The 72,089-nt window shown below is 42.1% G+C and overlaps 2 protein-coding genes across 5 annotated transcripts; both read right to left on the reverse strand.

Annotated features, from left to right (window-relative positions):
• Nucleotides 1-6,500: 6,500 nt before the first annotated feature.
• On the reverse strand, nt 6,501-58,545 carry IGSF5 (immunoglobulin superfamily member 5). 4 transcript variants are annotated; one of them, XM_063126612.1, is made up of 9 exons: nt 58,340-58,545; nt 53,556-53,635; nt 47,531-47,851; nt 39,301-39,609; nt 31,336-31,464; nt 29,847-29,871; nt 22,842-22,954; nt 17,340-17,416; nt 6,501-6,772 (listed from the first exon to the last, which is right to left on the reverse strand). In XM_063126612.1, the coding sequence occupies exons 2-9, from the start codon at nt 53,611-53,613 to the stop codon at nt 6,677-6,679; spliced, it is 1,128 nt and encodes a 375-aa protein (XP_062982682.1). In that variant the 5' UTR covers nt 53,614-53,635; nt 58,340-58,545; the 3' UTR covers nt 6,501-6,676. The 4 variants fall into 4 exon arrangements, with proteins under 4 accessions (XP_062982682.1, XP_062982680.1, XP_062982679.1 ...); XM_063126610.1 differs by lacking the exon at nt 6,501-6,772 and adding an exon at nt 12,516-13,019 and having other exon boundaries at nt 31,336-31,461; XM_063126609.1 differs by lacking the exon at nt 6,501-6,772 and adding an exon at nt 12,516-13,019.
• Nucleotides 58,546-67,589: 9,044 nt separating this feature from the next.
• On the reverse strand, nt 67,590-68,435 carry LOC134399612 (beta-1,3-galactosyltransferase 5-like). Its single transcript, XM_063127697.1, has one exon. It carries the CDS (start codon nt 68,433-68,435, stop codon nt 67,590-67,592), a length of 846 nt encoding a protein of 281 aa, XP_062983767.1.
• Between the last annotated feature and the right edge of the window lie 3,654 nt (nt 68,436-72,089).

Raw genomic sequence — 72,089 nt, forward strand, 5'->3', positions numbered from 1 at the left:
AGCCAATGAGGGGTCAGTTGTTCTCCGCATGTTATGCAGTGGCAAATCCAGATATATACCTCTGTGTGTACAAGAAACAAAGAGCCACACTCAATCCCACATTTCCCTGGAGTGTATAACTATATTATACATGTGGTAAAGACATAGATAGTTGTCACATGCATGTGTAACACTTTTAGGTTAAAAATTACTTTCAGTTAAATTACTTAATTGAGGTGATGATTATTAATAGATGGAAGCACAAACACCTCTGCCACCAACAGTACACTTGATTTGTTGCAATGCTTACTACAACTAGGAAGTTATTTGTCTTCTTCTGTTTGCAACTTGAAGAGGAGAAGCAACTTAGCTCTCTGAGAAGCCATTGAGCAGCATTGACTAACTGCCATTGTTCTGTTTGAATTGCAGCTTCTGCTCCTCCCCCCTCCTTTTCAGGTACTTCAGGCCTCCAGTTTGCTGCAGTTTGCAGTTTGCAACTTGAAGAGGAGAAGCAACTTAGCTCTCTGAGAAGCCATTGAGCAACATTGACTAACTGCCATTGTTCTGTTTGAATTGCAGCTTCTGCTCCTCCCCCCCTCCTTTTCAGGTACTTCAAGCCTCCAGTTTGCTGGAGGCGCGAGCCGAAGGGCGAGAGCACAAGGGCTCTCGGCCTGTGGCTCTCAGCCGTGGGGCGAAGCCGGTCAAGCGGATCTTCTACTCTGGAGGAAAAACCCCAGCCACGGTCCGGTCGCTGCCTCTTTCTGATTCAGGTCACGATCTTCTCATTGTCTCCTCTCAGTTCTTTTCTCCTCATATCTGTTCCTTATGGCTCGTTCCAATCTCGTCTCTCCTAACTTAGTTCCTATTCGGTGTCTCCCCTCTTCTCAGCTGCCTTTTTCGTGTTCCTTATGGAACTGTCGCTCTCTTGCTTCTAAGGCCCCTGTCATCCAGGACTTGTTTATCTCTAGGTCTCTCCACCTCCTTGCTCTTACTGAAACCTGGCTTCCTGCCCATGATACTGCCATCTCTGCTGCCCTCTCTCTTGGAGGACTCTCTTTCTCTCACACTAGTCACCCAGAGGGTCGGGGTGGTGGTGTGGGTCTTTTATTATCTAGTTTGTGCCAGTTCCAGCCTCTTTCCATTCCACCTTCACATTGCTTCTCCTCTTTTGAGGTACATGTGGTGAGGCTCTTCGCTCCACTGCGACTGCGGGTTGCAGTTCTGTACCGCCCCCCAGGCTCGTCCTCAAAATTTATCTCTGATTTTGATTCGTGGCTGTCCTTTTTCCTCTCTGACAACTGTCCTACTCTTATCCTGGGTGATTTCAACATTCATGTGGATGACCCTCAAGATGCTGCAGCCCTACGATTTCGCTCATTATCTTCCTCTTATGATCTTAAGCTTTGGTCTGATGCACCCACACATTCCCTTGGACACTGTCTGGATCTTGTTCTCACTCGGAATTGCTCTGTGTTGGACTTTTCTACTGCTCACTTTCCGCTGTCAGATCATCACCTAGTTTCTTTCAATATTACTCATAATCCTCCTCCTTCACGTCCCGCTTCTCGCTCTTGTCGTGACTTGCAATCTATCAATTACGAGGCTTTTTCCCAGTCCCTAGCCTCCTCCCTTCCTTCTGTCTGTTCGGCTGTCTCCTTGGACTCAGCTGTCTCCTTCTTTAATTCCTCCTTATCTTCAACTCTTGATAATCTTGCTCCATCTACAACTCGGATAGTTCGCCCTTCTCAACCCCAACCGTGGCTCACCTCTTCCCTCCGCTACCTTCGCTCTTGTTCCCGGGCAGCTGAACGCCTTTGGCGTAAGACCAGGGACCGGGCAGACTTTGTCCATTACAAATTTGTACTTTCCTCTTTCTCTTCTGCCATCTCACTGGCCAAACAGCAGTACTACTCAACGCTGATCCAGTCAAATGCTAGGCATCCTCAGCGGCTCTTTGCGTCCTTCAATTCTCTTCTGAAGCCTAATCCGCCATCTCTCCCCGCCTCTCTGTCTGCTAATAACTTTGCCTCTTTTTTCAATGCTAAAATCCAAACTATCCGCTCTGATCTGGCCAGCTCTGCTCCTCTTCCAGTTCCTGTTCCTCATCTGTCAGCTCCTCCTGCAAATTTCTCTGCGTTTCCTTCGGTCTCTGCGGATGAACTGTCTACAATACTGCGCTCTTCGAAGCCTTCCACTTGTTCTCGTGATCCGATTCCTTCTCGCGTCTTTATTAATCTTATTCCTGCTATCCTCCCTTCCTTGCTACATATTATTAATCTTTCTCTGTCCTCTGGTTCATTTCCTTCTGCTTTTAAACATGCTACAGTCTCTCCCATTCTCAAGAAACCTACTCTTGATAGGCTATCTCTGTCTAACTACCGACCTGTCTCTTTGTTGCCGTTTGTTTCAAAGATCCTGGAGCGTGCGGTCTACTCTCGCTGTCTTGACTTTCTTTCTAGTAACTCTGCTTTGGATCCATTTCAATCTGGATTCCGTCCTCTGCATTCCACCGAAACAGCCCTTACTAAGATCACCAATGATCTCCTTACTGCCAAGTCTAAAGGCCATTATTCCGTTCTTATTCTCCTTGATCTAACTGCAGCCTTTGACACGGTTGATCATGATCTTCTCTTAGATTCCCTTCATGACCTTGGATTTTGTGGCTCTGTCTACAACTGGTTTGCCTCCTATCTAGCGGGTCGCTCTTTCAGCGTGTTGACTAATGGCAGCTCGTCTTCCTCCTTTCCCCTTTCAGTAGGGGTTCCGCAAGGCTCGGTGCTTGGCCCGTTGTTGTTTTCCTTATACATGTTGCCCTTGGGCAAGCTTATTCAATCTCATGGTCTCCAATATCATCTGTACGCCGATGATACACAACTATATCTGTCATCTCCGGAACTTTCTCCTGATGTTCACGATCGTATCTCGGCATGTCTTTCAGATATCTCAGCTTGGCTGCTTCATCGTCGCTTGAAGCTTAACATGGCAAAGACTGAATTGCTTGTTTTTCCTCCTAAACCTTCTCCTCATCTCTCATTCTCTCTTACTGTCAATGATGTTACGCTTACTCCGGTCAAGGAAGCTCGTAGCCTTGGCTTTATCTTCGACTCCTCGCTCTCCTTTATTCCTCATATTGAGGCAGTAGCTAAATCTTGTCGATTTTTCCTGTATAATATTGCCAGGATTCGATCATTTTTGTCTGTCTCTTCTGCCAAGACGCTTGTTCATGCACTGGTTATTTCACGGTTGGACTACTGCAACCTTCTTCTCTCTGGCCTTCCTTCTTCTCACATCAGCCCGCTGGTTTCTGTTCACCACTCTGCCGCAAAGATCATCTTCTTAGCACGCCGCTCCGACCATGTTACTCCGCTTCTGAAATCTCTTCATTGGCTTCCAATTCACTTCAGAATCCAATATAAACTTCTCCTGTTAACCTTCAAAGCTTTTCACGGTCTAGCTCCTTCCTATCTCTCCTCTCTCATCTCACACTATTGCCCCGCTCGTGCTCTTCGCTCCTCTGATGCCATGTTTCTCGCCTGCCCAAGGGCCTCTACTTCCCTTGCTCGGCTTCGTCCATTTTCGTCTGCTGCCCCTTACGCCTGGAACGCTCTTCCAGAACATTTGAGAACTACAAGTTCAACCACAGCTTTTAAAGCTCAACTAAAAACTTTTCTTTTTCCTAAAGCTTTTAAAACTTGATGTTGTGCAGACTTCTACTGTTACTTTCTACTGTTAGTTTTTCCCTACCCTGTGCCTGCTTACCCTTCCCTGTACCTGTTGGCATTCTCTTCCCCTCCTTATTGTTTTACTATGATTTTATTAGATTGTAAGCCTATGCGGCAGAGTCTTGCTATTTACTGTTTTACTCTGTACAGCACCATGTACATTGATGGTGCTATATAAATAAATAATAATAATAATAATAATAATAATAATAATAATAATAATAATTCTGCACATCTCAGGCATTGCTAGAGAATAATGTTCTGCCACCTTTTTTGTGTTTTCCCCTCACCTTGGCTCAAAAGGTTACATTTTGTCTAGCAAGGTGAGGTAGTAAGGATCTAGAAAATTAGGACAAAGTGCACTTGAAAGCTTCTTGCCAAAAGTCTCTATTGAATGGACAAGGGATTATCCAAAGTAGAATGAGGCTTCTTGAAGTCATTAATGCTCATCCTCCCTCCAGTTTCTAATCTCATCAGGGTAACACTGTATCACCTGTCAATTGGCTATGAAGAGCCCTGAGATTCTGAGTGTCCTTTAGGAGAAATACTTCAAAAGTCATGGAAAGCCTAAACTGGGGCCGCAGCTAGACCTAAGGTTTATCCTGGGATCATCCAGGGTTCACCCCTGCCTGAGCACTGGATCCCCTGTGTGTCACCTAGATGAACAGGTCTGACCCCTGGACGATCCAGGGATAAACCTTAGGTCTAGCTATGGCCTCTCTCTCTCTCTCTCTCTCTCTCTCTCTCTCTCTCTCTCTCATTAAGCATGTGGAAATATCTCCCCTGAATCCTCCACAAGTGTCTTGAGTCTTCCCATAGTCCTTCAAGTGTAACCTTTATTAATTGTGCTGACAGACACTCTTGTCTATGTCTCTGGAGCTCCTGGCTAGCTGCTCATTCTTGCACTGTTGAATCCCTAAATCCATGGGATCTCAGAAAAGCCTCCAATGGAGACATCTTTCTTTTTTTACGTCCTGCATAGGTGGAGGCTCAGGAAGTAAATAGGTATGGGGAAGGTTTAATTTTCTCCTCCCAGAGTATACTGGTCCTGATCTGAATTGGGGCTGCATCTACTTATTCTGAAGTAAAGAAAAAGATAAAGCTCAGCTACATGTTACACAAGTAACATAATGTGTGATTTGACCTATAGTAGTAACAAAATCCTGTGTGGAAAACAATAGATGCAGGCAGGTGGGGGAGGAAAGAAAGACAGGGAGGACTTATCCTTGTGAAATTATCCAAAAGAATGCAAGCAAAGGATTGTACACAAGTTCAACGGGGACTTCTAAAGAAATGTACATTTTTTGAAAACAAAAACTTGAAACCTGATTCTATTCTGAATTAGGCATATGATTTTAATGAGTTGGCCATGTTCCAGGGAATAATGTTCATCAACACAAGGGCAGTTTACTAAATATAAAGTAGCAATTTAAACTAGACCCTTTTCCAGAAATATAGCCATGCTCGTCTATCGCAGCAAAAACAACAGAGAATCTTGTAGCACCTTAGAAGACTAATGCATCTATTATGACCTAAGCTTTCTTGGACTCAAGTCCACTTCATCTAATGCATCTGGTGAAGTAGATTCTAATCCACAAAAGTTTATGTCACAATACATTTGTTAGTGTTTTAAGGTGCCACAAGACTTACTTAGACTGTTTTCCACTCTCTTGCAAATATGTAGAAAGACACACAAATTCAGGCAGAGAAATTTGTTTTACCTGGGTCGTATGAAGAGATCGTAGAGTCCATTGTGTGATGGACAATCATTATTATTTTATGCAAAGACTTCAGCAGTCACTGTACAACAGAAACAAGTGGTTGTCGGAATCCACTTTTATGCATCATAAATTCAGTTGTTTTGAAGTAAGACCACTGATTCCCATTAGAGTTACTTGAAACTGTTTTTAATGAACAATTGAACAAGAGGGAGACAGTGAGCATACACCAAGTAAATAATAAAAATGGAATCATATAGACATTATCCCTCAGAGCTGTGGTTTATGGTAGCTTGTGATAGCTGTGCTGCTGGCACATTATCATTTAGATCTGCATTATTAACAGCAAGCATTTTAATTGACAAGTATCTATATAACTCAGATCTATATACAACACAGATTCTGTTCCAGAATAATGCTTGATTGCATAACCCTTTTACCTGTCCACCACTCCAATTTTTTTTTCTTTCGTGTATCTCACTGAAAGTGCCAGCTTTGATCTTGTTGCCATATTCGAACACTCTATGCAAACCAGAAATAAATTATTGCATGCTGAAATAACAAATATTATTCCCCCTGTGTCGCAAATGCTTATATTTTAAAAATAAAATTAGTCTGATGTTCCAGTGTAAGTGTTTCAAGACTGATCTTTGGAAATATATTTTCTATGAAAAGAAATCTTCAATTGGACAGACCATGGGTTGGATAGAGAATCTGCCTTCCATTGATGGAAGAGCTCTGCTCATGGAAGGCGCCTCTACCCGATTTTAAGGGGGGGCCCTCCACACCACACCACAGTTCACCTCATTCAACAAGGGCCCCCTGAATGGCCTTGTCATCAGCTGGAGGGGCTACCATATGGAAGAAAGGGCAGGGAGGTCTGATTCTGCCAGCCCAGTTGCAAGCACCTCAGTCTGAATCCAACCCAAATAATGTAATGATACACAAGGTTTAATATGTCATAAAATTCTTCCTCATACAAAATGAATATTAAAAGGGGGGAAAGTCCACTCTGTTGTTATTGTCAGTAGCATTTTTTCTGAGGGAATAGACAGCTAAATTCTTAGCTAAATCTTGGCTTCTTAGCTAAATTACACCAGGTGTGGTACTTGCTGGTTCTCAGATTAAAAAATGGGAAAAAATGGCATGAGGAGTGCTGGATCATTGGGTTGATGAACCCAAATAGCAAAGAATGACAAGGAACAGTGCTTTGGAAGATGTGGCACTCAAAACACAAAGGCCATAGAGAGACCTTTCCTATACATGTGTCACATTTCTGATTTTTCTTGGATTGACTGGATAGGCAGGAGTTCTTGAGGCATGTACCCCATCATGATGACCATGATAAGCGACCTATAAATGATATAGATAAGACTATTTTAGTAAACATGTTCACATTAGATGTGTCATAAGTAGGACTGTTTACAAAAATCCAAAGGCTTGACCCTGCCGAAGTTAGTAACAACTCATGCCGCCATCTTAAACACTCTTACTTACTAGATCAGGGTACTACAGTTCCCATAATCCCACAATGGGAACTGTAGTCCAACACAGTTGGAAGTCACCAGGTTAGCGAAGGCTGAACTAGACAAGAAAGTCTCATTGACGTCAAAGGGACTTACTTCCAAGTAAACATTCTTAGGATTGTGCTGTAAGTCCCATTGGAACCAAAAGAAAAAATCCTTTGCATGTCCTCTGTTTATTCAGAAGTCAGTCCCACTGAGTTTAATGCTAAGTGGGCATAACATTAGACAACCACTGCAATTAATGCTAAGTGCTCATTTTACATATACAATAACTGAAAGTGCTGACAGTTTCGTCATTCTTTAATTGATTTATTTGCCATATGAGATGACTGCTATATATTCAAAAAGAGACATTTTATATGGGAATAAACTGTTATCTCATGCCAAATTGTTCAAAAAGTAGGTGTCCCAAGATTAAATAATAAGGTCCTCAAATCAGTGAGGGGTGAATCATATACAGTAACCTAGGCCTCATTCTCACTTTATTGCTGCAGGAAAAAAAATCACTGAATAAAACATTTTTGTTCCAATGGAAATTAAATTCAGTACTTGGAAAATGACCAAAGCCCACAGTGGGAAATTTAGCAAGAACAGGATTTTTTGCTCTTCCCGAACTGAGACTATTTCTCAGCATTGTATTTCCTTTGTATAAATTGTATTCTGGAGAACATTGTATTTGGGAGACTGGAGCAGGCAGGGACCATCAGAGCCTGCTTCAGTTGGAACCCCCCCCCCCCTCCACAGGGCTAACTGCCATCTTCACCCTGTGGGGAAGAAGATGTGAGGGAGACTGGAGCAGGCAGGGACCATCGGAGCCTGCTTCAGTTGGACCCCCCTCCCCACAGGGCTAACTGCCATCTTCACCCTGTGGGGAAGAAGATGTGAGGGAGACTGGAGCAGGCAGGGACCATCAGAGCCTGCTTCAGTTGGAACCCCCCCCCCCCCCACAGGGCTAACTGCCATCTTCACCCTGTGGGGAAGAAGATGCGAGGGAGACTGGAGCAGGCAGGGACCATCGGAGCCTGCTTCAGTTGGACACCCCCCCACCCCGCAGGGCTAACGTCTTCACCTTGTGGGGAAGAAGGAGCTGTTGGTTTGCCCCTCCATTGGGAGATGAGAGGACAGAGCAGGGCCTTCCCACCAGCCTAAACAGTCTCCTTAATTTCTTTTTTTATTTTCTCCCTCTTCCCTCCCCATCCACTTTTCCTTGTGTGTCATGTCTTTTTTTTTTTAGAATGTAAGCCTGAGGGTAGGGACTGTCTTCTTTACTGATACATTGTAAGTCGCTCTGAGAGCCTTTTGGCTTAGGTGCGGGATAAAAATACTCTAAATAAATAAATAGTCAGCAACTTATAAGGGCTTTGACCCATTGGATCATGGTGCGACATATTTTATTTATTTAATATATTTATACCTCCTATGATGAAGATTTCTATATGTTTTTAAACATAAGAATAGCTCGGTCTTATCTATTTTGTATGTTACTGGTCTCTGAAGAGTCCATGCAGCAAATCTGTAGATTCTTGGTAATTCACATTTATTCAATATCTTAATAATATTATACAGTATAATATATACTCTATCAAATTTACAAGCCATAAATGAAGGTGTTAGAAAACAAATGTGCCCAATATTGTTCTATCTGGACACAGATAGCCTAGTTACAGTTATCCATGCTCTGATAACCTCTCGTTTGGATTACTGCAATGCGTTAATACATGGGGCTGCTTTTGAAAACGGTCCAGAAACTTCAGCTGGTACAAAACAGGGCAGCCCGTTTACTAACAGGGACTGGCCAGCAAGACCACATCACGCCAGTCCAGGTCCGGGCCCGATTCAAAGTGCTGGTACTAACATTCAAAGACCTAAACAGTTTGGGACCAGGTTATTTGAAGGAACGCCTTCTCCCATATGTGCCTGCCTGGACCTTAAGGTCATCCACAGGGGTCCTTCTCTGTGAGCCCCTGCCAAAGGAAGTGAGGCAGGTGGCTACTAGGAGGAGGGCTTTCTCCGCTGTGGCACCCCAGTTGTAGAATGAGCTCCCCAGAGAGGTCTGCCTGGCGCCTACACTGAACTCCTTTCGTCGCCAGCTGAAGACCTTTTTATTTTCTCAGTGTTTTAACTCCTAATTTAACTTAAATTTAAACTTTGCTGTTTAAATTCCATATTTTAACCTATATCAATTTTTGCTGTGTGGTTTTATCCTGATTGTGCTTTTTATGTTGTATTTTGTATTTGTGTTTTTAAATTGTTGTTTCTTTTTATGCTCTTAATGGTTTTAATTTTTGTGAACCGCCCATAGAGCTTTGGCTATTGGGCGTTATAAAAATGTAATAAATAAATAAATAGTAGACAGCTGCCAACACTACCGAAATACCACAGGACATTCTCAAAAACTATTGGTTAATTATTCTACAATCTGTTAAATCATTTGGGAATATTGGAATTTATGTGTCCCTTACTGACGTATGAAAGGTAACTGTCTGGGTTGTCTCTAGGGGACAATTTACAGACCATTTCTACTTGTGTAGGTGAACAATAGCCGAACCCACTTCTTTCATAAAAGGAATCAAGCATCTGAATCAAACTTTATATTGGTGCTTTTGAATTTTACTCAAGACATTGAACCCATCATAGGGGCTGTTTCTGAACTCTTTGCTATGCTTGATAGGACTAAGAGTGTCGTCAGATGCAGAAAATCACGGTTCCCTACTGTTGCTTCTCCATCCCCACTCCTGCCCCACAATACTTCCTCTTTCTTCCCGGACAAGAAAGAGGAAGTAAACAAAGACCACATGGCCCGTTTAGGAGCCATTTTTATCACACTGCTTTTCCTGCACACAGCAGGAAATGGCGGCACATTTTGTTTCCCCAAAAACAAGTCAGATTTTTTGGAGTCTATTTTGTGACGGAAAGGAGGCAAAAAAGAGCAGGAAGCATGCAGGAGGCAGATGGCATCATCTAAAGGACGCACGAAAAACCGTGAGTGGGCAGTAGAGAGCATGAGATAAAACGCTCGTCTGATGAACCCCTGAGCCTCCTTTTGTCCTCTTAAGGTTGAATCAGAATATTTCAATATGATATGGCCAGGCTGCATTCAAATGAAGAATATTCCAAAACCTGTTCGAATCCAAGCCCAGTTTTACCCAAAAGAGGGGAGCCACATTTAATTTTCTTCTTTCCTCATCTTTTCCTGTTGTTTCCTTCCCCTTTCCCATCCTTTCCCATCCTTTCCCCTTTTCTTCTTGGGTTGAATGCCTCTTTTTTTTCTTTTTAAAAAGGATCACAGGTTCCTCACCCCTGTGCTAGACCATCAGTTTGAAACATGTTGCAGTGCCCTTTACCAAGTCAAAATGTCCCTCCGAAAGGGTTAAAATCAATAGCTTCATTCATCAATTTGTCTTTAAGAATGTAGCAAGAAAGAACTTGACTAAATAGTAATCCTAATATTGGGTCGGCTGATAAATCAGACACCCAAATATGTCTTTTAATCTCCAACATCACAAAAGAAAGCTGCAGGTTGTAGAAGAAGTTGAGGATGAAACTTACAGCACTTCATGTCAAAGCTAAGTGCTATGCTTTTGGTACTAAACTGAGCTTTAGATACTGATCTTCAGATGGTGAGACAAGGATTTTAGCTATTGCGAACATTCCATAACTCTTCTCATGACATCAGTGAGATGCATGATATCTGCACATCTGTTATTAGGAACAGAGGTCTGAACTTTTAATTTGCCAGATGGCAGCTCCTCAGACGCTAATGCTCCAGCAGTGTGAGGCAAACCAGAGATTCTGTCAACTGTTACTCATTTCAAATAAAAATAATCCAGGAAAATAGCAGGATAAGTGTTGTATTTGTTATCTCTATTAACAGCCAAGGCTGCTGTTGATCTAAGATATAAGGACAGAGTCTAAGGAGACGGTTTCATGATTTCTTAATGGGAATTAGCGTTTTTCAGAGCACCTAATGTGTAATCTAGTTTTGTCTGCAGTAAGAAAAACCTGTTTCTCTGCCTGCAGACCTCTCTCTTCTGGGAGCCTCACCACAGGGCAAATGGTGGGAGACGGCCTTGTGGGGAAGGGGACAGTCTGACCAGAGCAGGCTCTCAAGTGGCATTTGCCTAAGTGCCACCCTGCCTTTCTTTTCTGGGATCCTACCCACAGAGCCGTTGGTGGTTATGGCCCTGTGCGGGGAGAGGGGTGCAAGGTGGGTGAGCATCCAAGGTGAACACAAAGGGAGAGAATGGTCTCAGGGTGCTGTAAACAATTTTATCATGAAAAGCTTTTCATCAATCAAATCATTTCCCACATCCTGAGACCATTCTCTCCCCTTGTGTTCACCTGTGTGGGGAGAGGACATTCTAACTGGAGCAGACTCTGAGGCAGTATGGATCAGTTTATATTCCTCTCTCTCTCTCTCTCTCTCTCTCTCTCTCAGAAGAAGAAGAAGAAGAAGAAGAAGAAGAAGAAGAAGAAGAAGAAGAAGAAGAAGAAGAAGAAGAAGAGCAATAACTTTAGAATTCCTGGTTCCTACATCAGTAATCACATAAATGACATCTCTGCTTTAGAGAATGTTTCCAAATGTTATGGCTGCTCCTGCTGCTAGGCTCTCTTAAGATTCTTGAGAGAAAGGACAGGCTGATGAAATTCAATAGAAATCTTTCCACTAATTTCTCTGAGTCTTGGAAATCTCATGTTCTACCTCCCATGGTGAATATGAGGTAAACATTTTAATAAGCCAGCACAAATTTTACTGTTACAAATGTGACTCTTTTTAATTAAAAAAAAGTCAGAAAAAGCATAACATTACTATGATTCATACGAACGAGATCATTTATCAAAGGAGAAAATAAAGAATCATATCTCATCTGTTCATGATAAAAAGAATAAGCAGCTCACATACTATCATATACACTGGGCCAATTCACATGACACAACAGCTCACCGTGGGTTATTTAATCCATGGTGAGGCTTTGGTAAATGTGGGGCACATGCAGCCCCTATTTTGTATATCCAGCTCCCACTTGGAGGTTGTTGTGTCATGCAAACCTACCGAGAATGGGTTATGCGAGGGTTGTTTAACCCTCGCATAACCCATGTTTGCCAGGTTTGGACAACACAACAAACCCCAAGTACGGGTTAGATTTGCAAATTGGTGCCCTGGGCACTGCAGTTTATTTTGGATTAAATAATCCATGAGAAACAATGCCACGTGTGTGAGTCACTTCAATGAGGGATCGTTGGTCAAAATGTCTTGCGGCAAGCTCGTATTTGTAAGGTTTCTGCACAGTCCGTTGGGCCTGCTTGTTCCTGGTGATTGCATTATTACTATTATTATCTCTCCTTTCTCACTCATGAAAGTTTTTCTAGATGGACATGACAGGCTTTGCCAAGTCATGCTGTCCTTTACTGACTCAGGAATTCCCTGACTATTAAACGTGTTTTAAGTATGACTGCTTTCTGGATGTTGGTATGGATGTATTTTGGTACGCCCAGTTTCTGAAGGTTTTCTGTATAGTTTTTTTTTTTTTGAGGTGATGCCAGTGACTGATGTGATGATGATGATGATTTCTTTATGAAGGAGGCTGAGCTCTGAGGGCTCTTGTCTTGGGGCGGGAATAAATGAGCTTTCTCTGGAATGTTTGGACCTTCTCTTCTTGCGACTGGGCCCGGATTTGTTGATGGTGACTCTTCTTTTGTTGCATTCTGGAATACATATGCTGCTTTCTGTTTTGATGGACGGGGCGTTGAGGATCTTGAGCCTTTGGTTGCTCAGGTTGGTGAGCTAGCCTCCCAGTGTATGCACGCTGACCAATGGATTGCTGCCTTTGGGGATACAGCTTGCTGGTGTAGTGATGTTTGCCATCAGATTGCTGAATGTGAGGGTGCCGCTTTGAACTATATAGTTGCTGACGAGCCCTGGATTTGTGAATTCTGGAGGAGGCAATCCTGAATAGGACCCTCCTGGATTGCTGTGTTGTGCCTTTTTGTGAACATTGATTAACGTGATCCAAGGACAGGACAGGGGAGATACGTTGAAGAGACTGTGATGAACTAGAAAACTGTGATGAGATCTGTGCAAGAAAAGGAAGCAAAGCATGATACAGTAAGTGTACAAGCTGCGTTATCGGCGGTAGATACCCAATACTTCTTGGCTTGCATCCACAAGTGGATGAGAAATTAAGGCCAAAGTAATAAAAAAGATCCCTATGGTCCTGAGAACTCAGAACATTTTTAGGTTACCACTACAATACAATATTATATATTGAAGCTTTCAGCATATGATTATAATAGCTTTGCTTCGGTGATATCACACTGTTTTGAGGAATAGTTACTTTCCATACTAAAAAAAAGACATTTTTTCACTGAAAAAGTGCTGGCACTTTCAGTCACATGGTAATCACTTTCAGTGGGTATGTTATTTCCATTTATTCTAGCCTTACTATAGATAAGTATAATACTGATATGAAATTCTGTCCTCAAATTAAATCTACTTTTCTAAAGCCTCCAGAGCATCTCCTGTGTCTTCATAATGGCTTCTTAGAGCATCAACGAGGCTGAGAGAGTTGAATTCTTTATTCCATTTTTCAGGGATGGTACGGTGGACACATGAGCCTTTGCATTCCATTGTCTTTTTTCATAAATAGGATACGGTCTCTTCAGCACTTCTTCTGTCTCATCTTGGGAGGAGAAGCTTTGTGGTAGGAAGACAGAATGATGAATTCTTAATCCCAGAATCTTTCAGGGAAGACTAGACCCCAGATCTTTTCTCCTATTCTTCTGTTCAAACAACATTAAGTCAGTGCTATAGTCTTCTTCACCCTAGTATTTTCCAGGAGTTTGGGGAGTTATAACTCTGTCGTAGTACTTTTCAGCTCCAGAAGAACAAAATAAAACAGCCATTGGCCAGGAAAACCAAGAAAAAAACAGGGCTGCCTGTGAATAATTTCTCATTTAATCCCATGATTTAACACTATGTTGCTCATTTGTATATTTTCTTGAATAAGTTCCATTCATCTGTAACAAGTGGGACAGACATGAAACAAAACGTTGCAGTGTTGAATGCTCCTGATCAATGTTCAGACTATCAGCTATGCCTCCTTCCAGAACATTCCACCTTCCGCTTTCCATTTTTTCCTCTCCCAACAAAGAGTCAAATCTGTTGCTCTCTTTTGCGGTAACCCCTGACCAGGGGAAGAAAGTCCTGATGGAAGGGACTAAATAGGCAAGTGCCATCAGCCCTGCTGATGATGAGGTGAGACACTCACAGGGAAATACTAAATTCTGAAAGCTCTTTATACTCATTGATGAACTATAGCATTGCCAAAATAGCACTTCGTGGTAACCTACACCATCCTCCTGTAAAAGCACCTGAACTTTCAGACTAGGTCATTATGAAATTGATCTACCTCACTCTTCACGGTGCTTTATTGTTCCTGCAATTGCCTGACTCTCTCAATCAAGTGATAATCCACAGTTAAGGTGACTTTGATCTGTTCTTTCAACAGCAATTGTTCTCAGCTCTAAACCAAAGAGACCAAAAAAGACATATATTCTAAGAACAAGCATGATAAAGAAAACTAACCTCTTGTATTATCCTGAGAGGGAGCGTAACATCAGAAGATTGGTCTGTTCAGAGACCAAACAAAGGAGAAAAATGGGGTTTACATTTCTAGGATCTGATGGTTCAAGGGGTTTGTTCCCAAACCTGTTACTACATATCATGAGAAAATATACATAATTTATGGAATTTCTCTCAGGTACCTGAGAAAGTAAGCAAAATTAACTCCAGGTAGGATGCATGAGAATTTCGTTTTTGTTCACAAAACACGCAAGCATACCCTGTTTGAAGCCCTGAATGCGAGCGTGACTACGTGACCATCAAAAATGTTTGCAAATTGCCAGACACATGCTCGCATTTGATTTGCGCAAATTTCCCAGTTTGATTATCACTGCTCAATTTGTGTAATTTCCCCGTTTATGCAAAGCAACCAGTGATCACAGACCCTAACCAGAATCTGGGACGAGATGAGCAGCAAGACGAAGTTTGGAGAATCTTAGTAATTTCAAATATCCCTCATTCACCCATTCCTACCTCCAGGTGCCTAAAAGGGCTGAAAAGAGAGATTCCTGGGGAAAAGGAAGTGAATGTTGAGTAACATATATGTGTATTCAGTCCTATGGTTTGTTCTCACAGTGGCACTGAATGTGACAGAGGCTAAAAGGTCTTAGAAAGCTGGTTCAAACAAAAAACTGACAGCAAACTGTGATATGAGCAGTGGGTTGGACTCAATGGCCTTTTAGGCCCCTTCCAACTCTACTGTTCTATGATTCTATGATATATAGCTAAAATTTCAAGAATTACAGAATTGAGCCATAATCTTGGTATGAACCCAACACAAAAGCCAAAGAAATACAAAATATTGCAATTCCTGCTCCCACTTGCCAACACAGTAGCCTTAACTTTGCACGGTGATCTTACATAGTGAACCTACTGCCTATCCAGTAAATAATTAGTTAGCCAGACACCACATCAAAGTTTACAAATAAGTGAACAAAGAGCATAATTTAAAACTGTACTATCTTGTGTTGTAGAATGTAAGCCTATGCGGCAGGGTCTTGCTATTTACTGTTTTACGCTGTACAGCACCATGTACATTGATGGTGCTATATAAATAAATAAATAAATAAATAAATAATAATAATAATAATAATAATAATAATAATAATAATTGTATTGCACTTGTGGCAGAAGCCTGCCCATGAACAGGATATGCATAAAGGGAAAGGGAGAGAGGACAGAGGAGAAGGAGAGAGATGGGCAAAGAGAGTGAGAGAGATTGGAAAGAGTATGTGACAGCAGAAGCCACTGTTGCTGCCTTCTGTCCTCTACCGTCCCCACCAAGGAGTGAGCATGGTGTTCTTTCATAGCAAGGCCTGTTCACACAGAGGCTTTACTTATTCTCTCTCTCTCTCTCTCTCTCTCTCTCTCTCTCTCTCTCTCTCTCTCACACACACACACACACACACACACACACACACACACACGCCTTTGAGGGGTTGAGAAAGTCACACTGGTGAGACCTCAGCATGATTGGACATTGTTGTAGGGGCATCTAGCTCACAGATTCTCTGAGGTATGCAGTAGCGGAGAGGAGTGCCATCTCTCTCCTCCGCTGTGCAATGGCCAATGCAATCAGGCAGAGATGGGTGAGAAGGTAGGAGGCAAAAGGGAGGGAGAAAGGCAGATGATAGAGGTAGCATGCATCGTAGAATGGAGGAGAAGGTCTTCCTGTGGTCCATTTGTGGTGTACAATACTTGTCCTGGTTGGAGTTTACCAGTCAAAGTGTTGGCCGCAGGCCTGAAGTTCCATATAAACCGTTCTTTTACAAAGTATTAACTCCATGGATTCCGTACCTATTTTCATGTTTCCCAATTTCACATGGTTCTTAGGCAGGTGTCTTGCATAACTGTATTCACTCCTTTTAGCATATGTCACAGCACACAGACTGCTTGGTCTAAAGTGTAACAAACTGTTTGGACCAATCTAGGGGGGGATCTACACTACTGCTTTAAAGCGCTTTATAACAGTTTTGACGACTGTTGGGGCCCAGGACACACTGCATATACAGGTTTCAAAACATTTTCAAAGTGCTTTAAAGCGCTTTAAAAGCAGTAGTGTAGATCCCCCCTAGGTCTATCAGTGTAACAAACTGCTTGGACCAGACTAGATGTTACATGGCAGAGATGTCTTACAGTCTCCGTGTGTGTGTGTGTGTGTGTGTGTGTGTGTGTGCATGTTAATCAAGATCAGCTGAAGAAGGCTAAATATGTGATTGCAGGAGGAAGGAGGAGGAGGATTAACCCTTTCTCTGCAAGCCATTTCCCCCAATCAGGATAACCAAGCTGTGCATTTTTTCCAAGCCGCATATCTTTCTTCAGCATTGGATAGGAAAGTAGGTTGGAGAGAAAAACCAACCTCTTGCTTAAACACCTTTGCCTGCCATTTTGTCAATTAAATCTCTAGATTTCCCCAGCTGCTTTTTAAAAAAATGCCTGTCAATTGATATATGCACCTGGCTTTTAAGGTAAGCAAAATGAATTCTTAAACACAATGGCTGCCTCACTGAAATCTCAGACTATGTGGAATTTTAGACCAAGCAGGCAAGAGGATACCATTTTATTCTTTTGAAATTGTGGATCTTTTATGCAAATTTTGTATGTAAATTATATATTTGAGAAATGCTGTTTTGCTATGCCCACAACATGAAAAAGATCGTTCCACTAAAATGCATGATTGCACATATTTTTCTGTCCTTTTAGAAAACATGATTTACATCTATTATGTGTTTATGAAATATGTCACAATGTCAACAACACCTCTTCCAATTACCTCTGATGGAGGGCTCACTTTTAAATCTTGTTTCGGACTATAAATGTTAGAGTTAGCTGGAAAGCAAGTAGGATCTCCTGCAACACAGAATACAATATACGCAAGATAATTGTTATTGACTGTTTGAAATAAAAGGAAATATAAATCATTTCAGAATACCAAAAATGTAGTATTATTAGAAGTCCCTTTTGTGTAAAGAGAAGAGAGAGCTTCTCGCAACACGGAATAATCTGCTTGTCTAAGTTTAGCTGATGCCTTGTTAAAATTCTACTAAGAAGCTGAGGAAGTTTGCAGAGACTTCTCCATACAAATATTCCAATGAACCTCTCTGCAAATTCACTGCAGGTTGCAACATTTATAAATGGTTTGGTTACAGCAGGGATGTCAGCTTGTCCTGCACTGAAGCCCAATGTAATAAGGAACCAACAAATGGCACATAGATTGTCTTTTTGAGCATACAATCATAGCATACTTTTCAGGCTTGCTTTTCATGTTTCTGACTTTTAAGTCACACAAAGGGTTGGTTCACATATATAACCTGCTTGTAAGATGAGCTAAAGGGTTGGATCCATGATCTGCATTCTGTAGATGGAAGGGCTCCTTCCATCCATGGATGACCTCTCCAGCAGAGAATTTCTGATGGTATGCAGGGGAGTAGACAACCTTTGCTAATGCCTCTTTCCACCTGCACTCCTCTATAGCTCCTGAAAATCTGTTGCAGAGAGTTGCAGAGACTTTAAAAGTGAACAACCAGCTTGCCCCTAAAGCACATGGAGCATAACATAAAAATTGTGATCTGCACATGTATGTCTAGGCCCTGATCATGCAATGCAGGTGTCCACCAGATTTTCAGGATACTGCAAAAGGTATGTGGGCTCATCATGACAGATTTCATTCCAGATTGCGGGGGGGGGGGGGGGAGATATGAGCTTGACCTCTGTGCTTTTCCCTGCATAAAACTTTGATGTGTGGGCCATTTGTGAACTAGCCCCGACTGAAGTTCTTTTTCATACAACAACTTCGGCTATAAACATCCTTTTAAAAAGAAGGGTGAAGTTGTCGATTTTAACAGCCATGCAGCAACATTAGATTATGAGAACCAGAGGGCTTTTTGTCTGCCTAGTATAGGCAGCAGGAGCTGATGAGGTGATTTTCTGGCATGAACCACACGCTGCTGACACAGGGCAATTGGAACAGAAAAAGGAAAGCCAAGAAATGGCTCGGAGGCATCAATGGAGGCAGTACGTATCTCAGCAGGCACTGCGCAAACACATGGTTACTACCTGGCTATCATAGAATCATAGAATCGCAGAGTTGGAAGGGGCCTACAAGGCCATCGAGTCCAACCCCCTGCTCAATGCAGGAATCCACCCTAAAGCATCCCTGACAGATGCTTGTCCAGCTGCCTCTTGAAGGCCTCTAGTGTGGGAGAGCCTCTGTGACTTCAGCAGTCCACACCTCACTCAAATCTAGCTAACCAGTCAGCTTCCACACTGTCTGAAAGACCCAATGGTGTCTGTGTGCTAGCACTATTAACACTGCGCAAGCATTAGGACTGAAGGATCGTCTCCTCTCATATGTACCTGCCTGGACCCTAATATTGTCTTTAGCGGTCCTTCTCAGGGAGCCTGCCAAAGGAATTGAGGTGGGTGACTACCAGGAAGAGGCCTTTTCTGCTGTGACACCCTGGCTATGGAATGAGATTCCCGGAGCAGCTCACCTGGCTTTTATGTTGTACTCTTTTTAGCACCAGATGAAGACCTTCTTATTTTCCCAGGCATTTTAGTCTTTTACTTTTGCTGTTTTAATTCTGTTATTGTATTTGAAATCTCTTCACTGCTGCGAGGTTTTGCTTTTATGCTGTAGTTTTAAACTTTTAAATTTTGTTTTGCATGTTATGCTGTATGTTGTGGTTTCAATGGTTGTGAACCACTCAGAGAGCTCCGGCCATTGGGTGGTATAGAAATGAAATGAAATAAATAAATAAATAAGTTTATGCTAGTACAAAGTCACTAGAGGTAGCTCATGGACACCGCTGGGTCCTTCCCATGGCCTGCGCTGTCACCTCTTCAGCACTTCTGGTAAGGACAAGCCGTCCTCCCTCGATGGCCCTGCAGTTCCTGCCAATGAATGATCTCACTGGCTGCCACTGTAATTTCAATGAGATTATTATTATTATTATTATTATTTATTTATATAGCACCATCAATGTACATGGTGCTGTACAGAGTAAAACAGTAAATAGCAAGACTCTGCCGCATAGGCTTACAATCTAATAAAATCATAGTAAAACAATAAGGAGGGGAAGAGAATGCCAACAGGTACAGGGAAGGGTAAGCAGGCACAGGGTAGGGAAAAACTAACAGTAGAAAGTAACAGTAGAAGTCTGCACAACATCAAGTTTTAAAAGCTTTAGGAAAAAGAAAAGTTTTTAGTTGAGCTTTAAAAGCTGTGGTTGAACTTGTAGTTCTCAAATGTTCTGGAAGAGCGTTCCAGGCGTAAGGGGCAGCAGACGAAAATGGACGAAGCCGAGCAAGGGAAGTAGAGGCCCTTGGGCAGGCGAGAAACATGGCATCAGAGGAGCGAAGAGCACGAGCGGGGCAATAGTGTGAGATGAGAGAGGAGAGATAGGAAGGAGCTAGACCGTGAAAAGCTTTGAAGGTTAACAGGAGAAGTTTATATTGGATTCTGAAGTGAATTGGAAGCCAATGAAGAGATTTCAGAAGCGGAGTAACATGGTCGGAGCGGCGTGCTAAGAAGATGATCTTTGCGGCAGAGTGGTGAACAGAAACCAACGGGCTGATGTGAGAAGAAGGAAGGCCAGAGAGAAGAAGGTTGCAGTAGTCCAACCGTGAAATAACCAGTGCATGAACAAGCGTCTTGGCAGAAGAGACAGACAAAAATGATCGAATCCTGGCAATATTATACAGGAAAAATCGACAAGATTTAGCTACTGCCTCAATATGAGGAATAAAGGAGAGCGAGGAGTCGAAGATAAAGCCAAGGCTACGAGCTTCCTTGACCGGAGTAAGCGTAACATCATTGACAGTAAGAGAGAATGAGAGATGAGGAGAAGGTTTAGGAGGAAAAACAAGCAATTCAGTCTTTGCCATGTTAAGCTTCAAGCGACGATGAAGCAGCCAAGCTGAGATATCTGAAAGACATGCCGAGATACGATCGTGAACATCAGGAGAAAGTTCCGGAGATGACAGATATAGTTGTGTATCATCGGCGTACAGATGATATTGGAGACCATGAGATTGAATAAGCTTGCCCAAGGGCAACATGTATAAGGAAAACAACAACGGGCCAAGCACCGAGCCTTGCGGAACCCCTACTGAAAGGGGAAAGGAGGAAGACGAGCTGCCATTAGTCAACACGCTGAAAGAGCGACCCGCTAGATAGGAGGTAAACCAGTTATAGACAGAGCCACAAAATCCAAGGTCATGAAGGGAATCTAAGAGAAGATCATGATCAACCGTGTCAAAGGCTGCAGTTAGATCAAGGAGAATAAGAACGGAATAATGGCCTTTAGACTTGGCAGTAAGGAGATCATTGGTGATCTTAGTAAGGGCTGTTTCGGTGGAATGCAGAGGACGGAATCCAGATTGAAATGGATCCAAAGCAGAGTTACTAGAAAGAAAGTCAAGACAGCGAGAGTAGACCGCACGCTCCAGGATCTTTGAAACAAACGGCAACAAAGAGACAGGTCGGTAGTTAGACAGAGATAGCCTATCAAGAGTAGGTTTCTTGAGAATGGGAGAGACTGTAGCATGTTTAAAAGCAGAAGGAAATGAACCAGAGGACAGAGAAAGATTAATAATATGTAGCAAGGAAGGGAGGATAGCAGGAATAAGATTAATAAAGACGCGAGAAGGAATCGGATCACGAGAACAAGTGGAAGGCTTCGAAGAGCGCAGTATTGTAGACAGTTCATCCGCAGAGACCGAAGGAAACGCAGAGAAATTTGCAGGAGGAGCTGACAGATGAGGAACAGGAACTGGAAGAGGAGCAGAGCTGGCCAGATCAGAGCGGATAGTTTGGATTTTAGCATTGAAAAAAGAGGCAAAGTTGTTAGCAGACAGAGAGGCGGGGAGAGATGGCGGATTAGGCTTCAGAAGAGAATTGAAGGACGCAAAGAGCCGCTGAGGATGCCTAGCATTTGACTGGATCAAATGCTAGATCAAATACTCTGGATGGCAGAGTAAAGAGAGTAGTTAAAATAATTGACGCTCCAGGAAGCCAAGTGCGGCAAAGTGAGACAACTGTGCTCACCTCTCCTGCGATAGGACCAGGTGCTGCTTCAGCGCTGCTATGGTACGATCAACTTTAACAGTTTCAACATGAAGCAGAAAATAAATTCAGGATCTTTGGACTATGCTACACACACCAGACTATCTTAACATCTATGTATAGTACATGGACTTAGGCTGCCCACCATTGTTTTTAAAAAAATCCAATGAAAAGCGATTAAATAAAAACACTGCTTTTTTTAAAGGGAAAACAAAACAAAACAAAACAAAAAGCCCACACATATACACAAAGTAAGCTGCTGTTTATTTAAATGGCACTTACTCTCATTTATATCTGTTTAGGATGGATGTCTTTATTGACATTCATGGCTATCATCCACAAACTCCTTAAACCAAAGAAGTTCTTAGGTATGAGGCTTTAGACTTGAATATGCCACACTAACATTTAGCCGTAGCATGTTATCCATAAACACGTTACTAGAAATGACCAGAAGCACAGGCCTAGGAAATTAATTTGTCTGCATGGAGAAAATGGGCACAAACAAATATGGGCTTACATGTGTAAATGCAGGCCTAAAGCCGCCCTCAACTGAAACTTCAGGAGGAAGCTGTTCACAGATTTCAGCCTTCACAGACAGAGGTGCACAAAATTCTGCATGGTGTGGAGAATGTGGAAAGGGCGGCATTTTTCTCCCTCTCACAAAATACTAGAACCCAGGGTCATCCCATGAAGCTGATTGGTGGTAGATTCAGGTCAAATAAAAGGAATTACTTCTTCACACAGCGCATAGTTAAATTCTGGAACTCACTACCACAAGATGTAGTGATGACCACCAATTTGGATGGCTTTAAAAGGGTGCTGGATAAATTCCTGGAGGCAAAGGCTATCAATGGCTGTGAACCCTGATGGTTGTGTGCTATCTCCAGTATCAGAGTCAGTAGGCCTATATGCGCCAGTTGATGGGGAACATAAGTGGGAGGGTGCTTGTGGGTCCCTGGTTGACAGCTGGTTGGCCACTGTGGGAACAGAGTGCTGGACTGGATGGACCCTTGGTCTAATCCAGCATGGCTCTTCTTATGTTCTTACTTACTGCCATATGCACAGGCAAAATCAGTCCTCATCTCTTCACTCATTTTATTCTAATATTCAGTCTATTTTCTAGCCATCAACATGCTCCAGGGTAGAATTTAAAATGTATATATGAAGTAATATATGCATATACATTTTTTTCATACAAATTTTACATACTTGTCATTTCCTCAGCATGCTTTTGTTCCTCTGGACTGTAGCCATAATTATCCTTTCCACTGTGACTCATTGTCTCCAAATTTCTGTCAGGGGGTTTCTTCTCTGAAACTTTTCTAGAAAATAAAAATGGCTTATGTTTGAACCCATGTTATTTGAGATCTCTTTGTGCACGCAAAGAATACTCCTTTTAATTGTTCAGCTTTATAGTAGACAGAAAATTATAGCACACAAAGGGCAGTATCCTATACTGCTGCTGCACGCCCACTGCTCCTTTTGCACCAGCAGGAGCAGATGCTGACACAACAAGGATTTGGTGGTTCTAAAAGTTACTCTGGAAATGAGTGGAAATGCTCATTTCCAGATTGGGACAAGACATTGAAGCTCCCTTCTGCAAGCTTTGCTGACCTATCAAGGGCTTTTAGTGCTGATGCCTCTATGCTACCTCTAGTATCAGAGGCAGTAAGCCTATGGCCACAGCTAGACCTAAGGTTTATCCTGGGATCATCCAGGGTTCGCCCCTGCCTGAGCACTGGATCCCCTGTGTGGAACCTAGGTGAACAGGTTTGACCCCTGGATGATCCAGGGATAAACCTTAGGTCTAGCTATGGCCTATGTATACCTTTTGCTGGGGAACAGGGATGGGAGGGTGCTGTTGCACTCATGTCTTGCTTGTAGTTTCCTGTGGGCATCTGGTTGGCATGGCTCTTCTTATGTTCTTATAATCTGCCCTGTTCTGGAAATGTGTGTTTCCACTCATTTCAGATTGCTTGCAGAAGCACAAAATCACCTTTGCACAAGTGGCTGCTCGTATTGGCACATGGGTACGATAGAATACTGCACAAATGTTATTAAACCAACCAATGCCACACTTGCTGTGTATCACCAATGGTCTATAGGAGTTGATGCCAGTGAGTGAAACCATGACAGAGAAATTGCCTTGCCTCATCCTCTGAATTTTACAGGGGATGCAGACATCTTCGTCTTGCATTTGTAGCCCTCCTGTGTTTTCCCATCACTTCTTCCATCTTTTTACTTACAACAGGCAATCCATTAAGGAGAGGAAGACAGAATTGCTTGACAATGTATTTTGACTGGTAGCCGTAGGAGTCATCTGTCTGGAAGCATTGCAAGAGCTCAACCAGGTCAGTTTTACTACACCGTCACTTTGGCTGGATTCCTTTCCTATCTATTTCACCAAACGCTCTGACTTAAGCAGCTTTCACTTGAGGTCCAACTTGAAAAAGGAATATATTAAGTACCTTTTGGCAGGATTTACTGCCAGCACTCAAAGCTTTCAGTAAATAGTTACTAACTAGCTAAGGAACAGCCTGATCCAGAGCCCTTTTAAGCTGACGTATTAGGATTTAAGCGGCTTTACTGGCTCATTCTATAGATCAGCTGCCAGAGCAAAAGCAGCATCAGGTGCTTGGCAAGCGGAAAACCCCCCACCTAACTCTGCTTTTTACCTGTGCAACTCCCACTCCTGAGTATTTACTGCATGGAAAGGCAAGCTGCTTTAGCTACAATAAAAGAGTGGATGGAATAGGGCAGTCTAGAACCAGGTACCTTTTCCCAATAGGAACATAGGAAGCCACCTTATACTAAGTCAGAACTTTGGTCCATCTAGCACAGTGGTGTAGTGGCTAAGATGTTGGACTGGGAGTCGAGAGATCTGGGTTCTAGTCCCCACTTGGCCATGGAAACCCACTGGGTGACTTTGGGCCAGTCACAGACTCTCAGCCCAACCTACCTCACAGGATTGTTGTTGTGAGGATAACAAGGAGGGGAGGAGGATTATGTATGCCGCCTTGGGTTCTTTGGAGGAAAAAAGGCAAGATATAAATATAATAAATAAACGAATAAATAAACACTGACTGGCAGTGTCTCTCCAGGATTTCAGGTGAGATTCTTTTCCTCACCCTACTTGGAGAAGCCGGGGATCAAACCTGGGACCTTCTGCATGCTCTATCACACTGAGCTATGGCCCGTTGATGCAAGACCCTCCCGAGAGGAGCTGAATGGCCAATCATGGGTACTGTTGCCTCATTTAGAGTATTGTATCCAGTTCTGGGCTCCACAATTCAAGAAGGATGCAGACAAGCTGGAGCGTGTTCAGAGGAGGGCAACCAGGATGATCAGGGGTCTAGAAACAAAGCCCTCTGGAGAGAGACTGGAAGAACTGGGCATGTTTAGCCTGGAGAAGAGAAGATTGAGGGGAGACATGATAGCACTCTTCAAATACTTAAAAGGTTGTCACACAGAGGAGGGCCAGGATCTCTTCTCGATCCTCCCAGAGTGCAGGACATGGAATAACGGGCTCAAGTTAAAGGAAGCCGGACATCAGGAAAAACTTCCTGACTGTTAGAGCAGTGTGACAATGGAATCAGTTACCTAGGGAGGTTGTGGGCTCTCCCACACTAGAGGCATTCAAGAGGCAGCTGGACAACCATCTGTCAGGGATGCTTTAGGGTGGATTCCTGCATTGAGCAGGGGGTTGGACTCGATGGCCTTGTAGGCCCCTTCCAACTCTGCTATTCAAAAAAAAAAAAAAAAAAAAGGACCTATTAAACTTCCTTCTTCAGGTGCCTCTAACGTCTGAGGCAAGATTGATTAGTACTAGAGCAATGGCTTCTTTCAGCAGTGGACCCCCATTTGTGGAATCCCCTAGTGATGGAAGGTTGCCATATCTGCACTATTGGGCCATTTAAAAGTGATCGAAAATGTTGTTATATGCTTGGTTGGTCTAATTGACCTCACAGGGACCCTTCCAACTCTATAATTCTATATTTGTAAGGCTTGAATAGACAACAGAAGGGCTGCTTAAATGATCAAATCTGCGAAGCAAGTCTGGCTTTGTTAGGTATAATGGTGGCAAAAAGCCCTTCCTTTTGTTAAGGGGACTAGCTTTAACAAACACTAAGGAAATGGCCAAGGACTCCTTCTAGAAGTGGGCATGTCTTGCTTCTTTCAGGTTCTCCTCAGTCTGGGGTTGAGGTCATCAAGCTGTATGTCAATGAAAAAGTTGGCAGGTGGGTTTTGTAGGTGGGGAGAGAGATTTAATCAGAGGGCTGAGTGTGAGCTCTGTAAGAGCATTAGGGGGGTTGGCTGTGTTCCCCTGGAAATCTGATGGGGAATCACTGGACTTTGGAACCTCTGCTGGAGTTAAGGCTGTGACCCTCCACCTTATGCTCAACTTGTATATTTGTGAATAAATGAAAATGTTGCAAAAGTCCAACAACCTCAATCAGTGGAAACAGAACCATAAGTAAGTGCTGGAATCCCTGAAAACTCACTACTTAAGAATTGAGGTACAAATAACCATATTTTGATTTTGCCAGGTCTCTGGGCTGTAGGCTGATGGAATTTGACTAAATTAAGGTTCTGCCTTTTGTTTTATGTTTAATAATTTAAAATTAATGTCTAGTGGATTGAAAAACATTGTCTTTATTTTATTTTAATTGTAAGCCACCTTGGGAGCTTTTGTTGAAAGTCAGGGCACAAATTTGTGAAATAAATGAATGCTGGAGAAATAAACCAGCTTGGATGATAGAAATTGGCTTAATTTGTTTACAATATTAATGCTACGTCTCGGCCATTTCCTTCAACAGCAAATGAGACATTTTAATGATGATGGACATTTTGCCATAAAATATCAGTTATTTGTATGAAATAGATCATGAGCCTATGTCAAATTTAGAATGCACTGGGCATGTAAGACTAAACAAAAGATTTTAGTCAGATAAGCACTTGTACTGATTAACCATAAATCTGGGCTAAGTTTCCTTCTTTCCTCTGATTGCAAAGGATAGTTTTCAATCCACCCTCCGCAAAGGTGAGTGTGAACAAAAGCCCTTGCAAACCTTCTACAATGACATCATTCTAAACATTTCGGTACTGATTAACAGGATCTTAATTAATACTGATGAAAGGTCTCTTACATTTTTAAAGCTCCACAGCTTCATGTCTTCTAACATAAAGACAATTAGCTTGGATCATTGTAAGAGGTTAAAACTCATTTTCCTAAGTTGGAAGCAATTTATTACCTAGCAGCTTCTTTCAAAAGGTTGCATTCGAATGATTCTTAGAAAAGCAGAGGATGACATCTAATTTGCCTGCCAGTCGCTCTCAATTAACTTGCGTCAACTTGTCTCAGTTTCAGTTCTGTTTGTATACCACAGAAACTCTATACTCCAAGGACTTGCGGACCTGTAGCAGCTAAAAGCCTGAGCTATTCTGGTGCACAGTGACCTCTTGTGGTATATGCTGCAAGTACTAAATAGCAACTCTACTATAAGAAATCAGACCTTTACTGAAGCCTTGCATTGAAATGTCAGTTTGGAGTCAGGCTGATACTATTTACACTCTATCCTCATTTGCACATAAAGCTATACTCATGATGTAGTATTATGTTCATGAGCCTCTGTGAGCCTGAGCGAAACAGGGTTGAAAGGAGGAATAAACCATTCACTTTCCCTGATTCCTGCCTTGTCATTATGTACAAACCAGGTATCGTGGTTTAAAATAAACTCTAGTCAATTGCTAAACAAGCCAACTTCAGCCTGATTTAACAACCTAGAATTTATTTCAAACCACAATTCCTGATTCGTACTGTGTCAAAGGAGCTCCAGATGCGCTAGCTCTCTGGCTTGTGCAGTGTGCACTATGGACTTATTTGGCATTATCTAGACACCTTGGCTTAAGAATTCATTTTGTTCTAGAAGGCAAGGCCTGGGACCTGCGAAGAATGATGCAGACAAAGGAATGATAGAATGTACTTTCCCCCTCCTTGGTTACATTCATTCCCTTTGTCCAGGGAAAACAGGCAAATGCCTGCCTGATTGCCATGCTACCACTCAGCTGACTAACGGCTCTTTGAACTGGACAATCAAAAGGCCAAGTGGGAAAAATGCAGTGTCAGCTGGTGGCTCCCATGTCAATGGGCGGTAAATCTGCTCCGGGTTTCAGTCAGAACTAGTCAGAACTCTAAAGGAGCTATCCAAGGTGTTTCATTATTATTTTTTCTCATGGACCAGCACAGCTGACTTGATTTTTATTTCTTATTAGGCATTATAAACTATTAGATGGCTTATTGTGTGAGACCTGGGTTCCTGCCCAGTGTTATGTTTCTTCTCCTCACCTCCTTTTAAGAATGCAAAGCCTGACCTATTTGGCACTACATAAGAAGCTGCTGCTATCATCAGAAGTGTTACAGTCATCTTCTACCTGCATTAAAAATGGATATTGTTGTTTTTATGCTTTTGATGGTTTAAAATTTTTGTATATTTGTTTTTAATGTTCATTGTTTTTAACTTTTGTAAACCGCCCAGAGAGCTTCAGCTATAATAATAATAATAATAATAATAATAATAATAATAATAAATTATTTCTTACCCGCCCCTCCGTTTTGATCGAGGCGGAGAACAACAGTAAATATAAAATACATAAAAATGAATTAAAACATAATATACATTGTTAAAGCACCCTAAAAACATTCTAAAAACATCTTAAAATTGGGGCGGTATATAAATTTAATAATAAATAAAAATAAATAAATGTCTGCTAATTCTAAAAGGTGCTGAATGTTCAAATGTGCAGCTCAAAGTCAATCCTATCTCTCTGGGCTTGGAATACAAGCCTTTGCTTGCAATCCAACAGCTACTGTAACATCTTTTGACTAAAATGGAGCAGAGCTGCCCAATTTTGCCCCACATCCAAATCTTCTGCCTCCCTTTTACTACATTGTTTTGCCGGCTCAGGTCTACTCTGACTGGAGGCGATGGGTCTGCTCCCACGGCAACTCTGCCCATTTCCTTCCCTGCCCTGAAGAAAATGGATAGTGACCTTGCACCATGCAGTACAGCAGCTGTAACCCAAGTGCCAGAGCAGAGGTGCTGATAGCTGCACAGGTTTCAATGTCAGTTCCCTAGTTCTAGATTAAGTCTCCTTGAGCACTATTTTTAGTGGAAAGGTGGGATAAATGTAATTTTTTAAAAAAAGTAATAAAGGAGACAAATGATCAGCTTATCTTGGCATTGGGCTCCTGCATCCAGTAGAATGTTCTTCAGTTACTACACAGCACAGCATACTATCAGATCTTTTTGGAGTGTTTTGTTTTTAAACGAGGCTTAAAGCAATTTATGCTTCAATTGGCTTTGTAATGTGAATGTAGAACTTACATTGGCTAAAATGCTCATTATTATGAGCAAAGAGCAAATGTTCACATAAATCACACATGAGAGGCTCAAAAGGCAATTTAAGCATAAAAATGCCCCAAATCTTACAAAGCTTTTCTTAAATAACACAAAGAGTTCTAATGAATAGGCTGAGTACTATATGTTGACAGAGAACTCAGTAGTTTAAAAGCACTTGTTTATTAACTTTTAGGGCAGTATCCAATGTTAGTCCTACTTAGAGTAGACCCATTAAAATGAATTGATTTAAGTTAGTCACGACTAACCTAAGTCCCATTTGTTTCAATGGGTCTACTCTAAGTAGGACTGACATTTGGCTACTACCCTTAGTGTTAACAATAGTAATATAGTCTCGCTTTTCTAGGTTTGACCATTTTAAAAAATGCCATCCACATTCTGGCAAATACTATGAGCAGCAGCTAATGCGACACTACCACTAACAAATTACATTGCACTAGACTGGAAAACCCGTTGCATCCGCAATTTCTATTGCTGTTGGACTAGGGATTGTTTCTGTTAGTGCAATGCTATGTTAGTGGTAATGTCACACTGGATACTGCCCTATCAGCATTTAATACATCTACACAGCATCTTATACGTTTTAGATTTTATGACTATTTTAATATACTTTACATAGCTTATCCTGATGCTGTTTGTTGGAGGGGGGTATTGTATTTAATTCTTTTACCTTTATGTAATCTGCTCAGAGAACATTTGTTATTGGATGGATTAAAAATACAATAAATAAATAAATAAATAAATAAGTTGTTTACACAATAATTTGGTAGGGGGAATGGAATGATCATCAGCTTACCTCAGTTCCTTTTGATAGTTGGACTCTGTGGAGGGAAAGGCAGGCTTTAGAATACAGTAAAGCAACACAATAATTTTCTAGAAGAAGGAAACATTCCAATTTTTCATAACGCTGAGTTTGCTTAAATGTGGTCCGTGATCTAAGGCAGGTTCTGCATGCACAGGCATAGGTGATGCTCAGCTTGAATCGACCTGCCCCCACCCCACATCAATGAAATGCAAGAGAAATGTCTCAGAGGCATGAACGGCTTCCACATCACAGCTTGTTCTTATAGCACAACACTGAGTATTTTGCATAAAACTGAGGATTATTTCCTCTCCAGTGCGTTCTATGGAACTTGGGCATGCTCCCTTTGCACAAGAACACCAGGAAGTGGAGGGATTCACTTGGACACCACACACTACCCTAGTGTGGCTCCTCCATACACATACACCACCATTTGTACTGCCATTGCTACAATAGGCAAGTTGTAGTATGAGTAGACTATTCACTTCCTGGACTGCACTTTGGAATATCCAGCAGCTCATCTTTCCCTCAGGTATCTGGAGTTCATGGTGCTCTCAGCAGAAGTTGAAGTGGCACAACAGATGGGGTTCAGTGGAAGAGCAGGTTGCTGGAACTTCCAGAGTGTGACCGTGCAGGAGGATCTTTGCTTGAACTGAATGGCCTGGCCTCATTGCAGTACACCCAGTCCAGTGTGCCTTGGTGTTCTTCTCTTGATTCATAACTCAGGACAGCAGCTTATTTGGCACTAGGGCTAATATAAATGATGTTCCGCCAGCATATGCTACCCAGAAATTCCATTGCACCATCAAACGCTAAACGTAGCTTATGCTAGCACAGTGTACTTTTAGTTAGCACTTGTGCCATATTGTCCTCAGTCCTTATGCACATTAGAACTATTTGAGATAAATGGTCAAACAATTCCTGAAATAAGTTACTAGCAAACTACTGAGGATTTGATGTGTGAACAGTTCCAGTGCGTTTTAAACAGGTACAGTATTGTATTGTTTTGTAGCTGCTAATAGCAATTGTTCCTCCTTAAAAATCATCAATAGATAGGTTTTCTCTATTTTATCTATAGAGCCAGTGTGGTGTAATGGCTAAAGTGTTGGACTGGGAGTTGGGAAATCCAGGTTCTAGTCCCCACTCAGCCATGGAAACTCACTGGGTGACTTTGGGCCGGTCACAGACTCTCAGCCCAACCTACCTCACAAGGTTGTTGTCATGAGGATAAAAATGGAGAGGAGGGGGATTATGTATGCCGCCTTGGGTTCCTTGGAGGAAAAAAAAGGTGGGATATAAATGCAACAACAACAACAATAATATCCCATAAGAAATTTAATAGCCCATTAAGGGGAACTATTTTCAATAATGCATGTAGGAATTTGCAACAGGCACAAAAGTAACTTATTTGGGGCTAATCTTCCACTATATATAATTTTAAGGTTTAAGAGGTATAGCCAACAGCTACAGGGAGCTCACATACCTTTCCTTCTTTTGCAGCAGCATATAATAAGCAGAATAATAACGATCAGAAGGATTAAACCCACGACTGACAACACAACTGCTAAAATTATAGTTCGGGTTCGCCAATCTTCATTTGTACCAGATTCTACTAGATAAAAATGAATAAATGTTAAACAGAGTAGTAAATTGACAATCTATGAACAATATGCATGTCTTCCCATAGTATTCATTGTTTTTCATTTTTAAAAAACAACAACAACCACAAACCCTAATGGCAGGTAATGTTTCACAATGGATGCTTCTGGCAGTCCAAGATTATTTGCCAAATTAATCTTTCTTTTTTCATTTTTATTTTTTTTTACATTTTAACTGAACCTGGTTTTATATTCTGGTTTCTAATCAAGAGATTAATACTCTACAGTTCCCAGTTTGAATGTAATGGGAAACTGTGGCATGGAAGAGAAAGGAGGAGGGGAGGGGAGAAGAGGGTGAGTGGAAACAACATCACTTCTTTGTCTGAGAAATAGTTTATTAGACTGGCAGCACAGTCCTAGGCAAGTCTACTCAAATATAAATCCCACTGAGTTCAATGGGGCTTACCTGCAGGTAAGCAAGCATAGGTTTGCAGCCTAAGATTGTCCAGAATACTGGACCTGCCAATATTCTATAAAACTGATTCTGTGTGTGTATGTGTATAACAACATTCCAAATTAAAATGCAATTCAACAGCTGTGTTTCAACCGAAGCGTTACCTTTGCTTTATGTATCTCAAAAGCAGTTTCATAACTGCAGACCACTTCAGAGGAGACCATGCTTTTCGTTATAATAGAATCCCTCAACATTGATACTACTGGGGGAAATATACTGTATTTACGCAAATGTTTTGTCCCCTGTTTAGGTTGATATGAGCTAGGCTACATTGAATTCAATTTTCATTACAGCACTGACATATTTAAAAATATTATAATATTTGGCCTCATACCTCCCAGTGTGTCCAGAGTAATTCATTCTCACCAAAGGAAAAGAAACTTCTGTTCTTGTTGGACTTTGGACTGCAGACTGAAACTTTAATAGTTAAGGTATAATCCATGGGAAATGCATTTGAGCACTTTTCATTCATTTGACTGAGGTTTGCACAGGCAAAACTTTTGATGGATTGTTCAGTTTTTGGTAAGGGGAGGCAAAGGGATTTCAGTGGGAAAGAACCAAGACCTGCAGCTTCTATGTTCAAGATTAAAAGCAATGGCATGAATTTAGAGCTCCCCACTATTGTTCACAGAAGCATTTGCATTATGTTTGAGGATCCTGCTGGTGAAGGAGGAGAGGAGACAATTTTTCCAATTCATTCCTCCTACAGTTTTCCCCAGTGTTGTGGAGGGTCCCACAACCCTCCAGAAGTTTTACGGGGAACACAAGGGGCTGCAGTGGGGAAGGGAGAAAAAGCAAGGGGTACCTCCCATGAGCATCCCACGAATGGAACTCCATTCAAAAAATAATAATCTATGAATTCATTATTTTCCTTAAGAAGTAACTCATCACTATGTTGCTGAAAGTACTGAACAGTATCTCAGAATACTCCAATTAACAGTTAAGATTAGTTGGAAGTTCAAACAAATGAACTTGTATTTTGTGGAAATGAAGCTAATCCAGCTCAAAGAGGTGAACAACAACTGACAAGCAATATTTGCAAGTTTGCATACACAGAATTTCTTGTAATGAACTTTCAGACCACACATCTTGGGATAATAAATTGTCTCTTTTCAATGTGCTCCTTGGGGTCTTTCACATGACAAGGGCTGCAATCCTATGAACCCAGTGTTTGCAGGCAAAGATTTATTGTGGAATCACCTTGAGTCACTCACTCATGTTTTATGGATTGTCCCGATGTTCTGTGCGCAGCCCACATTTTACTTTGGTGTCCCTGGCTTTATCTCTTAATTTTACAGGGGCATGTATGGAGGCTGTTCTGTGGTGTTGCTGGAGGAGTGGTTCTCACCTGAACATACCTTTGCCATTTTATTTCCGTATCCCAACTGTCCTACTGCTGTTTTAGTTCTGTTTTGCAATGGCCAAAAATGGTGATGCAAGAGCAGGTAGCAATCGCAAAAGCTGAGGGATGTCCAGGAGACACTACCAACCCATCCCTCAAGCTGCTCCATGGTCCAGAAGAACTTTGCCTTCACCCATTCAAACTTTGACCAGACTTGGGGCGTTGCTAGACCAGGCCTTAGCGCGCCTTCCAACCCGGTTTCCCTGCTGTGTGTCCAGGTGACGCACAGGGGAATCCGGAGACAGGCCGCGCTGAGGCCTGGTCTAACGCGCCATAAGCCAATGCGCTTATGGCGCACTTTTCCCCCAGCTCCGGCCTCAGGCCGGGGCTGGGGGAAGTGTGGAGACTTCTGCGGCTTTTCGCGGCTCCTCGCTTACTCCAGAGCTCCGCCGGAAAGGTAAGTGGGGTTTACCGGGCGCTGTCGCTGTCACCCATGCGGCGACAGTGGCAGGGCCCGGTAAACCCCCCTCCTCTCCCTTACCTGCCTCCGTCCGCGGTCCGTCGGCTTCAATTGAGCCCACGGTTCGACCAGGAAGTCTAGGCCGCATGGCCCAGACTTCCTGGTTGAACCGCGGGCTCAATTAAAGAAGCCGATGCACCGCGGACGGAGGCAGGTAAGGCCCCCCTCCCCCTTGGTCCCTTATCGGGCTCTGCCGCTGTCGCCGCACGGGCGGCGACAGCGGCAGGGCCCGGTAACCACCACCCCCGCCCTCCTCTCCTGGCCTTACCTGGTGCCACTCCCCTCCACTGCGGAGCTCCGATTCAGAGCCGGAGCTCCGCGGCGAAGAGGAGCAAAGTATGGGCGGAGCGGCATGGAGTGGAGCGGGCCGATCCAAAATTTTTGGATCGGCCCGCGGGGCAGAGCGGGGGGTCCGTGCACACCCCTAATAGTTACTAGTTCAAATATTTATAGCTGTCAAAATCTGAGGTCTCACCAGAGTATCAAAATGTGCAAGCAGATTAAAATTGCTCTCAAATACATATATAAGACAAGCTGCTCCAGGGAGAATTAGTGCAATATATTTTAAAAAGGGATTATTGTTGCATTAATTATCATGTACATTTAATACATTTTTAAAATGATGTGACTAGACTAAAATGGAAGCATGCTGGAGGGTGGGGGGAGTATGCAAGCCCAAGGGGAGACTAGGAATTCTCATGATGATGAACCAGGATGAAAGATGAGGTCTAGTTACAGCCAATGTGGTTACAAACATCAAAATCCTTCTTCCAGCAGTAGCAAACCACCTCTACCATTTGTTTTTCCATCCTCACCAGTTTAAGCAGTTTCTTCTTCACATTCATCTAATTTGTATCCCACCATATTCCTCCATGGAACATGGGCTTGATCCTTATGGCTCAAGTGTATATTTATAGATACATCTGTTCATTTAGATTACTTTTTCCTCATAAGGAAACAACTTCGTAATAGACTGCTCCGTCAAGTCCCCCTAGAAATGTCTTTCAGCTCAGGGAAGTAAGATGTCTAGATCCAACCCAGTGTGAGGAGGGATAATTGCCTTCGTTACTTCTGACATGTCTCCATTTCTGCTTAATCATTAAAAAGACTTGTTGTACTTCAATCCTGATATGTCCCTGTGTATCTGCTCCTACACAATCAGCTTCTCAGGGAGAAATAAAGAATGTTCCTTGGTCATCACTAAACATACAGTCATTACTAGGGCTGTGCACCGCCTTGGGCCAAGTCCTCAAACCTGAGGCAAGGCAAGCTGATTCGGCCCACCTCATCTCAGTTCCGAGTTGGTCCTGGATCAGCCCGAGGTGGCCCAAAACAAAAGCCAATCGAAGCTTTGGGGTGCCTTGGGCCACTTTAGAGCGGCACTGGGCCGCTCTCTCTGCTCATTTGCTGCCATTGCTGCTGCCTCACTCCTGCTGCCATTGCTGCTGCCGCCATTGCCATCACCACAGCCGCATCTGAGAACCATAGAGGTACTAAATAGTTTAGTACCTCTATGGCCACAAACTACGGTGGCCACAGTGGTACTAATCAGAGCCCCCACTATATCTTAAAATCACAGCCTGGTTCTCAGGCACGGTAGTAGCAGCGATGGTGACAAGAACGAGGAGGAGGAGGAGATGGCAGTGGCGATGGCAGCAGGAGTGAAGAGGAGGAGGAGGCAATAGCGGCGACAGCGATGGTAGCAGCAGCAGGTGAGCAGGGAGAGCTGGGAGAGGGAGGTGAATCCAAAGGACTAACAGCCAGCTTTGCTACTGGCTTTTCTGGATGCCGGCTGCACAACTGGTACCCAGGGACTTGCAAAGCCGAGTCGCCTCAGGGGCCCAAATCTCGCCTCAGCTTCAGTGAGTGGTTAGAGTGTTGGACTGGGACTCTGGAAATCTGGGTTCGAGTCCCCATTCAGCCATGGAGGCTCACTGTGTGACCTTGGGCCAGTCACAGACTCTCAGCCCACAACAGGGTTGTTGTGAGGATAAAATGGAGAGGAGGAGGATTATGTACCTTGGGTTCCTTGGAAGAAAAAAGGTGGGATATAAATGCAAAAATAAATAAATAAACAAATAAATAAATAAGATTGAGGGTGGAGGTGGAGAGTGCCACAGACATCATACAACTGCACAGTTGTTGATTGAATAGTCACACCAGCACAGACATGGCCTGCTGACATCACTAGGGACAAATATCTAGTCTACAAGTGTGTGTTTGCTAGCTGCAGTACCTACCTCCTACCTCCTCACAGTGCTTAAATGATACAGATGGAATTCATCTTTCTCTCCTCAGTCATCGCACAATAGCAGCCAACAGTTTTGCCTAGCAAATGACCTCACTGGTTACTGCATGTTCTGAACATTACTACATGAAACCTTGTAAGACTAGCATGCTGTGGTAGTTTAGCTGAAGAAACATGAATAATCTTTCACTGATATTTCTCCACCCAGAATGAGATTTTTGTTGCTGTGATTAATTGCAGCAGCAGCATCAATTAATTAATTACCAAAATAGCACCAGAATCAGTATGCAACAGAATAAGATGTAAAATTTCACAGCAATAAAACAGTTTTAAAATACTTAACAACTGCACAGCCATAGCATCCAAAAAAGCCTACCAATATGATTAAGTTCCATGTTGCCTCCCTGTCAGCAACGTCCCATATACCACAGTCTGCAATGGCAAAATGCGGTGTCTTATACACCACATCTATGCATGGAGCTTGAATGAATATTTACCCATATGCAAAATTCATTAAATGCTGAAGTTCATTTTTCAGCACAAGTATTACTGAAGCAAAATCTAGAGCTAAACTAGAGATTACAAAACAGGAGCTACATGAATGCATTTCTGTCTTTAATCATTTTCCAAAGAGCAGCTGCAAGGCACCTCACTTTGGATTGGGATCACAACACAGGAGGAGTAAAATCATACTCATACCTAGTTTGGCTTTCAGATTTGCAATTTAATGTTAAAATCTTAACAACAACAACAACAACAACAACAACAACAACAACAACAGAATACTCTTAGACTTGACATTTCTTGATGGCTGCTGATATGAAATGTCATAGGCTCTCAAATGTCAAATACTAAATACCATGGTATGTTATATCTGTCAAATTCTTTGTGGTGCGAAGGTCAATAAATAAGGAGATGAGACGACAACAGCTGGATTTAAACAGGGCCACATTTTATTAATTGATCTGCAAGAGGGGGTGAATCCTACTGGGCATCCAGCAAGGCCTGTTGCCAGGCCCCTGAAGTTGGGTGAGCCATTCGTGGCCCAAGGGTAGACGCTGCGTCTTTCACCTTCCCCCAGGCCTGCCCCTTGTGGGGTCGGGGGACCTTCTTTCATCACGCCCTATCTCAGGCCGTCCAGCTCTGAGTGGGTGAGTAGGGTCGGCCTCAAAGGTAAGTCTTGTCTCCCAGGCAGGCCGTGGGGCTCAAAGCTGGGAGCCTCAGACTTACCAGTCACCGTGAGCAGTGCCATGTGAATGCTCACCCTTCCCACTCCCACTCTGGATGCCCGTACCTAGCACCAAATAGCAAAATGTGACCAAATTAGCAACAGATTAACCTAATTAACACACCCAAACTGTCTCACAGTGTGGAGTAGGCGGAAAAAAACACCTGCACAACTCAGTACAGGAGTAAAAAAATCCTACTCGGCTCAAACGGCAACCAGCAAGCCCACACTGCCTACAGGGAGGGAGGGAGGGAGCCGCACAGCAAAGAGGGGAAGGGAGGGAGAGCCCCTTATTTAAGGGTTCTATCACCCCTCCCCCCATGTGGCACCATACCATCCCCAGCCAATGCTGGCTGGGCATGTCTCCACTCTCCCTTGCCCACAAACGCCTCCCCACACCCAGGCTATGCCAGGCGTGGCAGAATGGCTATCATGAGAAAAATACTATTACATGCCAACTATCTAGTACTGTCTAGCATTAAAAAAAAAACTACATCAAATACTTGCAATTCTGATGTACAAGGGATTTCTCAATGAACAGAACAGCTGAATGATTGCTTGCCCACCACTATGGAACATTCCCTGCAAGGTGGAGCTACATTGTGACTCCTCTATGACATACACTTGGTTCTCACAGGGTGAGGCACAACGCTGCTAGGTGTGAACTAAGTGTGTAACCTGGTACTTGTTCCATAATCTTCAAAGGATAATGCTGATTCTGGCCACGTTTCTGAGCCAATTCAAGGTGCTGATTTTGACCAGGGGGGGATCTACACTACTGCTTTAAAGTGCTTTAAAGCACTTTATAACAGTTTTGACAACTGTTGGGGCCCAGGACACACTGCATATACAGTTTTCAAAACGTTTTCAAAGTGCTTTAAAGCGCTTTAAAAGCAGTAGTGTAGATCCCCCCCCCCCGTTAAGCTTTATATGGCTCTAGACCACAATAACTGATGACACGCCTCTCTGCCAGTATGGATTACCCATACTCTGTGATTAACATCTGAGGACCTCCTCAGAATGCCTCCTCTGAGAGAGGATCATCCTGGGTTCGTCCCTGCCTGAGCACTGGATACCCTGTGTGGCACTTAGATGAACAGGTTTGACCCCAGGACAATCCTGGGATAAACCTTAGGTCTAGCTATGGCCTCAGAGGATAACAACAAGGGAGAGGGCCTTTTCACTGGTGGCCCCACACCTGTGGATCACACTCTCCTCAACGAGGCCTGTCTGGCACCAACATTATCATCCTTTTGGCACTAGGTCAAGACTTCCCTCTACGCCCAGTCATAGTATGAGCTTTTTATTCTGTACTGATGTTTTGTTTTGTTGTGTTTTGGGTATTTTAGTTTGCATGTGTTAATTATTTTGTTGTAAGGCTCCTTGGTTCTTTTTTAAGACAATGATGACCAAGAAATTAAAACAACAACAACAACAACAACGGAGTTATATGGCTGATATACAGAGATTCCTTTCAATAAGTAGATGTTGAAAATATTCCATAACGGTAAAGTTTAAACATCACTGTGGTGTACTGTTGTTTACCTATCAGTACAGTCAAATGCTAAATAAAATTGTATATCAATTATCACATTCTACAAAATATCAAATATTGAAATTTGAAATAAAATGTCATTGGGTGTTAAACAGAGAATAAGAAATCAAATACTTTTGAGCATGCAGAGAATATCAAGACACTATTCAACAACATCTAAAACTGAGACTTGCATAAACTACCTTATTAGTTAAAAAAAAACCCTTAAGGCAGTGCACTGCAGTTGTATATTAATCATCATCATCATCATCATCATCATCATTTTCCTCTAGGACAATCCAGGGTCAACTTCGTGACATTTATAGATGTCTCACCAATATTCTCACAATGAACTTAAGCCACATTCTACACTTGTCAAGCCTGCATATCAGATTTCATAAAAATAAATTAAGGATTTTGAAAATGAAACAAGAAGTGCACCGATAAATAAGATATTCACTTACTTGTAAGAGGTTCATTCATAGTAAGACTCACAGTTGCATACTGAGGTTTAGAGAGTGCATTTATGGCAGCTAAGCACGTCACAGTTACATTCATCATTGGTGTCAGAGTTAAGGTGCTCTCTTCATTGTACAAGCCATTCAATCCTTGATGCTTGTTCGTAATATACATTGAATTATCTAATGAAATATTATTTTCCATCCAGAAAATGTGTGGAGCAGGAACCCATTGAAGAGCTTCACAAACTATTTGAATTGTTTGGTTTTTTCTTACTGTGAAGTTCCTATCTTTGATATTCAAAGATCCATTAACTGTTTGGGGGAAAAAAGATGGTTTTCTTCCTTCAAAATAATTTTACTTCACAATTTCCATAGGACTAGATTTAGCTTAGTCAATTACAACTTGGTTTCACCTTGTGGCCCAAAGTAATGTTGATTATGCTCCCCTAAATGAAGATTAATTTCAGTGTTGGAAAAGTAACATTTGAAGAGTCCCCAGCAATTCATTGGCCCTGTTCAGATGTAACTTGGGGAAGGGTAGTTATGCTAACCATGGTGCATGGTGCTCTTGCCACATGTGCACTAACCGCCTTGCCTAACAACCGTCCACCCTAACCACCCTTCTTGAGCATGTGTATCTTCTCTTGCATTTTTGAGGGGTGCAGGAGCAGCCATTCTTCTGTAACTGCTTGGAGAACCATGCGAAGAGTTTTACGCGCCTCCTGGCCATCAGCCAGGTGGGCGGGTGGGGATGTTTTCGCTTTACGCAGATACTGCAAGTGTTTATGTTTGGGAATATGTAGAGGTCAACATTGCTGTGTTGATAACAGCAGTGTGGGATCGAAAACATCTTTGTTACTCGCTAGGGATATTGTGGGCATCCAATATGGGGCTTGAATCTGACAGACTCTCCCCACCCACCCCCGCGCAAGCTCAGCCTGCTAGACTAGGATCCACGAATTCTCAGCACTGCCCATCCCCACTTGCTGAGCTTGCCGCTGGACAGCTCGGCAAGTGCTCCATCCCCTTATGCATAAAAATGGTAGCTCATTATTTTGCGTAAAAGGTCTTTCAAGGAAATGGCAGCAGTATAGCCACCAGTTTATTCATGCCTCCAATGGCAGCATAAGACACTAAGCCATGGTTAGGGTCACTAATTGTTTTGAAGTGCATGGTTAGTGAAGGTGGTTAAACCGTGGTTATGTAGCCACGAAGATTAGGGAAAACACCCTACGACATGCTAAGCTATCATGGTTAGCTCAAAATTCTTCACTATCATGGCTTAGTGTGCTGTCTGAACAGGGCAATTGATAACTTAAGAAACAGAAGCAGTTTTCCAAATTGTTGTTGGAAAATAACTACCGATGCTCTATAGGAAGGATGAAAAACCCCTTTCAAGCCATTTTGAAAAAAGTTTCCAAGGCCACATTGCAGTAGTTAGCAGGGCTAAAGGCAAAAGGGGCAGGGGCCAAATACAAAAATAGCAACGTATTTTAGTATTTAGTAACTAAGGCCAGATCTACACCAAGCAGGATATAATACTTTGAAAATGGTTTAGAAACTGTATGTGGGCTGTGTCTTGGGCCCCAACAGTTGTCAATACCATTATAAACTGTTACAAAGCAGTAGTGTAGATCCTGCCTAACTCTTAGGAGAGGCATTTCAACCTTTTAGAATGGGGAAAAACCTCACAAAACCCAGGAAACCACCCAACTTTTGGTGTCTGGGGGCAGAGGAGGGGGCCTGGCCTTCTGGGGAACCAAGAGTGCCGGATTGAGACCCCAGGAAGGTTGGATTTGGCCCCCAGGCTTGTGGTATTTCTAGGCTACAGAACTATATAATATTTATTTTTTGTTTCATTAGCAGTTTTAAATAATGGTGTTTGATTGGATTTATCAAGAATTTGAGAAAAGTAAAACAGTAACAGGTCTCCTCATTGGGCAAAGGTATGAGAACAGCTGGGAAAATTCATATATCTAGATTTACTCTCTAAACTATGGTGATTGTCACATGGAGCACCTGATATACAGATGAGATCTATTGCAATGATTTCCAAGTGCAGTGTCAAGCCCTTTTTACATCATCATGTGTGTGTGTGTTTTGTGTTTTTTTGAGGGATCATTCCGTGATCATCCCTATGTGTCCAAGTGACGCACATCCTGGGGATCCCAGGATCAGGGAGGGATGATCCCTCCATTTCCCCAGGATAACGAAGACCTCAGTTATCCCAGTTTTACATGCTGTCCTGGGACAATCCTGAGGACTGCGGGCAGTGTGGGCACCCATCCCGGCTTCTTCCCTCTTCCCCGTCAGTAGCGAGGGTCATCAGAGGGAAGGAGAGAGGATGAGGGGAGGCCAGGGCCCTCAAGGGTTGGGTGGGGGATGGGGCCGGGGCTTTTTTTAAAAAAAACCCTTTTAATTTTTGCTGGAGCGCAAGTGCGCTACAGGTCTGTCTCTTTAAAAAAATGGCAGCCACAATGGTTGATATCACGCCCATGATATCACGCGGCCTGTTTAGATTAAGGGTGATGATCCCCAAAGAAGGTAAGTCTGGGATCACCCCCTCTCCCTCTCTACACCTTAAGGTGTAAAAAGGGCCTTAGTTTCCACCAGACATTGGAACTTTATGGAAAGAGATACTAAGAGAGCAATCCTAACCCTTAGTCTGCCACAAGGCTATTTGTTTTACTGTGCTAGTTCTCTGGAATTTGTTGAACCGTTGTCACTTTTGTTTGCCTCTATGGAAGCATTCAGTTCTTTTTGCCAAATCCCATATTGTCAATAATTCTGCACCAAACTGCCAGCACTAATTGCAAGCTATGAAATAATTAGTTTTTGGCCACAGCATTTAGAATCCTTGCCATCCAGCCAGTCTCAGAAGTCTTGTATAGTCTAATAGTTTACTGTCATTTAATGCAAAATGGGGATTAATTTAATACACAGCAGGCCCATAGCCAGTAATGTTGTCCTGTGAAGGTCTGTGGTTTGAAGCATGCATTTGTAACACACATTCCATTTTTAAGGTAGACATGTAAAACATTCAGGCTCAAAATTCCAAAGTATGAGGCAGAGACAATTAAAGCAGTCAGAGTAGATAAAATGGCAATGCAAGTTCTGTGAACCAGCACAATGTATATAGCAGAGTGATTATAATGAGGTGATTACTCTTAACAAGTAAGACTTTATCTAGAGGGGATCTACACTAGTCAAGTTAGAACATGTCTTACTGTTTTTAAGTGTGCGTTTGGTAGTATTTCGCCACATGATGTATAGTTTGTGACGTTTTATTGTTGTCTGTTCTCCGGTTTTTATTTTGAACTTCTCTGAAATAAGTCATTCTATTTGGTATGATGTGGCCGATTTCATCGTATTAAATGGGTTTCCTGTAGTTCTTAATTAGCCAATCACATTCCTGGGGGGCATGTTTATGTAATTTCTGCGCCCAAAATTGGAGCCGTTTTTTTCTTTCAAGCCTCTTTTTTGCAGCCACTTCCAGTTTCACTTTTGGGAGGCTACTTGGTGGATTGTTTGTAGGTGGAGGATTGTCTCGGAGAGAAGAGGAAGTGGGAGGGGAAATTGGCAGACGGGAAAATAGAACAAACGGATTTATTTTCTTAGTGTGGCCAAAAGGAATGCATTCCCACGGAAAGGGAAAAGTAAGTAAAGGTTTTAAAAACTGCTACATTTTAAATAGTTAAAAAACAAAATGTTCAATGACTGTAAAAAATTTCATATACTAGTGTAGATCCCCTCCTATAGTGCAGCTTTCTGAAGTTCAGCTCTACTATACTCGTTGCTGGTGAACAGGGTGACCAACTGGCTGGTTTTCCCTGGAAATCTCCAGGGTTTTGTGCCCTCGGTGGGCTTCAGGAGGGGATTTTCAATTTATTTTAAAATCTCTGGGAAAAGTGCAAGTGGGGAGAGCAGGTTGCATGTTTTCTGGGCCTTGGGAAAGTGCACAGATTGTCTTTGCCATTAGCCCGGAATATCCTACCAGCTATGCTAATGGTATAGGTGAGCTACAGACTTTATGGGGGCCAGAAAACACGCGACCAGTTCTGACCTCCCCCCCCCCCCCCACAAACACACACACCTCTTAATGCTTGCTTGGCTGGGGGGATATCTGCACTTCCCTGCCCCTCACAGAAGGCACAGACAACGTGTCTTCCTAGCATTTTGACCCATTGCCTCCTGAACTGGCTCAGGACACAGCAGGACACAGCACTACGAAGACATGTTGCTCTCAGAACTCCCCCTTCTTGTGAGATTTCCGGGAGAGGTGGGAAAGTTGCTGCTCACTTGGTGGGTCCCCCTCCTATCCCAGAAGTCTCTCGAGAACGGGGACTTCCAGGAGAGGTGAAGCCGCTGCTCACTGGCTGGCTTCCCCACCTCTCCAGCAAGCCAACTGAGGACACAGTGGGACACGTCTTCATGTGTCACTCCCAGAAGTGACCTTCTCTGCTTCTCCCAGAAGTCTCAAGTCCCAAGAGACTTCTGGGATGTGGTTCTGAAGTGCACAAAAAGAAAACCCGCCAGCTGGCTGGCGGGTCAGGTCAGCAGCCACAGCAGCAGAAGCATGGGATAAGGTGGTGATGGCAGGAGCAGCAGCCACAGCTGCCACAACAGCAGCAATGTGGGGCAAGGTGGCAGCAGTGCAGGAGAGGCAGTGGTGGCAGAAGCAGTGGTGGCAGTAGCAGCAGCGAGATGGCAGTGGTGGTGGCAACTAGCAGGGCAAGGTGGCAGGGGCAGCGAGGTAAGGTGGCGCTATTTAATTTACTAAAAAAATTCTTCCCCATGGTGTCTGTGCATTACATTTAGTGCTGTTTTTGTTTTTATTTTTTAAAAAACTTTTGTAAGCTGCCTGACTCATTGGCATTCTCCCACCCCACTTTTAACAGGCTTAGGTAGGCCTTGGAGGTTTCCACAAATAGGTGGAAAGGGACTGCAAGGGGAGCATATATAATTGGCATGCAGCTCTGTACTGGATAATGCTAGATGCGCTGGACTATACTAGACATTTTCAAAACTGCTCAGTGTAAAGACAAAGCCCCGTTTTTAAGATGGACTGAGTTTATTCCAAAGTTGTTGCTTTCCCCTCCAAAGGGTTACTTGAATAAAAAAAAAACCTAATGAGCAAAGTCAGAGATTCCTGGTGCTTTCTATGCTAGTGCCATAATATATTTATTTATGTTCTGTCATCTTACAAAGGTCTTGCTCTTCTCATTTTTATCAGTTGAGCTGCACTTTTGGAATTAATGTAAAGTTATCTCCAATCTAAACTGAATTCAATGCAGCTCCTTTCTTTGCAGAATAACCTTTGTCTCCTTTAGTAAGTTAGAGCATTAATTTATTTTTTAAAATAAAGGACTAAGGTGTTTGGATTTTTAAAAAATATAATTCTGAATGTTTATAATTTGCTATAGTTTAGTGCAACGATCCAGTGATTCCTTAACTTTTGTTCCTTGCTTTCATCATGTTATGTAAAGAGAAGGATCATTATGCAATCTATGAGCATCCCTTGGTTCAAAGTGCATTTTCTCCTTGAATCCAAACTTTTTCTGGTATAATGTAATTCCAGAAAATGCTCAAATAATAGCATAATGGCAGCTATGAAATGAAACAGAAATTGTTTACATTTTCATCCACTGGCTTTAGACTCAAAGTAGCAAAAAGGTGACATTAATCTCATGTATTACTTCAAGTATCAGTTCCAGCAAGATAGGGCAGATCTTAAGCTTCCTAGTGACCTTAGTTACTGAGAATCAAGCTTGCTCCTATTTGCTTAGTCCCTTCTTGGGTTCTGCTTCTTGATCATGCTGGAGTCAGGATGGAGTGTGTTGGAGATCTGGCTTTTCAATATATGGATGCAGATGAACTTAGTGATAACGTGCAGCGTGTTCTTAGTATGTACTGGGTTTTGCCAAATTTCATGATGTTCATGATACTTGTGAGAGGAAGATGGTTCTATATCTTTGACTTAAGTTGGTAGTTTAATAGTTTCAGGACATGGACTTTTTTCTCTCTTTGATCAAGAAAATAAGGATGTGTTGGAATGAAGATTTGAACTTAGATTCCATGCTACCTACTAGATCACACTTTATTTCCTTTAGTCTTCTACTCAAGGCTTGCTTTCTCCAGGACAGTCTTAGAATAATGCTGTCAAGTGTCACTTGGTTGGAAAGAGGCCTTTTGAGTTTTCACTTACAAACATAATGCTTTTAGCTCCTAATTGGAAAGGCGTAACATTGGGCTTTGTATATTGAAATAGTGTATGCTAAAACTGAACTTTCTTGCCAGTTCTTTTACATGTTGCCTGAAAGTATTTTCATGTATATATCAAAATGTATAACATTTTGATGTATAGTATATGCCCCTGCATCTTTTACAGCTACTCAGTGTTCCTACATAGCCTTTCACACAAGGGAATAACTTTGGGTCATTTCACTTGCATGTGATACAGTTGTTGTATAAAATGTCCTTGAGTCTTGAATCTAAGCTGCTTCTGAAAAAAAAATGCTTAAAATCCATATACTAATGCTATACTGTGTTGTGGTAGTCTTGTTGTTAGCGAGGTGGTATACCAGCTGAGCAAGAAGCCTCTTCAATATAATTGTTCTTCTGTTGGATTAATGGGAGAGAACCATGTGATGAAAATCTCAATAAATCTGAAATAAGCAAAGTGTTTGAGATTGCACTTAAAAGGATCTTACGTGTGAATTTTGAGATAAGTTTAGCTAATTGCTCTGAAAGTGCTTTTATTTTAGTGTGTTGAACATAGTAATACACTTGGTGGGGATACTTTTGTGTTGAATGCGAACTCTGGTACATTAGAGAAACATCCTTATTGTTATTTGTTTCTGTTTTGAAATGGAAATAATGGCCTAAATCCAACTGCTACTCCCAACTGGAGTAGATACAAGCCTCATCTACACCAAGCAGGATACTGCAATATGAAAGTGGTATATAAAAGGCAGGAGCCACACTAATGCTTTATGGTGGTATTGAAGTGCACTGACAACTGTTGGCGCCCATTGACACAGACCATATACCACTTTCATACCGCTATTTCCTGCTTGGTGTGGCTCCTGTCTTTTATATACTGCTTTCATACCACTTTCACAGTGCAATATCCTGCTTGGTATAGATGAGGCCACAGAATCAAGGAGAACTTGGTAAGTCCACACTTATCTAAGTTCCATTGCTTCAATGTGTCTGCTCTGGTGGGGACTAGCAATTGGATTGGTGATCTGGCCTGTTTCTGTAATAGCCAGAAGTGTGGAATGAGCTACTGCTGGACCTAGAGTACAGCCAACTGAGATTCTGAGCTTTTCTTTTTAAAAAAGGATTCTAGCCTTTATGGCTGCAAATATGTCATTGGAAGTGTGTCATAATGCCTGCTGAAATCTCAGCATTTGAGTTCTTTGATGGTGATATAACCCACTTTTGTTTTTGAGAGACGTGTTCATAAAATGAACATGGGAAGTTATGTCATAGTCCCTCCCCTTCTTTTCCCCTTTTTTCAAACTCTGACTGCATTTCACAACAGTAATGGTTTAGTTGCAGGATTCAAAGATGCTCAGTGTTATCTTAGTTTATTGTGTTTTAGAGTCTGGCTTACAATTCAATAAATCAGACATATGATCAAGGTCATGCTCCCTTGTGGGCTGTTATGTCAGGATGGGAACGCCTCCTTGAGGGCTGAGCATGTTGGGGTGGGCACACCTCCTTGAAGGTCGGCCATGATGTCCTCCTTTTTGGTTTCCAAAATATGATCACCCTTACTGGTGAGCATCCATTTTATAATTGGTGGCTGTCTCTGTAAAGCAAAGATAGATAAATCCTGACTTGAGCAAGTCATTGTTCTCATGTATATTGGTTATGCTAAGAAATGGCACAGATCTACTGGTTCTTTTTTAAATTTCATGGCCATTTGGACCCACTGTCTACATTTTCCTCTATACCTGCATGTGGAGCTGTGTGAGTGGACGTGTATTTTATATTCCAATTGAGGATTACATCATGTGTCCAACAAAGTGGTCTGCAGACCACAAAAGCATATGGCACAAGAAATCTATTTAGTCTTGAAGGTGCCGCCAGGCTTGTTATAGTTTTCAGAGAGGGACACAGAGGAAACAGAGGAAATAACATACAAAATGAATATGAGAATTACTCTGCAATGAACCCAAATAATTAGAAGACAACCCATGCAATGATCATGAAAATGTTTACGCACCTTGAACAGAAAGAAATGCATAGTTATTGTCATCTTCATTCTGGATACTGCATTTTATTTGTCCAGAATCATTCAGTTGGACATCATAAATGATCAGCTCTGACGTAAATACGGCACCATTTTTATAACCATGTTGATTGTATCTATTATCTGGTCTAATAATTCTTCCATTATTCAGTACAGACAACTTGGGGTTTCCATCGAAAAGCCATATTATAATTTCCCACCCTTCTGACACCGTGCAATTAAATCGGGCATCTGACCCAGCTAGAATGGTTACATTTTGGGGGCCTTCTATTATATAGTTGCTAAACCCAGGACCTGAAAATAGAAAAAACAGGGATTGAAACTAAACCAACACCAATGTCAATAAAAGAGTTTCTAGCTGATCTTGCATGTACATCATAACAGTTATAAAAACAATGTGTGTAGGTGTGAGATCACCCTTCCGCATAAATGTATCTGATACCTGAATTATATTTAAACTTCCATGTGACTAAATAAAATGACAGAAACATTTACCCCAAGCAGGATATAACACTTTGAAAGCAGTTTGAAAACAGTATATGGAATGTATCCTGGGCCCCAACAGTTGTCAATACTGTTATAAACCATTATAAAGCAGTACTGTAGATCCTGCCTTGGCTAGCATATTGGTAATGCAAATTGATGTCAGTTAGTGTATGCACAGTCTGAGGATCTTTCCCTGTCAATGTCAACGATTGTTTTGCAAGGTAGGTTTGTCTGTCACTTTGGCTTTGAAACCTGCAGGGGGGAAATAAATGCCTCTTGAGAACAATTCGGAATGGGGGACAGCGGGCAGGGAAAGGATTTACTGCAACCTCCACTCTAAATTCCCCTCTCCTGAAGCAGCAGTCCTATTATTATTATTATTATTATTATTATTATTATTATTATTATTATTATTATTATCAAAATGCTCTTGATGTGTAAGAAATAATTATAATGGCCTGTTCAGACATAACACTAAACTGTAGTTCAGCAGTATATGCAAGAGCAGCTGCAAGCCTCAAATATGTGCAGTTCCCCCTTTCCTCTCCTCCTCTGGCATGGCTGGTATGAGGTCAGAAGTTCTCATTCTGTGTTTAAAATGTGGTTTATTCATAGACATGGTTTATTCATTATTTATAAACCACGATTTATGACCCTGGCTTGCTAGCAACCCAGAGTTTAAACTAACCACAGTTCCCCATTCTTGAATGTAATGAGAAACTCTGGTTAATTCAGAAGCGGAAGCAGATATTCCCTCTCTCTTCACAGCCACAACAGAGAAGGACAAAAGGAAGGGAGGAGTGCACGTGCTGGAGGCTGAGAGCTGCGTTTATATGGAACGTTAAATACTAGTTTAATATTGCATCCAAACCACACCAATGTTTAATTTGGCAATATTTGCTTGATGCTGGGGTGGAGGCAGAAGGTAGATCTCTAAGTGACTTGCAGTAGATCAACACAGGTTAAACCACTCCCAATGGTTTAACAATAGCTACCAGAAATGCCTTTTTCCACCAGCTACTGAAATCAGCAAAGCTTGCGGAGGTGGGGAATAAGAGTTGATTTGTGTCTGAAAGGATTTGTGTGTGTGCTCCAGTTCTGGTACTGAAAAAACAAAAAATCCGGACCTGAGCATATGCTCAGAGGCACCTTATTGTGCAATTTTACGTCCATCACCTCGAGCCACTATTTTGTACTTCTTCTTTTTTTACCTAATTGATGAACTTCAGGGTTCTAGTGGGGGGAAATATAGATACCATAAGCCTAAAGTCCCCCCCTCCAACTTGGTAATGGATCTTGGAATTCAGGGGGCTGTCTTCACGGCACCGAGTTGGTGCCACTCCACTGCTAAACCCCGTGGTATCGCTGGTGTGGGGTGGTGGCAAGTAATGCAGATGAAGGAAGGCAGCTTGGGCTTTCCGGTGGCCATTACGCTCACCACCCCACCCTCTTCCCTCTTCCCAGGCAGATGGCGATGAACAGGGGTCGTCATCTGCCCGGTCATCCTTCACTGCAACTCTGGAGCAAGGCTAGATGGCGGATATGCTGTACTTGCCTCACTCTGGAGAAAAAAGTTGGAGTAAGTCCCCAACGTTTTTCCTCCACAGCTTCGCCAGAAAGCCTTGGGGTGGGTGCGTGGTGCCTTCAGTGTTGTATAATTGCACTTTCCTGCTGCACTGGCACTACTCCCATTGGGGCCTTAAAGGCCCCGATTGCAGCAGTAGGGGGGCGGGAATGACATGCTTCCCCCTCCTCCTCTGCATTCAGGGCCGTTCCAATTGTGGCCAATTGGAGCTAAGGAGGGGAAAGCGCGCTTTCCGGGCCCTCTGAAAAGTGTGTCATTCACCTAGGGGGACCATATTTTGGAAACCAAAAAGGAGGACAACATAGTCGGCCCCCAGGGGGCATGTCCAGTACCAAGGGGGCATGCACACCCGAACATAGCCTTGGTCACATGTCTGATTTTACAGCACACATTTAAGACAAATCTGTTCTATAAAACTTCTTAATGTTAAAATCACTGAAATAAAGAACAAGTGAGAGATTCAATGTATCTGAAATTAACTTCACTCACTCCTACTTTTGTAGGTTTTGCTGTACTTTGAAGCTTTTGCTATACTCTGTGTGTTACGTTCTCCCCTTCCCTCAAATATCTTTTCTGACTGTATCTTCACTCATTGCAAGCTGCTGTTGTTGTTAACAGGGTTTGCTACTGGCCCCAGATCTGTTTCAAATTTGGTATGGCGAAAGCTCTACCTAAAAGTTATCATGGTGCCAACTTTCAGCTCTTTATCTTTAAAAATGACAGTTTAAAAAATAATAATTTTAAAACCTTATTTTTTAAAAAATTCCTAAAATATCAATGGATGAACGGATCTGTTCCAAATTTGGTACGACTAAAGCCCTTCCTAAGAGCTACCATTGTGCCAAATTTCATGTCTTTATCTTAAAAAATGACGGAGTTATAAGCATTTTTGTTAATTCCTATTAGAGCTGCTCTTTGAAAAAAAATCCTGATTTCCCCTCCCCCCTCCCGGATTTGCCATCAAAAAATGTCATATGGTCATCCTACATTCACCCCCACCACACTAATGGTGGCCGCCATTAGCATGGTGGGGGGAATGACGTGCTTTCTGGAGGCTCCGGAAAGCACGCTTTCCTTCCACCCCTGCACTGCTCCAATGGAGCGGGGGGGGGGGGCACAAATGACACACTTTCCCCTCCTTCACTCCAATCAGGGAGGGGGCTGACACACTTTCCAGAGCTCCCAGAAAGCACACTTCCACCCCACACACAGACACACACTGGGTGCCCTTTTATCCCCCCCCCTTTTTTTTTTTTGGTTTCCAAAATATGGTCACCCTACATCATAAACATGTACGTAGGCTAACTTTTTGGTATGTTCCTAATTCATTCTGTAAGACTCTTACTGATCAGTAAGAGTTAAACCTTGCAAAGCTTTGTGCTCAATTAAACTGACTGATTGGCAATGACTTGTTGTTGAAACTTATTGAAGTTCTCACGCTGGCAAAACTGGGCTTAAATAGAAATACATGTGATTGCATAATGATTGCATAACAGTTTATACTAGAGATTCATCTGAACAATGTACAAAGCTGCTCTAAAACGTTTACTCTAGAAATTTAAATTGAGAGAAACTTGTGAATGTAGGTGCCGTATATATAAATGCTATGTAGTTGTGCTATTTATACAAGCTGTGTGTCCTTCTTTGTCACATAGTTTGACCTTGCATACCTATTTTAAATAAATAGCTGGTGTGTGTGTGTGTGTGGATAATGTAGAAGGATGGGAGCTTTAACCCTTTGGTGGACTCCCAATCGGAATTGAACAATGAGAAGAAAGCTCCCATTGATGTGGTGGGGTCAGAGGGTTAAAGCCGCCACCCACCCATGCCATAGTCCCAATCTGCTCCCTGCTCCGCTTGCATTTGGTTTTTTAAGGGAAAAACAGCTATGGAAATACAAATTACATGACAAGGCCTTGACTCATTCGGTGCTTTTTTTTCTTTTCTTTTTCTGATGATCATGGTTAATGGTTTACTATCCCCATAATAAAACTCATCATACTATCATTGAAACTCAGCCATAGAATAATAGAACACGCATAATCATTTACCGCCTGCTATGCAAACGGAAGTAAAAGAAAAAAGAAAGGGTGGGGCTCTGCTCTTCCTCAGATGAAAATGAAGAAATGCAAAATTAAGAATAAAAAGTGAAAGAAAGAAACCACAAACACTTGCCTCCAGCATTATAATAATCTGCTGGTGTTCTGAACATGCACACAAATGTTTATTCTGTCTTTGAGGGGACATACCAGACTATATGGTCTTCTACATCTTTCCTGGGACTCTTGTAAGTACCCCTTGGGGTTGAGCTGGGATTTGAACCTGACATACAAAACGTTGTCTTTCAACTTCCACTCAATGTCTCAGTTTTCAAGGGAGACATTGCACTGCACTGTATTTTGCATTTTCCCTGGGATCTACAATTGTGCCTTGGACAAGCATCCCAGCTTTTATTCCAGTGTTTCATATTGCATTGTGAACAAACAAACAAATCTGACAAATTTGGGATGTATAATGTAATAAAAAATAAATACAATAAATGTACATACACAAAACACATATACTAACCCTTTAACCTCACATTTTAAAAAATGGCATATTGCATTACTCAAATACATAGCATAAAATATGATTTTGAATGTAAGTAGTCAAATATTTCTTAATTATAATGTCTCAGATAAACACACACACAGAGACACACCAAGCCTCTGAAACCAATCTGCTAAAGAATGAGCAAATAGTAACAATATCATCATCAATTAAGTCTCATTCTCATACACATAAGCAGTAAAAAAAGAAATATACCAAATTGCACATTTATATATGCTCAATACAATGAATAGAACCACAAAGCAACAATGGAACACCAGTATCTAACTTCTTAGGATGCAATCCTTTGATGTTTAGACAGAAAAAGCCGTACAACTCCCAGCATTCCCCAGCCAGCATGTAGCAGTTGTAGGACTTTTTTCAACATAGGATTGTGCTCTTAAAAGGTTGAGATTATAAAGTTGGTACATGTGTTTTGTGTATGTACATTTATTTTATCTATTTTTAGTAGGCATCCCAATTTGTCAGTTTTTCCCCCCTCTTTAGTTATTTGGACATACTTTAATTTTATATTGCATTGTGTTCTTTAGTTTCATATTGCATGAAAACATTCCTGGGAGTTCAGTTAGGGGGGCTGTCTATACATTGCCTTTGCCCCTGGGTGGATCTGAATCCACACTGCGACAGTTATATGACACAGCCACCGATTCGGAGCCACCTCGGGGCAAAGAGCTGAAGATCTGCAACTAAAAAGTTGGGGACTTATCCTGACTTTTCCTGCCGGAGTGAGGTCAGTGCAGCAGTTCCGCCATCTGTCCTCCTCCAGCACTGTGCCGGGGACATTCCCGGGCGTAAGGCAACCTTCCATTGGTCACTGGAAGCTGCAGGATCGGGAGAGGGCGGCTTGGTGAACCTAATGGCCACTAGAAAGCCCATGCTGCCTCCCCCAGTGGGGATTATTTGCCACTACCCCACAGCAGGGATACTGCAGGGTTTGGAGGTGCCGTGAAATCAACCCCAGGGTCTAGATTTGAAACTGAGAATGTTGTCTTAGAACATTATTTATTTATTTATTTATTTATTTATTACATTTTTATACCGCCCAATAGCCGAAGCTCTCTATGCACACTAACTTTAAGGGGAAAATTGCACCATGTTATAGTTTGCATTTTCTTTCTCCCTTTGAAAATTGCAGGGGGTTGGGCTGTTTTTCAAAGCTCACATGTGGAATTACGCTTCGAATGTGTGTGCCAAATTTCATTCTGGTATTTCAATGTTCTATTAAGTTATTCCATTATAAATGATCTGACAAATGGCAAACTGAGAAGTTGTACGAAAGGCCTCACTTTGCTCAGCCAAATAAGAAAAGGGTCATACCTGCCAGAAGGGCTAAAAGACTCAAACTCAATCCAATCCTTTTATGGAATCTATCCATTTAATGAGTTCTTCCCTTTAACCTGAAAAACGATACCCACACATCACTGTAAAATACATATATATTAAACTATATTTTTACTAAGCATTTTCAAGTTCAAATTTAAAGAAAAAACAATTGACCTTCAAACGGACTGAACAACAATGAAGTGGTACACTTCAATAGAAAATAAAGATAAAGACAGCGTCCTGTATAAAAATGTAGGCATTAGATCAGTGGTTCCCAAAATGCCGCCTTGGGGGGGTGGGATTGCATAGGGGGCGTTCAGAGGCAAAGGGACGGCAGGAGAGCGCTGGCAGGGGGCACTAACAGGCAAAGGGGTGGCAGGGGGGCGCTCGAGGTGGTCTCTCCAGAAGGGACCCAGGGACCGAGAAGGAAAGAGCAGCAACTTCAGCTGCTCTCCCCACACTGCTCCTGCTCAGGAAGGACTTTCTCACTCACGCAGCCACTCTCTCCTCCTATCTCAAGCCCACAGCGGCCCCACCAGAAGTAGGGGGTGGGGGAAGCACCCACAGGAGGCAGCAGAGCAGGAAACAGCGGCGAGTTCAGCTGCTCTGCCCACTCTTCTCCTGCCTAGGAGGGCCCAGGGCTTCTTTCCTGCTGGAGCCACCGCCACCCGCTCGCTCGCTCGCTCCCTCGGCCAGAGCTGCTCCCTCCTACAAGCTGCCCCGGCAGACCTCTCGCGATAGTTGCTGCACAAGGTGGGAGCAGCAGCCATGTGGCGGAGAGGAAGGAGCATGTGGAGGACGGCGGGCAGCAGAGCAGCTGCCAAGAACAGCAGTTAGCCGGCAGGCTGGGTGGGGAGCAGGACTGCTGGTGCTGCTGCAAGGTACCGTATTTCTTCTATTGTAAGACGCCATCGATTGTAAGATGCACACTAATTTCAGTACCACCAACAGAAAAAAAACCCTAAGACACACCCGCAATTCTAAGATGCACCGCATTTTTAGAGATGTTTATATTGGAAAAGAAAGTGTGTCTTAGAATCGAAGAAATAGGGTATCACCAGGCTCCCTTCCCCTGTCAGGAGTTGCAGATTGGGGCCATCTCCCCTCTGAGCTGCTGCCCTCCTGTCCTAATCAGCGTGGCAGCTATTGTGAGGCTTCTGGGGAGGGGGTGTTGGAGAGAGAGAGAGAGAGATGCTGTGTGTCTGTGTGTGTGCTCCCACCCCCCAAAAAATCTGGACTACAACAGGATTGGGAAAGAAAAGAAAAGGGGGAGGGAGAGAGAATTGCAATTCCCTAGGTCCTTCCTGGCTAAAGAAGATTCAGCAGCACCTTTTTCCAGAATGCTTGCTGAAACAATTCTTATCTGCCCTTGCTTATTTCAGGGTGTCCAACACCCTTTTTTCAAGCATTCTTTTGGTAAACATGGTTTGTGTGTATCTTGTGTCACCATAAAAACAGAGCTGCAACACAATCCTAAGTATGTCTACTCAGAAGTAAGCCCCACTGAGATCAATAGAACTTACTCTGAGGTAAATGTGCATAGGATTCAGCCTGAAAATGAAGAGAGGGTGAAGAAAAGACAGGAGAAAATGAATTGTAGAAATAGAATAGCAAGGTAACTGTGGGATATTTCACCATATTTAAAGACAATAAGTACAGTAAAATTAGTGCCCCTCTACTTCAGTCCCAGCCAGATTTTCCATAGGAAAACTCTGTACCAGGTGGCAGATAATTATTTTAAAATTTTAATTAAAATACATTATCCTTTCCTATAACAAAATGGTGCTTACTCCTAAGTAAGTGTGTTCTACTGAAGACGGAAATCCTATTTGATTCCTGTATTCATGCTAGTGTGACATGATAAAGGCACAATTTTATGCATGTTTAGACAGAAAAAAGTCCTTCAACTCCTAGAATCCCCTCTAAATGGGAAGCACCTGCCCCAGGCTTGCCGAGGGAGGGAGGGAAAAGAAAGCAAACGCCTCTGTTTGCAGCCAGCATGGCAGGGCACACCACTTGGATTTTGAATAAAGTATTCAATTAATTGTTACTGTTTTGAATTTTGTTGTTATTATCTTCATTGGTGGGTCGTTGAAAACCACTATTCTGAATAATGATTTTTATAGTGTAGGGTAGGGGGGCGCTGGGCATGAGTTTGTGGAACCAAGGGGGTGGTGACCTGAAAAAGTTTGGGAACCACTGCATTAGATGATGTGCTCTTGAATATTATAAAGAGATAATACATTTACAGAATGTGATGAGAAACTGAACAAAATCTTATATGTTAGCATACAATCTGAAGAGGAACCAATGTGCAATGAAATTATCATTCTGAATCACACTATAAAGTACATGGAATAGCTGTGTACATTTGCCCATGAGAGTGAGTTATCACGTTTTTTGATACCACTGAGAAACAATGACTCTTTATTTTTCTTGTGCTTAAAGATCTCTCTGGCCTAGCAAATAGTCAGTATGCAATCATGTCATTACAAGAATAACAATCTCATTGTAAGAAATGCTCATGGGTCAGATCGCCAATTATATTTTCTTTAAAAACATACACCTACATCACATAGTGAAAAAAAGTAGACTTATCAGTGTAGGGGACTGATAGTACAATCCCAAGTATGTTAACTTGAGAAGTAAGTCCCACTGGCACTGTGTTCAAAGAGGGCTGTCACATTAGTAAATACATTTAAGATTGCATACTGGACATTGTATTTCGGTGACCTAAATTTCTGGCAAGACTGTCAGTAAATAAAGAGTGAAGCAGTCTTCCGGGGACATATAGAAAAACATCCTAAGGAGGCCTTCTATTTAAGTACTAGCGTAGTTGCCACAGGTGGCCAGGAATTGCATGCAAGCAAGTAAGTAGGCTGGCAGAGCCATTCCTACATGAGATATTTATCTTGCACTTGTGATTGATGACTCACGGAAGTTCCTGGGTCCTATACATAATGTCATCATCCTCCAGGGCACCTCCAGCTCTTTGCAGTCTTTATTGCATTTTTCCCCATGACAACGAAAGTGCAGCATTTTCCCACCTCCCGCTATGAAATGGTACTTCATTGCAAAGCCCATCTAGTCACTTTATAATGAAACATATAGAACTTACCCGGAAAAAGAAAAAGACATGGGAAGGAGTGATTGTAATACTGCAAGGAATCTGGAAGTAGAAGCCCTAGTAAAATTGTGGGATTTTAGCTTCCGGTGGAGAAGCCCACTGGAAGAATTGATATCCTTTTTTCCACTCTATGGGCATGTCTACACCATGCCTTATCCCGGGGTTTGCCCTGGCATCATCCCTGTGTGTCTACATGACGCACAGGGGATCCCGGGGGCAGGGAGGAATGATCCCTCCATTTCCCCGGGATAACTGGGTTGGCTTTTACCCCATTTTTTTCCACGGTCTCAGGATTGTCCCAAGAACATGGGATGTGTGGGTGGCCATCCCGGTTTCGTCCCAGCTCTTCGCAAGTAAATGCAAGGAGCCGGGAACCAGGCACAGGGCATGGAGCTCTTCAAGTGCTCTGTGCCCATCGGGGGTGGGGAGGGGAGCGGGATTGGGGCGTTTTTTTTTAAAAAAAAAAACCCTTACTTTTGCGCTGGAGTGCAGGTGCGCTCCAAGTCCTTTTTTTAAAAAAATGGCAGGCGCAATGTCCTCCCTCCTCCCAGGACGTCATGCGCCGCGTGTGAACACACGGGGGAGATCTCATGATCAGCATATCGTGAGATTCTCCCCCCTCCGCTGGGAGGTGTAGACATGCCCTATGTCATTCCCCTCCCCCCCTCCCCGCCAGCCCCAAAGTGTTCTACAAGCTAATAACTTTTGAGGGCAAAATGTTTTTTACAAGGGAAAACTACAGTTATTCTGCAATATCTCTGCTCTACTTACTTGGGACAGGATGTGCCGTTGCAATGGGCATCTCCTCTTGTGCCATGACAGATGAAGGGCCAAATGAGGATGGGCTCCCCAAGATCATTTCCTGGGTTTTCATGTGTTAAGTGACGGGGGGGGGGGGAATCATCTGCACACTATTTCAGAACTGCATGATCAACCCAATAACGTATTGCTATATAATAGTTGCCATCGGCACATGTGAAATTAGACACATAAATCACAGCTGCACTCCTAAAGAGACTTACTGGCTAGGGACTAAGCCCCACTTTAGTGGGACTTACTTCTGAGTAAACATGTATAAAAATCACACATTCCGCTAATCATGTAGTGTACTTTTATTTTCTGTGCAAGCCTGCGCAACCCCAATTCAGATCAGGACCACAGCGCTCCAGAAGGGGAGGGTTAAAAACCAGGGAGACAGAGAGAGAGAAAGTCAGGTGACATGCAAAAGAAGAGGCCTCTTCAGTACTGTACTTCCTACTTCCTGTTTACGCTTGCATTTTATTATTTGTATATCTGTTTTCTTTTAATTTTGGAGCACTTTTTCAATTGCCATTGCTAATCACAGATTTATTTTTCAAGACAAAAATGTGCAATTATTATTATTATTATTATTATTATTATAGCACCAACAATGTACATGGCGTTGTACATAGTAAAAGAATAAAACAGCAACACCCTGCCACATAGGCTTATATTCTAATAAAATCATAAGAAAACAGTAAGAAAGGGAAGAGAATGCACCAAATAGGCACAGGGGACAATAAAACTAACAGTGTAAAAGTAAGTACAAAGTCAAATTCTAAAGCTGTAGGGGGGGGAAGTATCATTCACCGATACTGTATTTACCAGAACAGGTTGAGAGTTAACTTACCTTTTTCCCTGAAGATCGTTGTTTAAAAGCCTTAAGAAAAGTCCCAGTGTCCCTTACAGAAAAGAGAATCTGTTCTTTGTTATCTCTCTTATGGGAATAACTCCTCTTATAAGCCCACAACCAAATATTTGGAATAATTCCTCGTTGGTTTCTCTTGATAATTCAGCAGGAAGCTCCGAAGAAAATATTTCATGCAACTTTTGGTTGCCGACTGCACTCTGCGTGACACTGCTGTAACGTTTTATCTCAGCATTAGATAAGACCACAACCAATGTGCATTCTCTTGATTTTTAATAATTAACAAGTGCTGAAGTAAAACATGAAGTAAAAGGCAGTAACAAAACTAACTTCAGCTAATCCTGAGAAGACAAGGAAACAATGACACCTATTGCCATAACTAAGGAATGCTCAACACACATTAGCAAAGAGAACAAAAAAACTGGAGGTAAAATGATCAAGTCAGACTCTGCAGCACTTTCTTGACTGGCACAACATGTTGAACCTTAACAAGTACGTGCTTTTTTTTTCTATCTGGGCACACCCCACAATTCCACTCCTAAGGCGGGAAATAACTGGTCTGTCAGTATGCTTCAATTCTCCCCTAGTCTTGATTCTATAGCCCAGTAGGAAATGATATACCCAGTAGGTATATCTGGTCCAGCACTCTGTCCACATAGTGGCCAACCAGCTGTCAACAAGCAGGACATGAGTCCAACAGCACCCTCCCACTCATGTTCCCCAGCAACTGGTGTACATAGGCTTACTGCTTCTGTTACTGGAGGCAGCACATACAGTCGTGTGAAAAAGAAAGTACACCCTCTTGGAATTGTATGATTTTACATATCAGGACATAATAACAATCATCTGTTCCTTAGCAGGTCTAAAAATTAGGGAAATACAACCTCAGATGAACAACAACACATGACATATTACACCGTGTCATGATTTATTTAACAGAAATAAAGCCAAAATGGAGAAGCCATGTGTGAAAAAGCAAGTACACCCTTACTGCTTCCATAGGAATTAAGATGCTAAGCAGCAGACAGGTGCTGCTAATCAAATGCCCAAGATTAATTGATCATCAGCAAGTATGACCACCTCTATAAAAGCCAAAGTTTTTTTCAGTTTGCTGGTCTGGAACATTCAGGTGTGTGTTAACACAATGCAAAGGAGGAAAGACATCAGCAACGATCTTAGAGAAGCAATTGCTGCTGCCCATTAATCTGGGAAGGGTGATAAGGCCATTTCCAAACAATTTAAAGTCCATCATTCTACAGTGAGAAAGATGATTCAAAAGTGGAAAGCATTCAAGACTGTTGCCAATCTTCCCAGGAGAGGACGTCCCAGCAAAATCACCCAAAGGTCAGACCATGCAATGCTCAGAGAAATTGCAAGAAAACCCCAAGAGTTACATCTCAGACTCTACAGGCCTCAGTGAGCATGTTAAGTGTTAAAGTTCATGACAGTACAATTAGAAAAAGACTGAACAAGTATGGTTTGTTTGGAAGAGTTTCCAGGAGAAAGCCTCTTCTCTCTAAAAAAAACGTAGCAGCATGGCTTAGATTTGCAAAGTTGCATCTGAACAAACCACAAGACTTCTGGAACAATGTCCTTTGGACAGACGAGACCAAAGTGGAGATGTTTGGCCATAATGCACAGCACCACATTTGGCGAAAACCAAACACAGCATATCAGCACAAACACCTCATACCAACTGTCAAGCATGGTGGTGGAGGGATGATGATATGGGCTTGTTTTGCAGCCACAGGACCTGGGAACCTCGCAGTCATTGAGTCGACCATGAACTCCTCTGTATACCAAAGTATTCTAGTCAAATGTGAGGCCATCTGTCCGACAGCTAAAGCTTGGCCGAAATTGGGTCATGCAACAGGACAATGATCCCAAGCACACCAGCAAATCTACAACAGAACGGCTGAAAAAGAAAGAATCAAGGTGTTGCAATGGGCCAGTCAAAGTCCAGACCTCAACCCGATTGAAATGCTGTGGCGGGACCTTAAGAGAGCTGTGCATAAACAAATGCCCTCAAACTTCAATGAACTGAAGCAACATTGTAAAGAAGAGTGGGCCAAAATTCCTCCACAACGATGTGAGAGACTGATAAAGTCATACAGAAAACGATTACTTCAAGTTATTGCTGCTAAAGGTAGTTCTACACGCTATTGAATCATAAGGTGTACTTACTTTTTCACACATGACGTCTCCATTTTGGCTTTATTTCTGTTAAATAAACCATGACATGGTGTAATATGTCATGTGTTGTTGTTCATCTGAGGTTGTATTTCCCTAATTTTTAGACCTGCTAAGGAACAGATGATTGTTATTATGTCCTGATATGTAAAATCATACAATTCCAAGAGGGTGTACTTTCTTTTTCACATGACTGTAGCTATCGGGACTAGTAGCCATTGATAGCCTTCTCCCGGAATTTATCGAACTCCCTTTAAAAGCCATTCAAATTGGTGGCCATCACTACATCTTGTGGTAGCAAATTCCGTAGTTTATGCACTGTGTGAAGAAGTAGTTCCTTTTATCTGTCCTGAATCTCCCACCAATCAGCTCCATGGGATGACCCCATGTTAATATTACGAGGGAGAAAAATGTCCCCTAACCACATTCTCCACACCATGCATATTTTTGTACACGTCTATCCTGTCTCCCCTTAGCCTCTTTTTTTCCAAGCTAAACAATCCCAGCTGTTGTAACCTTCCTTCATAGGGGAGATGCTCCAGCCCCTTGATCATTTTAGTTGCCCTTTTCTGCACTTTTTCCGGCTCTATAATATCTTTTTTAGGAGTGGTAACTAGAACTGTACCCGGTATTCTAAGTGTGGTCACACCTTAGATTTTATACTTGCAATTTTATTCTCAATTAGTTTTTCGTTATGAATAACATGCTTGCCTTCCTTACAGCAGCCGCACACTTGGTTGACATTGTCATTGAGTTGTCCACCACAATCCCAAGATCTCTTTCTTGGTTGGTCAGATCCCATCAGGTTATACTTGAATCTGGGATAATTGCCCCAGCGTGCATCACTTCACACTTGCATACATTGAACTATATTTGCCATTCAGATGCCTGTTCTACCAGTTCGGAGAGATCCTTTTGGAGCTCCTCACAATCTCTTTGCTTTAACCACCTTAAATAATTTGGTATTTTTGGCAAACTTGGCCACTTCACTGCTCACTCCTAATTCCAGAACGTTTATGAACAGGTTGAAAAGCATTGGGCATAACTGGGACCCTACTATTTACTTCCCTACATTGGGAGAATTAATAGTTTATTCCTACTCTCTGCTTTCTGTTCTTTAAACAGTTACTGATACACAAGAGCACCTCTCCTCTTATTCCTTGGGCATGTCTAGGTGAGGGGGGTGGAGGGGTATGATCTTGTGATTTTGTGATTGCGAGATCGTCCCCCGCATCTACACGTGGTGTACGACATCCAGGAGGAAGAGGACATCGCGGTCGCCATTTTTTTTAAAGTAACAGGAGCTAGAGCGCACCAGAGCAAAGGTTAGGGTTTTTTTTTTTTAAAGGCCCCGACCCCACTCCCCCCAGCCCTGATGGGCACGGAGAGCTTGAAGAGCTCCGTTCCCCATGCCAGGCTCCTTGTGTTTACTCGTGAGGAGCCGGGACAAAACTACAATGGCGGGCTACACATTCTGTGGTCTCAGAATCATCCCAAGACCGTGGGGGAAAACGGGATGGAAGGGTAAGGCGATAGGGCGACTTGGTGCTATCATTCCTAACCTATGGTATACATTTTAGCTAAGCTAAAGTGTAATTTTATTGTAGTTTTGAATAATTTTCAAGCATTTTGAAGGGATATAATCCTCTTGACTCCCCTTTCCACTTCCTTTTCACCAGTTCCTTCATTTGAGAGAGGTTTCCTGTTTTGAAGTCAAATGTGTCTTTGTTGGACTTCCTGGGCAATTGTTATGCTTCAGTTTGAAGGATTAAGCAGAAAGGAGGAACAGCCGAGCCTGGGAGTGTTTGAGCGGTGGCCTCTCACAGAAACAGGCCGAAGCTAGCTCAGGCCTCTGCAGCTGACCTCAATCATTAATCATCAACATCCCTATAAGGAGAGAGCCAGAAGCACTGAGCAGTGCTGGAAACAATTGTTGTTCTTGGTCTTTGTCATTTGCATACCAGCTCCTTGATCTTGCCTGAACCTAACCTGACCTTGGACTGGACTCTGACTACTCTTTGGTGCATTCCTGAACCCAATATTGTTTGACCCGGCTTCTGGTGGATACTTTTGGCTTTCGACCATGGACTATTGATGTCTCCAGCTTGCTTATCTTGTTAACGCTGGTGATTTAAGACAGCAATCCTCCACTTAAATATATATTAAATCTGATAGCTCTGTGGCCACTGTTTCCAACTGGCTCAACAACATTTACATCTAGTACTAGGTCCTGGGTGACACCATTTAGGATTAAATCCGGAGTCACCTCCCCTCAGGTTGGTTCCATGACCAAGAAATTTAACCTCTTTGTTGTGACTGGATCTTTTGCTATGGCACTTAGGCCTTTTTGATTGGCTATCTCAGGCAGTATCTCAAAACTTCTATCCTTTTGAAAGTTGTATTGCTACCAGCAGCAATACAAATTGCACTTTCCATAGATTTGCTCTCCCATGTTGTTGATTTTCCAAAGTCTTCCTGTGTTGTATCATGCAACTGAGCCACAGCGTAAACCAAAATAAAGTCTTTCTGTATACGGAAACCATGGACACTTGTGCCACTCCACCCTAAGCTAGTAATGGGCCTAGTGGATTTTCAGAATGTGGGCACAAAAGAAGAGTGCAGCTTTCTGGATTATATGCCTTGTTTATACCATACTAATGTTAAAAAAACACCCAATAAAATATGGGGGGTGGGGGAAACCATCTGTTACACACAAACATAGCAAGAAAAAGATTTGTTAGGAAAATACAACAAATGAACAGATCTAGGCATATGTATTCACCACCTATTTATGTAGTTGTCATTTGAACAATTTTCTCATACATGAAAACTTTGGCATCCACTTTATACATTTTATTAACAGCTTCCTTTTCCCCATCATACTTATGTACAGTAGAAGCCACTTAGGATGGCCAAGGTCCTATCTTCTTCAGCCTTGGCTTTCCATAATTTCCCTCTCCAACAGAGACCTTCCATAACATTCCTTGGCTATTGAGCATCCTCAGTTCTTGCTTGGTTGTTTTATAGGTTCCACCCCAGGCCTTCTTCCAATCCTATACCTTTCACTCAAGTAAATCCCACTTACTGTGAGCCCTTCTGATCAGTGCCTGGCTATGACAATGGACCGGATAAGAGGTAATAAACTGAAGCTCAGTCCAGAAAAGACAGAGATGCTATTAGTGGTAGTTCTTCTGACCATATGGAGGGTGCTAAACATGCTCCGGATGGGGTTGCATTCCCCTTGAAGGAGCAGGTTCGTAACTTGGGGGTTCTCCTGAAGCCATCTTTGTCTCTTGAATCATGTGGCCTCAGCAGCTTTCTGTCAACTTTGACTGATGGCTCAGCTATGAACCTATCTGGACAGAGATAACCTGGCTTCAGTCATCTAGGCTCTTAAAACCCCAAGTTAGACTACTGCAATGCACTCTACGTGGCACTGCCTCTGAAGATATTCAGAAGTTGCAGCTCATGCAAAATGCAACAGCCAGATTGATAAAAGGGGAAAAGTCTGAAGATATAGGGCTCCATCACACCTACTTTTTTCCCCTGGCTTTCCTCCGCAATTTCTAGCTCCAGTTCATTAATGTGTCAAGCTAATGGCTCCTTTCATGTGGGTATGTGTTATCGTGCTATTCCAATAAAAAAACCTTTCTTTGTTCTTTAATGCTACCCTGCCCTACCCTTCTCTTTCCACCCCCAGTTCATTGGTTGTAATATTGTGGTGAACATGGGCTCTTTTCCCCTTTGCTCTGGCTTTGTTGTCTAGCAATTTAACATTTCATTGGCTGGGCTCTGTTTCTGCAGGCAATGAGAGTGGTGTTGGAGCAGTAAAAGTCCATTCAACCGACTCAGCACAAGCTCATTGGTTCAGCACGGTGCTAGAGGAAGACAACCACCCTGCCCTCCCCTTTCATCAGCAAGCTCTCCCTTCAAAGCACACACACCAAACAAAGGAAATAGCGAGAGGATGGCACTACACGGGGGCTGAAGGGTGTTTAATTCCATTTGGGGAAAATAATCCAGACTTTTCCCGCTCTAGGAAAAAGGGTAAGAGGCTGGGTGTCTGCAGGACAGGCACCACCTCATCTGAGTACCATGCTGCAAAACCACAAACCAGGCTGATGAGAGTGTGATAAAACACTGGTGTGAAGGAGCCCATAACCCTGATTCTGGCCTGCTCACACAGGCTGTGTTTCTGAGCCAGATTCAAGGTGTTGGTTTTGAGGGACTGCCTCTCCTGGCATGAACCTACCATATACTATGCTCATCATCTAAGGCCCTCCTGCAAGGGAAGCTCGGAAGATGGCAATGAGAGAGGGCCTTCTCAGTGGTGCCCCCAAATATGGAACAATCTCCCCAATGAGGTCCACCTGTTGCTAACATTGTTACCTTTACAGTACCAGATTAAGACCTTCCTCTTCTCTCAGATATTTGGGAAGATATGATAAGATTTTTAATCAGTTCCAGGCTTTTTTATTGTTGTCAAAACTGTTTAGATACGTGTGTGTGTGCTGTCTGTTTATATGTAAACGGTTTTTATATTTTGTACAATATTGTATTTTTAATCTTTGTAAACTGTCCAGAGAGCTTTGGCTATTTGATGGTATAGAAGTAATAAATGAAATGAAATGAACCTAGGTAAGACATTATCCTTCTGTTTACTTAACTATAATTAATTGCTTAAGTATATAGATGTAGTTTATGGTGACCCCTTGGATCCACCTCTGATGACCTGCCCTCTGTTCCACCAGTTCTAGTGAACACCAGCACCACTGTAAATGACCTGGACATAGAGGGGTTGTTTATCAAATTAGCAGATATCATACGCCTAGGAGGAATAAAGACAGTCAAGATTCAAAAGGATCTTGATAGGCTGAAATGAGTGAAGTCTTGCATTTCGGTACAAAAACTGCAAAGGGACAAATATAGAATGAAAGAGAGCTAATTTTACATCGTCCCCTTTCTTTCTCTTCTTTTGTTTTTAAACATCCTGAAGAATAGTTCTGGAGGACTTGAAAGCTTGCTGATTGTTTTAGTTATTCCTAATAAAGATATTGCTTTACTGTGGACATTTTCTAATGGACCAGCATAGATGCCTATGCTTTTTGTGTGACTTGGATTTAAAAGAGAACGCTTCACTCAGCAAGATGAGATAAATCCACCCAGGTCTCAGAATAAAGCAGACCCAATCTGTCAAATATTCCCAGAAGACCAGTTTACTGTAGTAAAGTTAATTCTACGTAATATCTTGTGTTGAGCTATGGTAGTTGCCAGCATCACAGAAGAAGAGTTTAAAAAACACAAATTAGCCAGTGAACCTATCACTGAAAAGGTTCAGCCTCCTCTGCTAGTTATGCAGATATTAGGCTTCATTCCACGAAACTGTTTCCCTCGAATTATCCCCATAGCGTAAAGTTGTTGTTGTTGTTAGCTAAATCACACCCTAAGATCCTTTGCATACCAGGAAAAGGGTTTAAGGGGGAGAAATGTAAAAAATCATTTTAAAAAAATCAACGGATGACCCAATCCGATTCAAATTTGGTATGCTGAAAGCCCTCCTTAATATCTATTACTGTGCCAATTTTGATGTCTTTATCTTTAAAACTTATGCAGATGTCAGCATTTGTTTAATTTGTACTTTAAACATATCAAATCCTCCTCCTGAGCCCCCAGTGGCCGCTCAGAGAACAACAAAAGATTCGCTTCTAAAGGGGTAGTAAAATACGTCGGTTCTTTTGCCTAAGAAGCACAATTAAAGCAGGATGCATGGGAGTACTCACAGTCAAAGCAGATTATAAACTGGAAAACTTTGGAGTCCTTTGCACGCAATTCACAGTGATTGCACAGTATAACGCTGGTGTGATGAAGGTAATTATAAACTCTTTAGTTCATTGCAGTTGTTGGTGGTAGAGGTTTGGTATGAAGTCTGCAAGTGTAACTGAACATTAAAAAGCCTTAGGATTATTTTATGCAAATACAACTTTTGTGGGGTTTTCCAAATCTTATGATTTTTCTCTGCTCTAAATCAAGTTGCTTATCCGGAATGCCATTTGCTCCTCTTACTGCCAAATTACTACTTAGCATAGTTGCAGTCCATATTTTTCCTTTGATGAATAGACCCTTTCTTACAATACTCTTTCTTAGCAATAATGAAGTGTAATTATTCAAAGGCTGTATACAGAATTAGTTGTGCAATGTGCTAACTGAAAACAAAATTTATCAATAATAGGGTGTATGTTTGTATTTAATGGAACTTCGTGCTCTTTAGTCCCTGAACAAAACAACTTTAATGTTTTAAAATAAATTATTCACATTATAAAAGCAGTGAATTTCGATTGTTTTTCCTATTAACATTTTAATTGCAGGGTACTCTAAAAATCACCTAATCCCATTCCAGAAAGCTTTTAAATTGTCAATATACAGAAGAGAACATTTCAATCTTTTATGTTATTCCCACAAATAAAGCTATCAATGTATCCATGTTTACTTAGATTATATACAGTGCACCCTGAAAGGCAGTTTAAAAATCTTTACGTAAAAAAATAAAATAAATAACACATATGTATCTATGTCAGCCTTTCCCAACCTTTCTAACATTTCCAACCTCTCTAGCATTCCTATTGGCCATCCTGGCTGGTTGTAATGCTAGACCCTTTTACCTAGGAGTAAGACCCACTGAATTCAATGGCACTGACATATGAGTAGCTATGTATATGATTGCACTACAAATCACTTACCCCCTGCTCCTAACCATGTTTACTTACAATGCAATCCCATACATGTCTGCTCAGACATCAGCCCCTCAATCCAGGTTCCGCAGTCCATACTGGCTGATTTAAGAAGCCGGCCATTGCTTATTGTGTTGTGAAAGCAGCTTTGAAGAGAAGAGACTAAGTGAATTCTTTACTAAAGATGTTTAAGATACTTATTGGTAAATATTTTAAGACTTTTTAAAAGCCTTTTAAAATGGCCTGCATAAATCAATGGGATTATCATTATTGCTTTTATAGTATCCGTATTGCCACCAGTTCTTGAGAGACCTTTACTGTTTGCCATCTAGCCCAGTATTACTGGATCCTACGTCGTCTGGGCATTCTTCATCCATGGAACTCTCCAGCCCAAACCAATAAACAAGGATTTGAGTAGGGGTGTTATGATGGCTTGTGATTATTTTTCTGTAGCGGCAAAGAGAAAACGGAACTTGGTTTTCAAAAAAGGCTGGCTCTGAATGGAGTTCTTCTGGTTTGATTTTTAGTTCAGCAAGGCACAGACCTACAAACACATCCTCCAGCATAAGGAAAGGGACCTTATTTGAAACTATATACACTTGACTTGCAACATCTGTAGAGAGAATATAACCAGTTCCTGAACAAAATGGAGGGTACTTTCTCCCTGGAAAATCCTCTTTGCTCACAAACCACTTGCTGTATGGATCCCTTATTGGAAGGTCATGATTTTTTATTAAACCTGTAAATAATCTAGTAGTTTTATTTATTTTCAAAAGAAGTTCAGTGAGGTAATAGGTGTTCACAAACATATCAGAGTCTGTTTTCATCACAAAGGTAGATTGTGGACAGTATTTGTGAATCCATTCAAGACCCATCAAAGTCTTTAAAGTTAAATTATAATATGTATCCCCAAAATCCTTTTGGATTATGTCTTTATATATTAAATTTTCTGTAGTAACCACAATCCGGTCATGGGCCCACAAATTAGTTCCCAGGAGAAAATAGGTCACGATGAGCTTATCAGCTATTACTCTTTCCTTGCCCCATGTCACACGAATAGCCATTCGGGCTTTAGCTTGGCCAATTTCAGATGTTACCAGTATTACTAGGAATGGTGATTTCCTATTGCAATCTATATTAGGCCGGTTCAAAAAATTCATCCTGAGAATAAATGTGGCAAGAGAATTCAACAAGAGGAATAAGATCCAACAAGCTAGTGCCAATGTAACAGTGAGAACAAAGGCCCTTCTCCTGAGGGAAATCTGAAAAAGAGGAAAATAAGTATAACTGGATAATTCAAAAGTAGTTAAATGATATATAACAATATTATTTCAATTTCCATTGCAAAGTGGATTGACTTAAACCAAGCCGTGGTTTAAGATGTCTTCTGAACATGACCTGGTTTTATGGCTTAAACACTATGGTCAAAGCCATAGTTTAAAGTGTCTTCTGAATGAAGCCCATAATTTACACCTAAATAGAGTCCTATTTACACTGTGTTTTGTTTTTTTCATTATTACAACCAGATATTTCATTTCATTGCTGCAATGTACACATTTTGCTTACTTTCCTCTTTTTCCCTATAGAAGGAGTGGCTTTAAAATATTCCCATGTAAGATCTTTTTTCTATCCCTTATAAAACCAGAGATATGAGGCAAAATGTGCAGCAATATTCTGGCTAATTATTTCGTGATAATTGAACCCACTCCCACCTTCCATTTTTGTAGGCAATTGAGGAAGTCACAATTCTAGACACCGTCCTTTTAAAAGTCGAGAAATGGAACTTCCTGCTTCATTTTGAAGCTACCTTTTCTCCCTCACGGTGGAACTGAAAGCTATCCAAAGAAAACAATGAAGAAATACAGGGCATCAGCACATCCCACCACCAAACAAAAAGTAGCAGTAAAGATAGGAATTTATGCTCTAACGCCAGGCTTATTTTATATGAGAAATATGGTCTTTTCTTTCCTCTTTTTTAACCTTTTAAACCCAATGGGCCTATTCAGACAACAGGCTAAGCCATGGTTAGGCCACTAACACTTTTGCAGCAAATGGCTAGTGAGCGTGTTTAAACTGGGGTTATGTAACCACCATGGTTAGGAATAGTTCACATGACACACTAAGCCATGGTTCACATGACACACTAAGCCATAATACATAGCTCAAAATGCTTAATCGCCGTGGTTTAGCATGTTGTCTGAACAGGGTCACTAAAAAAAATCCATGCCAATGCCAAACCAATCCAGACCATTATTCTTAATTTATTTTAGGAGGAAGGGCTGTATCCAAGAGAAAATGCAAGATGGCACAGCTCTTCAATATAGTCCACTGTTAATATTGCAGGTTAGAGGTGGGGCTCAGGTTAGGTTGAATTTCCAGCCCAAAATACTTCAAACAGAACAGAAACACACCAGGGTTCAACAAGGGTCAATTTAGTTCAGTTGCCCCTCTCTGGCCCTCTCCCAGGTTTTAGAATTTTAAATTTTGTATACTCGTTTTTATCTTAATTTTAGAATTTCTGTAAACCGCCCAGAGAGCCCTGGCTATGGGGGCGGTATATAAGTGTAATAAATAACAATAAATAAATAAATAAAATGTGTTTAACATCACCCCTCATTAATCAGTATGTCTATCAATGTACTGAAGATAGCGCAGATTCAGACTTGGCACATTCAGATTCAGTGCATGTATAGCTATGGACCTGGATGGGTGGCTTTCAAAAAATAATCCATTTCCTAGGGGGGGGGGGTCTACATTACTGCTTTTAAAGCGCTTTAAAGCACTTTAAAGCGCTTTGAAAACGTTTTGAAACCTGTATATGCAGTGTGTCCTGGGCCCCAACAGTTGTCAAAACTGTTATAAAGCGCTTTAAAGCAGTAGTGTAGATCCCCCTCCCAAGTCTAAGTTATATCACAAAATATGCTGCTATTTTGGTGGTTGTAAGGATAGAAATTTATTTATTTATTTCATTTCTATACCGCCCAATAGCCGAAGCTCTCTGGGCGGTTCACAAAAATTAAAACCATGAAGAGCATAATAAATGGATCATTGGAGGATTATGTACAGCACCTTGGGGTTCCTTGGAGGAAAAAAGGCGGGATATAAATGCAATAAATAAATAAATAACAGCAACAACAACTGAAGATTTTTTGGGCCTGTTCAGATGACATTTCAGGCGCTGTGGTTATAGAAACTGTGGTTCTCTGGGGTGAGCACTAACCACAAACCGTGCTGTCACACACAACACTTTAAGCCACAGTTAGAACTGCTAACCCTGCTGCATATGGTTTGAGCAGGGTTTAGCAAAACACATTACACAAGACACCTTATACCTTGCTACTTACTGTATTTCTTCGATTGTAAGACGCCATCAGTTGTAAGATGCACACAAATTTCAGTACCACCAACAGGAAAAAAAAACCTAAGACACACCCACGATTCTAAGACGCACCCCATTTTTAGAGATGTTTATATGGGGGGGAAAGTGTGTCTTAGAATCGAAGAAATAGGGTAACCAAAAGCCTTAACCAGCACAGTTTAAGGTGTCTTCTGTTCAGGCCCTTTACTGTGAAGAACACAGATGTTTACCACAGCAACAAACCATACTTATGATTTCACTTAAATATTTCCTACATAGTACCTTCCTTTGAATAATTATCAGTATGTAAAGTGTTGCATGTAGATCAGGTTCAACTCTATACTTAGCCATCAACATCCCTCAGAGTATTATAGACCTGGTTGCACTAGGCCTAATCTCGTCCAAGAAACTCACACACATACACAAAGCACTTCACACACAAAGACTCCCTGTCAACACTTCTCACAGACACAAGTACTTCACTAACACAGAGAGACATTCAGACCCAGGGAACAGTATTTCCCCTTCCCCAACTTACTTTCCTTGCAGCAGCTCCAAGCTTCCGCCTCAGTATGGTAGCAGCCATCTTTCTCCACCCCCTTTTTCTTCTTCTTTTGAGAAAGTATGTCATGGGTGGGCAAAAATGATCACAAAGAGTAGAAATCTGTCAACGAAGGGAAATTCCCTAAATGTGGCCAGCTTATGGGACTTAGCACCTGGAAAATCAGTGCCAAATTTCAGAAAATGAGAACAAATTGTCTGGAATTTTAATTTTTGTAATGTTCAGACTTGTAAAGTTAGAATACATAAGAAAATAAGAAAACTCCTACAGCCTTAGATCAAAGGACTATCTAATATAGCATCCTATTCCCTACAGAGGTCGATCAGCTAACTCTGAGGAGGACCCAAAACAGGATATGCAAAGAGTAGCTCTGCACCAGTGTGGTTCCTCTGCAACTTGTAATTTAGAGTAGGGGTGTGCACGGACCCCCCGCTCCGCTTCACTTCCAGATCTGCCATTTTCGGATCGGGCCGCTTCGCCCCGCCTGTCCGGGAAAGCTGCCAATAGACCAGCTAATTGAACGGAGATACAGACGTGGGCAGCGTGCCCAGACAAACTCCAAGAATTCAGCCACAAACTCAGCAACACACGCTGGAATTTGTCTTTATCTGTGCTATGAAATAACACAGTTCCCTCTTTAATGTCAGAGTATAAGACGTTTTAAACATAAGCAAAGTCCAGTTCAGTTCCAAAAGTCAAGTGCTTACGAGAGGTAGAGAGAGTCCAAAAAGCAATCCAGAGGTCCAGGGATAGGAGCAGGTCACGAATTCCAAGCCGGTCCAAAGTTCAATCAGGATACAAGGTCAACACAAGCCGAAACAGGAAGCAAGAGCTTTCGCCAGGATGCTCAGTTAATCTCTGGCAAGTTCTTGTTGCTTCCCAGCTCTCTAAATA

The sequence above is a fragment of the Elgaria multicarinata genome, chromosome 5 (assembly GCF_023053635.1).
Source record: "Elgaria multicarinata webbii isolate HBS135686 ecotype San Diego chromosome 5, rElgMul1.1.pri, whole genome shotgun sequence".
In the NCBI taxonomy this organism is placed as follows: Eukaryota; Metazoa; Chordata; class Lepidosauria; order Squamata; family Anguidae; genus Elgaria; species Elgaria multicarinata.

Excerpts from the sequence above, each read along its gene's own strand:
- IGSF5 (XM_063126609.1), bottom strand. The coding sequence starts at position 53,613 with ATGGATAGATTCCATAAAAGGATTGGATTGAGTTTGAGTCTTTTAGCC. Across the intron at positions 47,852-53,555 it reads TCTTTTAGCCCTTCTGGCAG|GTCCTGGGTTTAGCAACTAT; the intron begins GTATGACCCTTT and ends TTCTATTTTCAG. Across the intron at positions 31,465-39,300 it reads TATGAATGAACCTCTTACAA|TAGAATCTGGTACAAATGAA; the intron begins GTAAGTGAATAT and ends ATTTTTATCTAG.
- LOC134399612 (XM_063127697.1), bottom strand. The coding sequence starts at position 68,435 with ATGAATTTTTTGAACCGGCCTAATATAGATTGCAATAGGAAATCACCA.